The 72,089-nt window shown below is 40.9% G+C and overlaps 1 protein-coding gene across 3 annotated transcripts; it reads left to right on the top strand.

Moving 5' to 3' along the window:
• Nucleotides 1-28,092: 28,092 nt before the first annotated feature.
• On the top strand, nucleotides 28,093-55,716 carry LOC103697070 (UDP-rhamnose/UDP-galactose transporter 6-like). Of its 3 annotated transcripts, none has more exons than XM_008778842.3 (7): nucleotides 28,093-28,544; nucleotides 30,931-31,008; nucleotides 43,726-43,934; nucleotides 53,517-53,701; nucleotides 53,782-53,982; nucleotides 54,589-54,750; nucleotides 54,938-55,638. In XM_008778842.3, the coding sequence occupies exons 3-7, from the start codon at nucleotides 43,805-43,807 to the stop codon at nucleotides 55,268-55,270; spliced, it is 1,011 nt and encodes a 336-aa protein (XP_008777064.1). In that variant the 5' UTR covers nucleotides 28,093-28,544; nucleotides 30,931-31,008; nucleotides 43,726-43,804; the 3' UTR covers nucleotides 55,271-55,638. The 3 variants fall into 3 exon arrangements, with proteins under 3 accessions (XP_008777064.1, XP_038976689.1, XP_008777067.1); XM_039120761.1 differs by having other exon boundaries at nucleotides 30,711-31,008; XM_008778845.3 differs by lacking the exon at nucleotides 43,726-43,934 and having other exon boundaries at nucleotides 28,094-28,544; nucleotides 54,938-55,716.
• The last annotated feature ends 16,373 nt before the right edge of the window (nucleotides 55,717-72,089 follow it).

Raw genomic sequence — 72,089 nt, 5'->3', positions numbered from 1 at the left:
ATGTTTTAATGCCTATTATTGACCTAATGGAATCTAAATGGAATGAGTATTGGGACAGGATATGTCCTATGCATAACTTAGCTGCTGTATTTGATCCTAGAGTTAAATTAAATGGCGTGCTAATTTTACTTGATGCATACTCTAAAAATATGAATCAAGATGCTGAATCTGCTAAAGATGAGGTAAAAAAACTTCTTTATGATATTTATGCTATATATGATGAAAAAATTCATGGATCTAGAACACAAATACAAACCTCTATTTCTCCTTCTAGTAGTTCTCGTTCGTCATCTATTTTTTCATTCATTGCACAGAGAAGACACACACATGCTTCAAGTTCCTCTTCATCTTCTTCATCTTTAAGTAGTGAACTAGAATTTTATTTACGAAATGATCTTCATTCTGCATATGATGAAAATCAAATAGAGATTCTAGATGTATTATCTTGGTGGAAGAGTGTTAGAAATCAATATCCTGTTATGTCTGCAATTGCACGCGATATTTTAGCTGTGCCGATGTCCACGGTAGCATCGGAATCCGCTTTTAGTGCAGGTCGGCGTGTTCTTGACGAAAAGAGAAGTAGGATGACGGGCGAAACGGTGGAGATGCTTCTCTGCTTCAAGGATTGGCTGGATGCTGAGGCAAGACTTCAAGATAAAGGTGGACATAATACAACTGTTGCCCAGATAGACAACCCAAGAGGGGGGGGTGAATTGGGTTTTTAAATTAACTTGAATATTTAAAACTTTGTGGATGTTTAATTTAAAACTATAGCAAGTTGTTTAATTAAAGCTAAGTGCTGTGAGTAGTGTCCGGGGAAGAAGATGAGAGACAATGCACTACAAACACAAAGTTTTATAGTGGTTCGGAGCTAACCCTTGCTCCTACGTCCACTCCCCAAGTCTCACTTATGAATTTCACTATAACCCCCTTGGATTACAGCCGGTTGTTTTGCAAGCTCACAACCAAACTTGTTGTTTTACGAGCTCACAACGAACTCGGTCGGTTTTTCCAGGCTCACCGACTAGAACCAAACTCCGATTGTTTTCCCGGGCTCATAATCAAACCCTTACACACGTTGGTTTTAACTTGGCTCACCAACCAACCTTAAACCCCTTGATTCAATCCCCCGATTGAATCAAGTAAATACAAGAGATAGAAGAAAACAGAAAATAGCTTCTCAAAAAGCAGATTTAAAACAATATAATCGTAAAGGAGTTAGAAGCCCTCAAACGCTTTTAAGCTGGTGAAGAGGTATGGCTTCTGGAACTCCGGTCTCCTCTTGAAAGAGTGGTCGACTTGAATGCAGGAGGAGGAAGCTTTGATTGTTGGGAAGAAGTTGTTGGAGCAGTCAATGCAGATCTCCCCTTTTTCGTTTAAGAGCACTTGGAGAGCTTGAAAACTTGAATGCTTGGAGTGGAATGTCTATTCTCTGCCTTGCTACAGTCCTCTGTGGCTATTTAAGCCAACCCCCACGGAAACTAGCCGTTACTCTGCTTTTTCTGGCCGTTCTGCACACTCTGCGCAGCCTGACAATATGACCGTTGGTGGGTTGGAGTCGACTCGCGCGATCAGGAGTCGACTCGGCTGTAGCAGGAGTCGACTCACGCTTTTCCGGAGTCGACTCGGCAACTGTTCCAAATTTGAATTAAAGTTGCCGTCTTGACTGGGAGTCGACTCGTCTTGACCTGGAGTCGACTCGCCAACTTCTGGAGCTGACGTGGCAATTTTGGAGTCGGCTCATCCACTGAAGTCCGTGGATCCAAATTTGAATTTTGTCCACTCGAGTCGACTCGACTGTCCTGGGAGTCGACTCGAATCTCAGAGCCCGAACTCCCGATTCTCTGTCTTTTGGCTCATCCAGTCTTGGAGTCGACTCGAACTTCCTTGGAGTCGACTCGGCTCTCAGTTTCCGAAAGTTGGTCTTCTGCCTTTTGACGTGAAGCTTGTCTCGGAGTCGACTCGAGCTGTCTGTGAGTCGACTCGAATCTCAGAGGCAGTAACATGGTCTTCTGTCTGTTGATGGTCGCTCAGTCTCGGAGTCGACTCGCGTACTGTGGGAGTCGACTCGAATCTCAGAGTCCGAAAATCGTTCTCTGACTTTTTCTTTGTGTTCCTCTGAGAGTCGACTCTTACCTTCTTTGGAGTCGATCTGCCAACCATTGGAGTCGACTCGCGTTCCACTGGAGTCGACTCGAATCTCAGACCCGAAAACTGCTCTCTGACTTTTCTTTGTGTTTCTCTTGGAGTCGACTCTTACTACCCTGGAGTCGACTCGTTGAACATTGGAGTCGACTCGCGCACTTCGGGAGTCGACTCGTTGACAGTTTCTGAGTTGAAGCTTTCTGTCCTTCTGTCTGTTCTCAGTCGGAGTCGACTCGTACTGATCTGGAGTCGACTCGAGCTCGTGCCAGTGAACTTGATACGCTTGGAGTCGACTCGTGATACTCGGGAGTCGACTCGAGTCTCAGACATTGGTTCATGCAGACTTCTTAACTTATCCAAAATACTATGAACCAAGTCTAGAAACACTTGGACAGGATTTTCACTGAAACACTCAATTGAATTCATTAGTAATCACAAGATATACTCAAATGCTTTGAGCTCATCAAAATCAAATGGGGTTTTAATCAATCACTCCACAATCTCCCCTTTTTGATGATGACAAAACTTTGAGTATATGTAAAATGAATTGCTCATAAAACAATGAAGTAAAATCCATAAATGAATTCAAATGTCTGATAATTTAATTTATCCAAGTTTGAAAGGAGTGAAACATTAAATTTCGGAGTTAAAGCTCCCCCTTTCATTTGGAATTATATAAGCCTTCATATTATGCAATCAATTGTTCGGCTTATATGTCATTAATGATTTAGCTTGATTAAAATTCAGATTCTCCCCCTCAACATATGCATTCAACTATGTTTTGATTCTCTGAATTTCCTTTTAATGCTTTGAAGTTTTTGAACTGAATTTTATCTTTTTAGAGGGAAAATCTGTCAATTTGTTCTTGAGTAGGATTCAGCTAATCTCCGAATATCCCTTGAATAGATTCTGGAGATTACTCCATTAGGAGCCCGAAAAGAGAGATAATGAGCCTCGAGGTACCGAATCCACTTAGAACAAATTTGTGTGTGTTATTAAGAGTTTATCTTTTTATTTATTTTCATTGATTTCTTTTACATATTTTTTCATATTTCTCCCCTTTTTACATATTTTATACATATTTCTCCCCCTTTTTGTCTTCATACCAAAAAGGAGGTAATCACACACAATCAATGGCACAACCAATCATCAAATGGCACATAATTGAAGATAAAATGTCTACTCATTGTATTGATATGAATGTGAATACATGTGAGAATACAATAAGTAAAGCAAAGCAAGACAAAACACAACTCAAACACATCTATGTCCTCCTCGAGGATGAAGCTCCCCCTCTCGAGGATGCATCTCCTCCTCTGAAGGGTGTGGCTCCTCCTCTCGAGGATGTGGCACCTCCTCTGGAGGATGGTGCTCCTCCTCTCAATCGGCTCTGCTCCATGAGGAGGGTGACTGCATCTGTCACATGTCCGAGCTGCGTGATAATAGACGTGGTGGCTCTGCTATGTGTAGTGGAGAGCTCTGTCATCGACGCCTGAAGCCCAGTCACCGATGTCTGTAGTGCGTCCAGCTTGTCGATGAGTACATTCGACAAGCGCTCGGCCCCCTCGGTGGTGGTGTGCATGTCACGACCTATCTCCTCTCGCATCTGTCGAGTGGAGCTCGTGACCTCACTCATGCTATGGAACTGGGCCTGGACCAAACTCCGGATATTGTAGATCTCTTCCCGTACATGAGCCGTCATGTCAGTCACGGCTGTCAAGGAAGGGACCAGGGCAGAGGAAGTGGGCGCAGAAGAGGGAGCAGGCACCGAGCCGCGGATCTCCCGAAGCAGCTCCTCCTTCAGATCTCGGACGATCTCCTGCCGCAGCTCCCGGAGCTGCTCTGTATCAATACGGACCTCCATAGATGGTGGAACTGAGGAGGAAGGTCCGGCAGAGGTGGTAGGAGCAGGAGAAGTGGATGGGAGGTCTGGATGGTCTGGAAGGTCTGGGTAGTCTGAATCTGGCTCAGGACTGGGTGATGGTCTGGTGGTCTGAGCAGTGAGAGTGGACTTCCTAACCCAGATCCCTTCTCTCTTCCGAAACCCCATCCTGTGCATAGTCCCCGTACATAAGCGATCAGTCCATCGCAAGGCACGAGAGGGTTCCCTCTCAGGAATGGAAATCTCGTACTGCCTAAAAAGAAGAGTGAATAACATCCCGTATGGGAGTGAGAGCCTAGGTCTATTTAGGGGCTCACACATATACCTATAAATGAGCTTTGGGAAGTTGATCGGGGTGTCCTGAAGGATATAAGACATAATAGCTAAGTCCCTCTCATTCACAAAATCAAATCTCCCTGTCTTAGGGAAGATGGACCTGGACAGAATGCTCAAAAGGATTCTCACTTCAATAGGAAGTGAGCTAGTAGATACCTCATCTAGGAGGGACTGAGGTGGATGCCCTAAGACGACCGTAAGGGCCGCAACTCTATCCTCAGGGTGTGCGGGAGCCACCCCTACTAATGGAAGGTGAAGGATATGGGCAATGAGGTCCTCTGTGACACGCAACGGGACACCTACTACCGTGCCCTCGATACCTCCATCTCCCCGATGGACGGTACTGTAAAACTCTTGAACTAGGCCAGGATAGGTGGGAAGGTCCAAGGTGAGGAAGTACTCTAGGCCCTGGGCTCTAAGCCTATCGCCTATGGTGAACCCCTCCCGGGAGAGATAGTCGAAATCGACAAACCTCCCGGAGGTGACGGCCTTCCCGGCCAACGGCCTAACGAGAACCACCCTAGGCGGGGAACGATCCGGAGGTGGTTGGCTCGCGGGATTGTGCCGCGCCTTGGAGCGCCGCTCGGGACCGGCCTCGGGACGGGACCTCTTCCTAACGACGGTCTTACGAGGCATCTTGACCTAAACGGGAAGAAAAATACCTAGAGGACGGTGAAGGACCGACAGAGGAAGCTCGGGACGGACCGAAAATGACCTAGGAACGGACGGAAACTCAATGTCCGGCGAAGAATCGACGGGAAAAGGGCTTGGAGACGATCGGGGATGACCTAGGAGTCGGCTCTAGGGCTTTGTGAACAGTGGCGGCTTGAGGAAAAGTGTTTGCGAAACGACAACCCTAGGGTTAAAAAGTCGGATCCCGACTGCGAGTCGACTCCCCTGAGTCGCGAGTCGACTCGACCTCGAGTCGACTCCAGAATATGCGCGAGTCGACTCTCTGTTAGTGCATGTAGACTTCGAGTCGACTCCCGACAGTGTGCGAGTCGACTCCCCCTCAGCTGCCAACTTTGCGAGTCGACTCCCGCAAATGTGCGAGTCGACGCCCCCTTAGGAGCCGGCTCTGAAACTTACTCGAGTCGTCTCTAACCTTGGCACGCACCTAAAAACCATGCCATAATCGTGCCAAATGAGGGAAAATCAGCTAATTAAGGACTGATTTGATGATCACTGCATAGAAACTCTATTTTAACCTCATTCTAATCATCAAAATCAATTAATCTAGTGAAAAACTCCCACTAGGATGGATCAATCACTCCTAATCCCCTTCTAAGCACACTAAACCTCTCTTCACTTAGGGGTTTTGTAAAAATGTCTGCTAATTGATTATCAGTACACACAAATTGGAGTGACACATCACCATTCAATACATGATCTCTTATGAAGTGATGTCTTATCTCAATGTGTTTAGTTCTTGAGTGTTGTATTGGATTTTTAGTGAGATTTATGGCACTTGTGTTATCACAATTAATGGGGATTTTATCTTGTTTAATGCCATAATCTTCTAATTATTGTTTAATCCATAAGATTTGAGCACAACAACTCCCGGCTGCAACATATTCAGCTTCTGCAGTGGATAATGCAACCGAGTTTTGTTTCTTGCTAAACCATGAGATTAGATTTTCTCCTAGAAATTGACAGGACCCGCTGGTACTTTTTCTATCCAGCTTACATCCAGCGAAGTCTGAATCTGTGTACCCTATTAAGTTTAGGCTAGATTCTTTAGAGTACCACAGCCCTATGTTCTTAGTTCCAATTAAGTATTTAAAGATTCTCTTAACTGCAGCTAGGTGTGATTCTTTAGGATTAGCCTGATATCTAGCACACATGCACACACTAAACATAATATCAGGCCTACTTGCAGTAAGATACAGTAAAGAACCTATCATACCTCTATAAAGTTTTTGATCTACAGATTTACCTGATTCATCTTGGTCTAACTTGCATGATGAGCTCATGGGGGTGCTGATTGACTTGTTTCCCTCCATATCAAACTTCTTGAGCATCTCCTTGATATATTTTGCTTGATTGATGAAGATGCCTCCTTCAGATTGTTTGATTTGAAGCCCGAGGAAGTAGTTCAGCTCTCCCATCATGCTCATCTCAAACTCACTCTGCATCAAATCAGCAAATTCCTCGCAGAGGCGATTGTTAGTAGCACCGAAAATGATATCATCAACATAAATCTGTACTAATAACATATCCTTATTTTTCTTTTTCAGAAATAATGTTGTATCTACATTTTCCCTAGAGAATTCATGTTCTAATAGGAATTTACTAAGTCTCTCATACCATGCTCTAGGTGCTTGTTTTAGTCCATAAAGTGCTTTGTTCAGTTTATACACATGATTAGGATATTGATGATTTTCAAAACCAGGAGGTTGTTCTACATACACCTCCTCATTAATAAACCCATTTAGAAAAGCACTCTTTACATCCATTTGATATAGTTTGAAGTCCTTAGAGCATGCATATGCTAATAGAAGTCTAATTGCCTCAAGTCTAGCTACGGGAGCAAAGGTTTCATCAAAATCTATGCCTTCTTCTTGATTATAACCCTTTGCTACTAGTCTAGCCTTATTCCTTATAACAATTCCATTTTCATCTAGCTTATTTTTATATATCCATTTAGTACCTATAATTGGATATTCAGAAGGTCTCTCCACTAGATCCCAAACCTTGTTTCTAGTAAATTGATTTAGTTCTTCTTGCATTGCATTTATCCAATTTACATCATTTTCGGCTTCTTCTATATGTTTGGGCTCAAAGTGTGAAACAAAAGCTAGATGATTATTCAAATTCCTAAGGGATGCTCTAGTCCTAACCGGTTGTGATGGATCATCTAGAATTAGTTCCTTAGGATGCCCGTGAGCATACCTCCAAGCTTTAGCTAGCCCATGATCCACTATAGGCTCTTGGTTTGACGATTCTCCTTCAATCAACTTTTGATTATCATCTTGTAATCCCATTTCATCTATCTTTTCTTCAAGTATTTCAATATCATCATTAAAATTAACCTTCTTACTAGATGAGATGTCACTAGAGTCATCAAAAACAACATGTATAGATTCTTCTATAACTAGGGTTCTTTTATTAAAGATTCTATAGGCTTTACTAGTTGTAGAATAACCTAGGAATATTCCTTCATCAGATTTAGGATCAAATTTCCCTAGATTATCTTTCCCATTATTATGTACAAAACACCTACATCCAAAAACATGAAAATAGTTAACTTTTGGTTTTCTGTTTTTCCACAGTTCATAAGGTGTTTTCTTTATAATGGGTCTTAATAAAACTCTATTTAATATATGGCAAGAAGTATTAATGGCTTCTCCCCAAAAGTACTTAGGGAGGTTACTTTCACATAACATCGTTCTAGCCATTTTCTCTAGAGTTCTATTCTTCTTTTCCACAACTCCATTTTGTTGTGGTGTCCTAGGTGCAGAAAAATTATGGGTTATCCCCTTTTTACTACAAAATTCGTCAAATAATTGATTTTCGAATTCGGTACCATGGTCACTTCTAATGGCTATGACTGAAGACTCTCTAGCATTTGTTACTTCCTTATGAAATTTTTTAAACATAGAAAATGCTTGATCCTTATGTGCTAGGAACATGACCCATGTGTACCTAGAGTAATCATCTACTATAACAAGACCATATTTATTTCCACCTAGACTTGTTGTTCTAGTTGGACCAAATAGGTCCATGTGTAATAATTCTAGAGGCCTAGAGGTAGAGACACATTTTATGGATTTAAAGGAGTTCCTAGATTGTTTGCCAAATTGACATGCTTCACATATTTTGTTCTTTTCAAATTTTAATTTTGGCAAACCTATCACGGAGTCTCTTTTAACTAATTTAGTTATTGTGTCCATGCTTGCATGACCTAACTTACGGTGCCATAACCAACTAGCATCATTATCTTTAGTTTCATTTACAACTAGACATTGGTTATGTTTTGCAAGATCTTCTAGGTCTACAACATATACATTTCTACGTCTAATCCCTTTAAAAACTAAGCTATTATCATTAGGATTTGTTATAATACATAGTGATGGTTTAAACATAACATCATATCCTTTATCACATAATTGACTAATGCTTAATAAGTTATGCTTAAGACCATCAACATATCTGACATTATCTATAAAAGTAGAAGGGGTAATTTGAACTTTACCAATACCAATGATGTGACCTTGGTTGTTGTCTCCAAACGTCACAGCACCTTCCTTCTTAGCTTCAAGGGTGAAAAATTGGTCTTTATCACCCGTCATGTGCCTTGAGCAGCCACTATCCAAATACCAGCAATTTTTGTTGACCTTGGCTGCAAGACACTCCTACACAAGCAAATCATGTCATCTTAGGTACCCAAGTTTTCTTGGGTCCTTCAAGGTTAGTCAAGTTGGTTCCTTTTGGAACCCATACCCTTTTAATCTTTCTTTTAGTTTTCCTTTTCCTATAGTCACATGCATTTGCCTTATGTCCTATATTTCCACAACAAAAACAGATCATTTTCTTAGTTTTATTTTTCCCAGCTTTGACAAAGAAGTTACTAAGAAGTTTTTGTTTATTTTTTGGTTTATACCCTAAACCCGCTTTATTAAATACGGCTCGTTGACTGTTAAGTATCATGTTTAACTTTTCAGAACTATATGTGAATTTTTCAACTAAGGGTTTGTATTTGTTAAGTTCTTTAGTTAATGTTTGATTTTCGGCTTTTAGATCATTTAGTTCTTTTGTTAGATCCTTGTTTAAGACTTGTTTATGGTTTTTGAGTTCTGAAAGTTCCTTAGTTAGTTTTTCATTATCTTTAGTTAAGGTATTAGTTTTCTTAATTAAGAGTTGGTTGCTTGTCTTAAGTTCTAGATTTTCTTTGGTAATAGCATCTTTATCCTTAATTAAAGAATCATACTTACGGATATAAGTTTGGTTAGTTACTTTTAGTTCCCTGTTTTTAACATTAACATCCTTATATTCAATCATTAGTTCGTTAAACGCATCATAAAGTTCATCAAATGAAAAATCATAGTGTGTATCAGAAGTTACCTCATTTTCGTTGGCCATGAAACAAAAATTGGCCTTCTCTTCTTGTTCTTCATCCGATGATGAGGATGATGCGTCGGAGTCCGATAGGGTGGTGACAAGGGCTTTCTTCTTCTTCTTGTACTTGCTGCTCTTCTTTAGTAAGGGACACTCAGCTCGGATGTGTCCCGGCTTTTTGCACTCATAGCACCCGATCCCCTCACTTTTCCTTTCCTTACCTTTGTCCTTGCGGTAGGAATTTGAGGGGCCTCTCCTTTGATGATAGGACTTCTTGTGGTTGATGAATTTCTTGAACTTGCGCACAAGAAGAGCCTCACCACCATCTTCCTCATCTTCTTCTTCTTCACTGCTGCTGCTGCAAGACAAGTCCTTGTTAGAAGAAGTAGTTTTAAAGCTATTACCTTTTTCTTATGGGAGGACTCTTCCTCGTTGTGTTGTTTCATGGTAAGCTCATGCGTCATAAGGGATCCAAGGAGCTCTTCAAGTGGAAGCTTGTTCAAGTCTTTAGCTTCTTGGATTGCCGTCACTTTAGCTTCCCACGACCTTGGTAGACACCGAAGGATTTTCCTGACAAGTTCACTGTTAGTATAGTTCTTGCCAAGGCTTTTTAGGCCATTGACAATATCAGTAAACCTAGTGAACATGCATGTAATTGTTTCGTTAGAGTCCATTTTAAATAGTTCATATTTATGAACCAAAATATTTATTTTGGACTCTTTCACTTGATTCGTGCCCTCATGGGTCACTTCAAGTCTGTCCCAAATCTCTTTTGCAGAATTACAAGTAGAGACCCTATTGAATTCATTACGGTCTAAGGCACAATAGAAGACATTCATTGCTTTAGAGTTTAATTGTGCCTTCCTCATATCATGTTCATCCCAGTCCATTTCTAGTTTAGGTACCTTAACACCATCTACGTATATGGATGGGATGTAGGGCCCATTTACTACAATGGACCACATCTCATAGTCTTGGGCTTGGATGAATATTCTCATCCTAGCCTTCCAGTATGAGTAGTCAGATCCATTGAAGAAAGGGGGTCTTTGGGTGGACTGACCCTCAATGTGAGAAGATCCAAATGGGGTTGTCATTTTGATCTTTTAACTCTTGAGTGGAAGAGTTTTTGGCTCTGATACCACTTGTTGCCCAGATAGACAACCCAAGAGAGGGGGGGGGGGTGAATTGGGTTTTTAAATTAACTTGAATATTTAAAACTTTGTGGATGTTTAATTTAAAACTATAGCAAGTTGTTTAATTAAAGCTAAGTGCTGTGAGTAGTGTCCGGGGAAGAAGATGAGAGACAATGCACTACAAACACAAAGTTTTATAGTGGTTCAGAGCTAACCCTTGCTCCTATGTCCACTCCCCAAGTCTCACTTGGGAATTTCACTATAACCCCCTTGGATTACAGCCGGTTGTTTTGCAAGCTCACAACCAAACTTGTTGTTTTACGAGCTCACAACGAACTCGGTCGGTTTTTCCAGGCCACCGACTAGAACCAAACCCCGATTGTTTTCCCGGGCTCACAATCAAACCCTTACACACGTTGGTTTTAACTTGGCTCACCAACCAACCTTAAACCCCTTGATTCAATCCCCCGATTGAATCAAGTAAATACAAGAGATAGAAGAAAACAGAAAATAGCTTCTCAAAAAGCAGATTTAAAACAATATAATCGTAAAGGAGTTAGAAGCCCTCAAACGCTTTTAAGCTGGTGAAGAGGTATGGCTTCTAGAACTCCGGTCTCCTCTTGAAAGAGTGGTCGACTTGAATGCAGGAGGAGGAAGCTTTGATTGTTGGGAAGAAGTTGTTGGAGCAGTCAATGCAGATCTCCCCTTTTTCGTTTAAGAGCACTTGGAGAGCTTGAAAACTTGAATGCTTGGAGTGGAATGTCTATTCTCTGCCTTGCTACAGTCCTCTGTGGCTATTTAAGCCAACCCCCACGGAAACTAGCCGTTACTCTGCTTTTTCTGGCCGTTCTGCACACTCTGCGCAGCCTGACAATATGACCGTTGGTGGGTTGGAGTCGACTCGCGCGATCAGGAGTCGACTCGGCTGTAGCAGGAGTCGACTCACGCTTTTCCGGAGTCGACTCGGCAACTGTTCCAAATTTGAATTAAAGTTGCCGTCTTGACTGGGAGTCGACTCGTCTTGACCTGGAGTCGACTCGCCAACTTCTGGAGCTGACGTGGCAATTTTGGAGTCGGCTCATCCACTGAAGTCCGTGGATCCAAATTTGAATTTTGTCCACTCGAGTCGACTCGACTGTCCTGGGAGTCGACTCGAATCTCAGAGCCCGAACTCCCGATTCTCTGTCTTTTGGCTCATCCAGTCTTGGAGTCGACTCGGCTCTCAGTTTCCGAAAGTTGGTCTTCTGCCTTTTGACGTGAAGCTTGTCTCGGAGTCGACTCGAGCTGTCTGTGAGTCGACTCGAATCTCAGAGGCAGTAACATGGTCTTCTGTCTGTTGATGGTCGCTCAGTCTCGGAGTCGACTCGCGTACTGCGGGAGTCGACTCGAATCTCAGAGTCCGAAAATCGTTCTCTGACTTTTTCTTTGTGTTCCTCTGAGAGTCGACTCTTACCTTTTTTGGAGTCGATCTGCCAACCATCGGAGTCGACTCGCGTTCCACTGGAGTCGATTCGAATCTCAGACCCGAAAAACTGCTTTCTGACTTTTCTTTGTGTATCTCTTGGAGTCGACTCTTACTACCCTGGAGTCGACTCGTTGAACATTGGAGTCGACTCGCGCACTTCGGGAGTCGACTCGTTGACAGTTTCTGAGTTGAAGCTTTCTGTCCTTCTGTTTGTTCTCAGTCGGAGTCGACTCGTACTGATCTGGAGTCGACTCGAGCTCGTGCCAGTGAACTTGATACGCTTGGAGTCGACTCGTGATACTCGGGAGTCGACTCGAGTCTCAGACATTGGTTCATGCAGACTTCTTAACTTATCCAAAATACTATGAACCAAGTCTAGAAACACTTGGACAGGATTTTCACTGAAACACTCAATTGAATTCATTAGTAATCACAAGATATACTCAAATGCTTTGAGCTCATCAAAATCAAATGGGGTTTTAATCAATCACTCCACAACAACATCCTCTGATGATGATGATACAAACACTACTGAAGACTGAAGACTGAAGACTGAAGAGTGAATACTGATTCACTGAATCACTGATGATTAGTAAGATTTCTTAATTTTTTATAATTATATATTTTTATTGTATTCTGGAGGTCAGACCAAGGTCCAAACCTCGGCCCTTTCTTAGTTTCTTATTGTATTCTAGAGGTCAGACCAAGGTCCAAACCTCCCTTCATGTACCATTTTGATTTAAATTAATAAACTGGTAGGGGTCTATGCCAAACCCCCCACCATTAAGGTGGCTTTATATTCATAAATCATAAATTCTTAGTGTTCAATATTTATTAATTTATTAAAAAAATTTATGAAGCATTAATTTTTATCGGGCCGAGCCGGGCCCAGGCCCGGATCGTGCCAGGCCCGCGTGCCAGCCCGGCCCAGGCCCTTATGGGCCGTGCCGTGCTGGCCCGCGGGCCGTGCCGTGCTTGGCCCGCGGGCCTAGACCGGGCCGTGCCGGCCCAGGCCCGAAGCGGGCCGTGCCAGGCACGGCCCGCTGGCCAGGACCCTCTAGCCCAGCACGGCCCTCTCAAAGGGCCGTGCCAGGCACGGCCCGGCACTGTAGCTGGCGGGCCGTGCCAGGCACGGCCCGCTTCGTGCCGTGCCGTGCCGGACCGTGGGCGGCCCGGCCCAGTGCCCATCTCTACATAGGCCACTGGGTGCCCTTCCTGCATGAGCACCCCTCCAATGGCAAAATCCGATGCGTCGGTGTGGACTTCAAAAGAAGCGGAAAAGTTTGGTAGCACGAGGACCGCCTCCACCGTGACCGCCTGCTTGAGACGATCAAACGCCTCCTGACATTGGTTTGACCACCGCCATGGTCGATCCTTCTTTAACAAATCCGTCAGTGCGGCGTATAACTTCGAATATCCGGTGATGAACCTCCTATAGTAATTTGCCAAGCCAAGAAAAAAGCGTAAGTATGTAACTCGTGTAGGTACCTCCCACTCGGTTATGGCTGAAATTTTTGAGGGATCCATTATGAGCCTTCCATCCCCAATGATGTGCCCGAGGAACGGCACCATCCGCTGCGCAAACACACACTTCTCCCTTTTCACGGTGGAGAAGACTTGCCTCAGGTGCGCCACATGCTCATCCAACATCCGGCTGTACACAACAATGTCATCTAAGTATACTACCACGAATTTATCAATGAAGTCGTGGAGTACATGCTGCATCAAAGCACAGAAAGTTGCTAGTGCATTGGTGAGGCCAAAAGGCATGACAAGGTACTCGAAGCTCCCATACCTTGTCACACTTGCAGTCTTCTCAATGTCCTCTTCCGTCATGCGGACCTGATAGTACCAACTGCGAAGATCCAACTTGAAAATCCATCATGCCTTACTAAGTTGATCGAACAAATCATCAATCCGTGATGGGGTACTTGTTCTTCACCCTGAGCTTGTTGAGGGCCCTGTAGTTGATGCAGAGTCTCAACGAACCATCATGCTTCTTCTGAAAAAGTACCGATGCTCCATACAGACTTTTCAAAGGTCGAATGAACCCGCTGTCCACCAACTCCGTTAGCTACCTTCTCAGCTCCTGGAGTTCAGGTGGGGCCATTCTATATGTTGCTTGAGGTGGTGGACGTGCTCCATGCACCAAATCAATCCGATGATCGATTTTTCTTTTTGGCGGCAATCGCTTGGGTAACTCGAGGGGCATCACATTCTCAAATTTAGTGAGAACACCCTTGATGGGTGCTGGAATCTCCTCTCCTTTCGGTAGGTCTTCCTCCTGAAGGGACACAATATATGTTGGAAGTCCCCTTCTCAGTGTTGGAAACCCGCCCACGCCGCTGATATTTCAAAAATTTTTCAGATGGCAGCGGAATCGGCATGCACGGGATCTACGTTCATCGCATGAACGTTGTTTCGAGACCTTTCGTAATTAGGTAAGAATTAAAACTTTTAAAACTATTAGGAAGATCAGATCTTCACCTTGTGCGGGTAGATGATCACCGCAAATCTGAATTCGTGGTTTTTGGAAGAGGGTTCGCTTGAAGCCGTTCAAACGTCCGGCCTCTACGGGTATCCACACGAAGCAGGATCCGATCCAAGCTTTCTATCTCACCGGGGTGCTAGCTCCCTTTGCAGAGATAACTTTTGATGGCTGATCTCCTCTCTTTCTTTCAACTCATGAATGTACTTGAGAGGAGGAAGAAGAAGGAAGAAGAAGAGGAAGAAGCAAGGCCCCTGCAGCCTACTTTCTTTTCCCTGCGTTGGAAGGAGGAAAGGAGGAAGAGGAGGGCGCCATGGCTTCTTTTTCCCTTCTTCTTGCTGGCGGCTGAACCAAGGGAGGGAGAGGGTGGCCACGTGATGGAGAGGAGGGGGATTCCTATTTTCATTAGGTCAGCCCCCAAGAGTCCTCCTTTTATAACATCTAGGGCTCCTACAAGTTAGGAGCCCTTGATGTATTACCAAGAGGGGCGCCGGCCCCTCTTGTTGCCGCACCAAGAGATCCAAGGAGGAGGGGCGTGAGCCCCTCCCTCTCATGTTGCCCTAATCCTCATCTAATGAGGATTGGGAGGCCCTAATGTGGTTTAGCCTTAATCCAATTAGGCTTAGCCCAAGGGTGAACCAATTTGGATCCAATCTAGGCTAGTCCTAATCCAATTAGGACTTGAATGAACCATGACTCAATTGAACTCTTCAATCCTAATCCAATTAGGAGTCATGTTGATTCATTAGATTAATAATTAATTTAGACTTAAGGAATCCTAATCCAATTAGGATGTATTTAATTTTAGTCCTAATCCAATTAGGACTCTATTTGAATTCGAAGTCCTAATCCAATTAGGATTTCTAGGAATCCTACTCCAAGTAGGAATCCAATTTTAATTCAAAATTCCTAATCTCATTAGGATTGTAGGAATCCTATTCCAAGTAGGAATCCCAGTCCTACTCCAACTAGGATTTCCAGTCCTAATCCAATTAGGACTCTAGGTATCCTACTCGAAGTAGGACTCTTGTTTCAAGTCCAATTAATTAATTCCCTTTGTTCCTTCTTCAACTTCTTATCAATCAAATTGATTACTTGTGATTCCTAATCACGATTTCAACCATCGGATCGGTCAATACTTCTAGTGTGTGTGACCCCATAGGTTCTATTCTGACTGGTAGTGAGATATATTGTGATCTCTATCTCAATATCATTGAAAACTCCTTTCAATGGGTTGGAACGATTCCAACTCAACTCATTAGGGTTTATCGATCATCAAGATAATCCCTATGAGTCCCACCATCCACCAGTGACACCTAGCAGCATGTAGTGGCTACCCAGCAGAATGGAATGATGAACCTCTAGGTGCAGTTAACGTGTGATACAGTCCTACTATCGTGGATCCCTACAGGGCGGAGGTCATGGACAACTCGTCAAACCCCATCGTCTGTCATATGTCAAGATTTATTCGACTTGAGTTCGCTAATGGAAAACTCTTTTTTCCACTTTATATTACTGCCCTGGCCAAGGTCTTAGAACTCAGTCTAACAAATCACATAGGATCACTCCTCTTCTATCAAGGTCGATAGATTCCTTATAGGTGCATACCCTACTCCTACAGTGAACTTACTGCAGCCAATCTACACTGCATGGACCCATATGGCTAGAGACCATGTATGTGTGCAGTCAAACTACAATAACCTCACTGTGAGTAGCCGAAGCACCGCAGGTCAAAGGACCAGTCACACTACTGCAACATCAAGCAAGTCACTGACGAGTGGATAGACATCCAAGTGACTTCTTGTCTTGGTCACGCTCAGTACCCTTGTTCTCTAACAAGCACCTGCACTATCACTTCAGTGTCCCTACACTGTGGACTCAAGTCTCGTCCATCCAGAAGGAAAGTGATCTGTGCACTGATCGGATCGATCACCGTCCTCGTGATGATCCATTGATCAGGAGCATTTAGAAATTAATCACCAATGATACATGCCTTAAATTCTCAACTCTTGAGAATATGTATCATCATCTTATTAATTCCTTGGACGATTCATAGACACATAAATAATATGAATGAAAAGATGCCTTTTATTTATTCAATAATAAATAGTCAAGTACAAAATTATGTCCCTAGAATCAACAATGTGTCAGCCAAATTGGCTTCTAGGGCATACATCTAACAATCTCCCACTTGCACTAAAGCCAATTGGTCATATATCTTAGGCCCATCTTCTCAAGGTGGGCTTCAGTCTTTTGCTGACTCAGCTGCTTAGTGAATGGGTCTGCCACGTTATCCGCGGAGTCTACTCTCTGCACCTCTACATCATAGTCGCGTATGAAATGGAAGCGCCGCTCTATGTGCTTGGACTTCTGATGAGACCATGGCTCCATAGCTAGTGCTATGGTGCCAATGTTATCGCAGTAAAGTGTTATGGCATCTAATGACATTACACCTAACTCTGCAATTAACTTTTAATCAGAAGGTTTCCACTGCACCCTTAGATACGACTTAACATTCAGCTTCTAAGGTAGAATCTATAATGATCGGTTGTTTGGAACTCTTCCAATTTACTGAACCACAATTGCACATATTCTGATGTAGACTTTCTATCATCAATATGTGTGCATCCTTCTACCTTCAACTCTGATCTTCTCCCAAAGACCAAGAACATGTCCTTAGTTCTTCTCAAGTACTTAAGACTGTTCTTCACAGCTATCCAGTGCTTCTTGCCTGGATCCCACTGATATCTGCTTGTGACACTCACAGTAAGAGCTATATCAGGTCGTGTACACAGCATGGCATACATGAGGCTTCCTATTGCCGATGCATAGGGAATCTTGCTCATGCGTTGAATCTCTTCAGATGTGTTGGGGCACATCTTCTTGGAGAGATGAATTCCATGTCTTAGGGGTAAGAGACCCCTCTTGGAGTTTTCCATACTGAACCTCTTCAGCACCTCCTCTATGTACATTTTCTGTGAAAGGCCAAGCATCCTTTTAGATCTATCTCTATAGACCTTTATTCCCAAAATATAGGATGCTTCCCCAAGGTCTTTCATGGAGAATTCTTTTGACAACCAGACCTTGACCGAGGTTAGCATGGGAATATCATTCCCAATCAGGAGAATGTCATCTACGTACAACACGAGAAAAACGACAGAACTCCCACTAACCTTTTTGTAAACACACGGTTCCTCTTTGTTTTCGATGAAATCAAACGTTTTGATTGCGTCATCGAACCGAGTGTTCCAACTCCGAGATGCTTGTTTTAGTCCATAGATGGACCTTTGCAGCTTGCAGACCTTGTGATCTCCATCACTGGAAGTGAAACCTAAAGGCTGTTCCATATAGATATCTTCATCAAGATATCCATTCAGGAAAGCAGTTTTCACATCCATCTGCCAGATTTCATAATCATGAAATGCTGCAATGGCAAGCAATGTTCGGATGGATTTTAGCATGGCTACAGGTGAAAAGGTCTCCTGATAGTCAATGCCTTCGCGCTGACTATACCCTTTCGCCACAAGCCTTGCCTTATAGGTCTCTACCTCTCCATCCGAACCTATCTTCCTTTTGTAGATCCATTTGCATCCAATAGGTACAATACCTTCTGGTGGGTTTACTAAGGTCCAGACTTGGTTGGAATGCATGGAGTCTAACTCTGACTTCATAGCTTCCAGACATTTCTCGGAATCGATATCAGATATCGCCTCGTTGTAGGTTTTGGGATCCTGTATGTGATCCCTATCTCCCACTAGGAACATTTCCTCGGTATCCTCTTCTAGTATACCTAAATATCTATCGGGAGGATGGGAGACCCTACTTGATCTGCGAGGTGGTTGAGGGACATCGTGTACTGGCTCTGTATTAATGGGTTCGATAGGATCCATGACTCGTTGCTTTTCAGAGACTTTCTCTTCAAGCTCAATTTTCCTCCCACTGCCTCTATCAAGGATAAACTGTTTTTCCAAGAAGATGGCATGACGGGTCACAAACACATTGTGATCCTCTGAGACGTAAAAATTGTATCCTAATGACTCTTTAGGATATCATATAAAACGAGCACTTATGATCCTAGCCTCTAGCTTGTCCGCCTGTAGTCTCTTGACGTGGGCCGGACATCCCCAAATCTTGAGATGACCCAGACTTGGTTTCTTACCATGCCATATCTCATACGGTGTGGTAGGAACGGATTTAGAGGGAACTCTATTCAATAAATAAATCGCTGAAAATAGGGCATCTATCTAAAGAGACAAGGGTAAATCAGTGAAGCTCATCATGGATCGGACCATATCCAATAGAGTCCGATTCCTCCTCCCCGACACTCTGTTGAACTGAGGTGTACCAGGAGGAGTCCATTATAAAACTATACCATTCTCCTTGAGATAATCACGGAACTCTCAACTAAGGTATTTACCTCTTCGATCTGATCGAAGAACCTTAGTGAGTTTTTCTATATGTTTTTCTACTTCATATTTAAACTCTTTGAACCTTTCAAAAGTTTCATATTTGTGTCTCATACACATATCCATACCATAAATAATCATCGGTAAAATGAAGTAAAAAATTACAACCCCTAGCCTGCACATCGAATGGGCCACACACATCAGTGTGTACTAGGGTAAGTATTTCAGTGGACCTCCCTGTGTCCTACAAAGGATAATTTGGCCATCTTTCCTTGAAGGCAGAATTCACAAATCAAATATGACTCGAAAGTCAATGAGCCCAAAAGCTCATGTTTCTCCAATTTGTTTATTCTGTCTTCTCCTATATGGCCAAGCCTGAGGTGCCTTAAATACTTTAGATCTATCTCATTTTTGGATCTATTAGATCCTATGGTATTCACTGTTTGCTCAGATATATTCACAGATACATCCATATGTATGTGATAGAGACTGTCAATCTTAAAACCATGTTAAATCAATTTAATTTTTCAAATAAATAAAAATCTTTCTATGCTAAATAAAATACAGAAATCAAATTTCTGCTAGCAATAGGTCACAGTCCCTAAGTATCCTGAGCATATCTGAAAAACCTTCTGAAGGTCTGTCACCCTTCATGTACTTTATGCTTCCCATGTATGTAGGACAGTTCCTCTTCCAATGGCCGTCCATGATGCAATGGAAACACTTTTCCTTGCAATTGGCTTTTTTCTTGGAACTTCCTTACTTGGTGTTTTCTTAGTCTTCTGCTTCTTCGCAGGCTTCTTCTTCTTCCAAATAGACTCTCTCTTGAAAGTAGAAACCAACTTGACAGCGAAAACGATGCCCCTTGAACTTCTTCAAGGTTCCTAAGGTAGTTACCAATTTATTTAACAATTCTATTTTAGTGCATACAACCTTGTTCATATGGTAGTTTACTATAAACTATTCATATGAAGCTGGAAGGGATTGCGAGATCAAATCCGTTTGCAATTCCTTGTGCATGGTCATGCCAAGCTTCTCAAGCTTCTCTAAGTCCTTTATCATGGTCAAACCATGATCATGGACAGACTGCCCATCGTTCATCTTGGCTTTGAAGAGCCTCTTGGACACTTCAAACCGAGCTGCGTGACTCTGATCACCATACAACTTTTGCAGGTGATTTAATATGTCCCTGGCAATCTTTATGTTCTCATGCTGGCATTGTAATGCATTGGACATGGATGCCTTTGTGCAGCACCTAACTTTATTGTTATTGTTCGTCCACTTAACAAGCGTCTTACGCTGATCAGTGATCGGACGGATTGGTAACATGGTCTAGCATATACCCAAATTTCTCACAATTCAAAACTATTTTTGAAATTTGCTGAGCCAATCTTTATAATTGGGTTTGGTCAAACGGTTGTTCTATAGGATATGAGTTAAGAGTCTAGAAGCTGACTTTATAATCCTCAGAGAGTAAAGATTCTAGTTAGACTTTTGTACTTGATCCTAATTTGTTCTAAGGTCTTTTAGAACAAATGTAACTCCTACTATTTTCTCGAATCCCTCACACTCCCCTGGTAGGGAAACGGAAATCCCACACGACTAGGGTTTCTAGTGGGTACTGCGGTCCCACCGATTTACATGCCACCTCACCTAACAGTTATTGGTGACACATAGATGGATGAGTGTACAACTCTTGTACAATGCTTCTCAAGCATGTAGCAGTGTAACTTGGTCTCTAAGCCATGAAAACCTCACCTAACAGTTATTGGTCCCATTTCTTAGTTAAGTCAGACCCACCGTATAACCGTAGGAATAAAGTCGTCATTGGGTCCTCACCTAACAGTTATTGGTGCCCAACCCCACCTTTACCCTACAACATCTCATGTCTATAGAGAGGTCCAGCCCCCCGATGCAACTTGACCATTGTGTCCAGCCGAGACAAATCAACATCAGAAAGGCCTTAGCAACTCTACTACAGTGGAAGACCTATTGACTTAATATTGGTTAATCAGGTCTTAGTGTTTGCAACTTGAGCCCTTCATAAGAGGTAATCGAACAATTGGCCAGGTAAGCAGGTGGGAGGCTCCCCTTACTCAGAGAGTAAGGTCCTAATTAAGTAACCACCTTTCATGCTTTCCTAGACACCAATTAGATCAATTAATCTAATATGACTTGCTCATGTCGGTTCACTCTCGACTTGATTGAGGAGGTTTTGATTTAGGTCTCAATTGGGTTTGCTACATCATATGTAAACCTATCTACCCGACTCGCATTCACATCACATGTAAACGGCACATCACAGGCAGTTATAATCGCAGCATCAAATTAAAGCTAAACTTTAAATAGGTGATGATCATGGATTCTAATTAGGTCGTATTACAAGCACATGCACATCAATCGATCAAGTGGTCTTCAACTCTTGAATTGGTTCCAAGCCTCCTTGATTTGATCCTTGATCAACTCTTGATCCCATCGCCATCAACCGCTTAGATCACCTTTCATCTCATGCCTTTGCTTCAGCTTGATCGTTGATGTACATCACATCACAGAAATACAACCAGATGTAAAATAAAAATAAAAATAAATTACATCCCCTTTCAGGAGGCACGCAGGCCTCTCAAAACATCAAATAAGATGCATGCAAGCATCTAAAAAATTACATGACATCACAGATCACATCGCAGGTCATTACATTTGATATCAAAAGGGTTTGAATCCTATGATCATCACCGTATGCAACAATTATAATTTTCAGATCTGAAAACTAACTGATTATATCATGACATAGGTCGCTGATCATGCTAATCATGATTCTAAACTTTGTAATCCCATTAACAATATAATTAGAATCATCTTTTTATCACATAAAAATCAGCATGCAAAAATCAGCACCCCTGAAAAATCTGCATGCAGAATTTTTCAGCATGCATGATCATTCAATTTTCAGATCTAATAAGCCTTTAGATATTTAATTCTTACCTTAATCTACGAAGCCTAGGCTCTGATACCACTGTTGGAAACCCGCCCACGCCGCTGATATTTCAAAAATTTTTCAGATGGCAGCGGAATCGGCATGCACGGGATCTACGTTCATCGCATGAACGTTGTTTCGAGACCTTTCGTAATTAGGTAAGAATTAAAACTTTTAAAACTATTAGGAAGATCAGATCTTCACCTTGCGCGGGTAGATGATCACCGCAAATCTGAATTCGTGGTTTTTGGAAGAGGGTTCGCTTGAAGCCGTTCAAACGTCCGGCCTCTACGGGTATCCACACGAAGCAGGATCCGATCCAAGCTTTCTATCTCACCGGGGTGCTAGCTCCCTTGCAGAGATAACTTTTGATGGCTGATCTCCTCTCTTTCTTTCAACTCATGAATGTACTTGAGAGGAGGAAGAAGAAGGAAGAAGAAGAGGAAGAAGCAAGGCCCCTGCAGCCTACTTTCTTTTCCCTGCGTTGGAAGGAGGAAAGGAGGAAGAGGAGGGCGCCATGGCTTCTTTTTCCCTTCTTCTTGCTGGCGGCTGAACCAAGGGAGGGAGAGGGTGGCCACGTGATGGAGAGGAGGGGGATTCCTATTTTCATTAGGTCAGCCCCCAAGAGTCCTCCTTTTATAACATCTAGGGCTCCTACAAGTTAGGAGCCCTTGATGTATTACCAAGAGGGGCGCCGGCCCCTCTTGTTGCCGCACCAAGAGATCCAAGGAGGAGGGGCGTGAGCCCCTCCCTCTCATGTTGCCCTAATCCTCATCTAATGAGGATTGGGAGGCCCTAATGTGGTTTAGCCTTAATCCAATTAGGCTTAGCCCAAGGGTGAACCAATTTGGATCCAATCTAGGCTAGTCCTAATCTAATTAGGACTTGAATGAACCATGACTCAATTGAACTCTTCAATCCTAATCCAATTAGGAGTCATGTTGATTCATTAGATTAATAATTAATTTAGACTTAAGGAATCCTAATCCAATTAGGATGTATTTAATTTTAGTCCTAATCCAATTAGGACTCTATTTGAATTCAAAGTCCTAATCCAATTAGGATTTCTAGGAATCCTACTCCAAGTAGGAATCCAATTTTAATTCAAAATTCCTAATCTCATTAGGATTGTAGGAATCCTATTCCAAGTAGGAATCCCAGTCCTACTCCAACTAGGATTTCCAGTCCTAATCCAATTAGGACTCTAGGTATCCTACTCGAAGTAGGACTCTTGTTTCAAGTCCAATTAATTAATTTCCTTTGTTCCTTCTTCAACTTCTTATCAATCAAATTGATTACTTGTGATTCTTAATCACGATTTCAACCATCGGATCGGTCAATACTTCTAGTGTGTGTGACCCCATAGGTTCTATTCTGACTGGTAGTGAGATATATTGTGATCTCTATCTCAATATCATTGAAAACTCCTTTCAATGGGTTGGAACGATTCCAACTCAACTCATTAGGGTTTATCGATCATCAAGATAATCCCTATGAGTCCCACCATCCACCAGTGACACCTAGCAGCATGTAGTGGCTACCCAGCAGAATGGAATGATGAACCTCTAGGTGCAGTTAACGTGTGATACAGTCCTACTATCGTGGATCCCTACAGGGCGGAGGTCATGGACAACTCGTCAAACCCCATCGTCTGTCATATGTCAAGATTTATTCGACTTGAGTTCGCTAATGGAAAACTCTTTTTCCACTTTATATTACTGCCCTGGCCAAGGTCTTAGAACTCAGTCTAACAAATCACATAGGATCACTCCTCTTCTATCAAGGTCGATAGATTCCTTATAGGTGCATACCTTACTCCTACAGTGAACTTACTGCAGCCAATCTACACTGCATGGACCCATATGGCTAGAGACCATGTATGTGTGCAGTCAAACTACAATAACCTCACTGTGAGTAGCCGAAGCACCACAGGTCAAAGGACCAGTCACACTACTGCAACATCAAGCAAGTCACTGACGAGTGGATAGACATCCAAGTGACTTCTTGTCTTGGTCACGCTCAGTACCCTTGTTCTCTAACAAGCACCTGCACTATCACTTCAGTGTCCCTACACTGTGGACTCAAGTCTCGTCCATCCAGAAGAAAAGTGATCTGTGCACTGATCGGATCGATCACCGTCCTTGTGATGATCCATTGATCAGGAGCATTTAGAAATTAATCACCAATGATACATGCCTTAAATTCTCAACTCTTGAGAATATGTATCATCATCTTATTAATTCCTTGGACGATTCATAGACACATAAATAATATGAATGAAAAGATGCCTTTTATTTATTCAATAATAAATAGTCAAGTACAAAATTATGTCCTTAGAATCAACAATGTGTCAGCCAAATTGGCTTCTAGGGCATACATCTAACACTCAGCCCCTTAGCAAGTTGCATTGCCGATAGGACTCGCTGCAAGAGTCCCTTTAATTCGCTTCCCTGGAACTACGCAAGCTCCTCTCAAAATTAAGACTACCACCACATCTGAATCTGGCTTTACCATGAATTGTAGCTGGGTAAGCAAAGACATACCGATGACCACCTCGTAGTCATCGATCGGGGAAACCACTGCTATCACCCGTCCGGTCCATGCGCCGAATTGGATCTCAACATCCTTCGACGTTCCGCTTGTAGCTATCTCTACGGACTTGACCGTCTTGAATGTGTGTTCACCATGTTCAATCTTTAGATTGAGCCTCTTCGCTGTAGCTAAGTTCACGAAGAAGTCAGTGGCACCCGTATCAATGAGTGCCTGGAAGATGTGACCACCAATGCTAATAGGTGCATAGAGCAAGCCTCATGGCCCCTTGGCCTTCAGGGCATTGAGACTGAGTGAGCCCATCCTTTGGTCGGTCTCTTGCTTCTCCTCCACCACCATAGATGCTATCTTGCCTCTCAATGGATAGTCCTTCACCTTGTGCTGTCCATTGCAAATATAGCATGAGATCGTGCTGGAACCTTGCGCCACCCTTTTACCCTTTGCTTGGGAAGCCCCTCCACTTGAGGAGCCCGGATTTGAGCCTTTTGCACCTCCCTTGTGACCTGATTTCGCTCTCCCACCTTTGCCCAGTTTCGATGCTTGGGCTTTGGGAGCTGTAGGTTGAGTCTTGAACTCGATGAGAGCCTCCGCTTGAGCTATCGCCTTGTTCAAACTCTGGACTCCTCTTCGCTGCAATTCCATCTTGGCCCATGGTTTGAGCCCGTCAAGGAAGGTGAAGAGAGAATCTTCGTTGCTAAGGTCTAGTACCTCCAACAACAATTCTCTGAACTCTCGCACATACTCACGCACATCACCCTTTTGCGTGAGTCGCTGTACTCGAGCCAATGCTCCGGGACTCTTGCTTCATTTGATTCTTCTGGTGCCTCCTTAGTACCACTCGTCTCTCCCCTTCCTTTTCTTCGGTCAGTCATTCCCGGCAAGCAATCAAGCAAGAAAAGGAATTTGTCCATTTCATTATTTTTCGAGGTCTCAAAAAAAGGGCGTGAGTCAAATTCGGGAAAAAGAACCGATTGTATGGGAAATACTTCAAGAAATTAGGTTTATCGTTGGATGAACTGCATTGCTGATATTGACCCCAAGAAAAAAACGGTAGGTACAGCTATTACACTATTTTGTTTTGACATGACACCCCCCCAAAAATGAAGTGTTTTTTGACGAGTCCTCTCATTTCCGCAGTCCCAACAAGACTAGCAGTAAGGGACGTAGAGGGCCTAATCATAATTCCCCGGATCTTAACGCCCTCTGGCCCCTCATTTCTGCAGTGGAGATCATCCTTAGCGAATGCGGGGAAGAATTGCTTCCGAAGTTCAGTTTGTAACCGTGCCCAAGTAGTGATTGGAACAACCCCTCGGTTCACATCGTCAGCCCGACGTCGCCACCAAAACATCGCCACGTCCCTCAAGAACATGGCCGCCGTGCTCACCTTCATGGCTTCTTTCCTCACACCGGTAACCTGCAGGTATTGTTCCACGGCGAAAAGAAAGTTATCCATCTCCTTTGCGGACCATCGTCTGTAGAATTCCTTTGGCTTGGGAACATCAAGCTTGTGCAGGAGGCGCGTAGCCTCTCTTGCGACCTCCATTGTCAATGGAGAAGAGGATACGCCTGTGGTGGTACTCTCCTTTAAAAGGTCAACCACCTGATTTTGGAGAGCATTCACCATGATCTCCAACTCCTCGTTATGCTGCAGCACTTCCTTATAGCGCCGCTCCATATCGAAGGAAATCTAGTTCAGCTAAGCGGTGATCTCACCTCGGAGGGTTGCGTCCCTACCCTCAAGGTCCTCCATCCGTCCTTCAACCTCAGTTATTTGGGCCTCGCACCTCCGTAATCGATTGTCGGCGGAGAAAATTGGAGATGCAATGCGTAACGCATGCAGGAAATCATTAACTGGATGTGCTCCATCCACCGCCGTACCTCCTCCTGAGGCTGGATTGGGATCCACGGTCGAGGATGATGCGTCCACCATTCCCACCATGGAAGTTACCGTAGAGGTCGTCTCCTTCGTTTCTGGTATGGCTCTGATACCAAGTGTCACGTACGAAGGGATCTCAGAGTGAATCCTAACAACGTGCGGCTTGGTCTACCAAAGAGAATCGATCAGCCTTCCTGGCATAGGAACCTAGTCTCTATGACTTAGGTCACGCCTAACAACAATAATGCAGCGAAGCCCGACATCAGAAAATACCACGAAGAAGAAGGAGAAATACAAGAGAAGAGACTTTATTGAATAACCACCAACTGATTACAATAAGCTCTCCTTGTCTCTCCAACTCTACCTGATACCAACCCCTCCCCTTTGAGGGTTTTTTTATAGAGGAGCAATGATGCAACTCATCAAGAGGAACAAGCTGAGTCAAGTATATCAAGTGATCTTTTGCACATTCCAAGTGGGCCTATTACAAAGTCCCAGGCTAAAAGACTTAGAGAAGCTCTGATTGGGCTTGTTCTAAACATACGGGCTAGGCAAGCTTCGAGTGGATCTATAGCTATAAAGTTGGGCTTGAGCAATTCACAAGAAGATTCACAAGAATGTACTGTATATGTCAATAGCAAGATCAATCTCGATGAATTAACTTGTCTGGCCATAAATCAAAAGAGAGAAACTTTATAGAGAGAAAAATAAAAGAGAGAATCTCTCCCCCTTCTCTCTCTCTTTTTCTCTCTTCCACAGTACAGTTGACTTTGTCGATATAGATCCGACACCGTTTGTACTGACTCGTCAAAATCGGTAGGGTGCTCGGTAGTGGTTCCTCCGACCTTGCTCCGACTCCTTCTATGTTATGAATAATGGAAAGCTAGGTGTGCCTACCATCTTTAGATTTTACTTCATTAAGGCCTCATCATGAGCTGATAACTCTCACTCCCTTGACATTACAGCACATTCATTCAACCTATATTCTTAATGTTTCAGCCTGCACTTCTCTTGCTATTTCGGTCTTTAGATCACAATCGGTCTGAATATAGTATAAACAAATGGTTAATGAATGTTTTATGTAAACATGTTGTATAAGTATATGGAAGTTAAGCAGGACATACATGTTATACAAATTAATCGATATGAGATGTTTATTAAATAAGTTAAGTAGGCCGGGTCGAATTATTTATTTATAGGTGTGGTAATTGGGTTAGATTAGATCAGACATGAGTCAGGTCGGATACAAGATAGATCAAATCTATCTATCCGAATCATTTTTGTTTATTAAATAAAACAAAAAACTAGATCCAAACCTGACTATTTTACTAAACAATTAATCTAACTCAATTTACAATAGCTTGAATCAAGTAAAATAGGTTAAACGATCAAGTATTGTCAACTCTACATGTATATTAAACATGATACATTCAAGTTTCAAACTTTGATCTGTTTAATAAATAGGTTATGTTTAGATTTAAAATTTTTCAATCTGATTCATATAAGACAAGATTCATATACGATTTAAAATGACGGGATTGCAACCCCTATTTGTTACTAGGTTTCCGTTAAGGGTTTCTTTTTAATGACATTACTTGCAGCTAAACCGTTGATATGAAAACAAATCTTCAATCAAGATGAATATGGTGACAAATGTGAATTAAGATGGTAGTTATTAATATAAATTGAATTGTATCATTATAACACGTCCGTTCAGCGCTGGCGCTAGGTGCAAGAAACGTAGTTAAACTTTATTTTCTTTTATTATTTTATTATTATTTCCCTCCCCCGCAACGCGGCAGTCTTTTTCTTGTCTCTCCTGAGCTCCATCGCGCCCGACTCTCTAACTCTCTGCCGGGATCTGCTCGTCCCCGCCGATCTCCGTCCCTCCCGCTGATCTTCGTATATCTCCTCAACCCCCTCCGCATATCTCCTCCCCTCTCCGCTGCTGTCCACCACTCTCCGCCGATCTCGACCCTTCTTCTCCGAGCCGGCCCTCTCCTCGTCCTCCGATCTCCGCCTTCAAAGGTCACTCCGCCGATTGGCCTACGATCTGCGCGATCAAAGGTCAAGCCGATCGGCCTCTGATCTTTGCCATCGCAGCCATAATCGACAGCCGGAGCTTCCTTTTTCCGTGATCCACGATCTGATCAGCCTCTCCCACTGTTCAATCGGCCATTGACCGGCCTTTACGGTGCTCCGATCAATCCATTTCATCTATCAGATCTCAGGTTTGGCTTTCTTGCAAATCCTAAATTGGATTTCCATGATGTTAGCCCTAACATAGGCCCCTTTCTTCTAGTTCAAGTTTTAAAGCGTACAAAAGTAGATATATGATGGGGATGTCCTATTATCCTAGTGTGGGTTTCCCATGCTAAGTTTTGATTATATCTTTACGTATCAGGCTTTTATGAGATAAAGGACGGTGATATCTAAAAAAAAAAGGACCGTAAAAACATATATTAAAAAGTGTTTTGCAGCAATACACACACACACACATATATATGTATATGTATATATATATATATATATGTATATGTATGCATATATATATATATATATATATATGCATATATATATATTCATAGCTATATAAAATTATTATTATTATTATTTTTTGATTGCATGATAGATAGGCTAGGGATCTTCAAATCATATAATTTTTGGTATGTAAATAGTTTAAAGGTAGTAGATCACATCCCATAGCTTGAATCATTGATTTGGAACCTCCATTGTCTAATGTAGATATGACTGGATTTAAGTGGAGATCCACTTGTGTAGCCAAATCTCTCTATTCTAACTAAATTTGGGTGCACTCGAGTGGATCTCCACTCAGATCTGGTCAGAGCTACATTGAATAATGAGAGTCTTACATCGATGATACGATTTATTGGATGTGATATACTATCTTCAAATTGCTTACACATAAAATATTATATGATTTGGAGCAAGGTACGCGGTACCGATTGTACCGACGTACCGGTGGACATCGGTACCGATACGGTACCGAACCAAACCGTGCCGAACCGGTACTGTACCGATGGGGCTAAAAGCCAAAAAAAATTTGGAGCCGGTACGGACTGGTCGGTTTGGGCTGGTACCGATTCGATACGGACCGGTACCGGTTCGGTACGGGCCGGTACGGTTCGGTACCGAAATATATAGTTGTACTATACCGGTAGGGTCCGGTACCGGTATGTACCGGTCGGTACCGATCCGTACCGACCGGTACGACAGACCATGATTTGGAGCCTCTAGTCTATGCATTAACTGATCAAAAAATATATATTATTTTAATTTTTCTTGACTGTCCAACTTTTTGATCATTTGATGCATAAGTAGATGTCTCCAAATCATATAACTTTTTGTAAGTAATTTAGAGGTAGTAGATCATATTTAATGGATCGGGTCATTGATGTGGGATCTACTCAAGTCTAGTTATATATAGGTGATATATATATGTGTATGTATATATAGATGTGTGTGTGTGTATATATAGAGAGAGAGATGCACAAGATCAAACATGGTATCAGTTCATTAAAAGTTTTGATGGTTTCTTACATATCCTTTGTTTTTTTTTCGTTCTATAGTGTTTTAAGTGCATGTTATATGCTGTGTAGTGCTACATTGTTTCACATGGACTACGTAGTACAAAGTGCCCTTAGATTTATATACTATCAATGGACAGGGCTCTTAGATTCCTATACTTTTGATACAGAGGTCTTGCATTCCTATACCTTTGGTAGGAGCATAACCTAAATTATATTACCAAGCTACAAGTTGGTCTCGGTGACACCATAATATGATTTACCTGAGTTTGGGTCTTTAGACTGTCTGGCAGCTCCAGAGCTAACAACATAATTATATGTCTAGCAAGAAATTCTTGGTTTGGGTCTAACTCAAGTCGGTTTCGTGTATGCCTAACCATAGTTATCTATCCAATGTTACTATTATTTACAAACTTGATCAGTTTTAATAGTAGTTTTACTCTAGGAATTCTTGGACATTCATTTCCATGAGTTGACACTTTTCTCGAGTCCTCTGGCTTCCTAATGTTTTTGTTGCAAATACTCATGCTATGTTATTGATGCTACATGCAGCATGGTTTCATAGATTTCACTAGGCATCATTAGTGCTAACCTTGCTAAGGTCAGCTTCACTATGTGCCTGGCATTTCCAGAGTTATGTGTATATCTGATACTGCATCATCCTTGAGTTTGAAGCTTCCCTTGATGCATCATCTCTAAGGCACCCAACACTTGTTTTTAAGTGACCAGAATCAGAAATATATATCTCTGATCTTTCATATTCTCTGTTGTTTATTAAGTTTGGCATCCAATAATTATCAGTGGGTCCATGGGTCCTTAATCCATCTTTGGTTCTTTCACATATCATAGATGAAACCGGGGAATCAACAATTGGAGTAGAGGAAGGGCATCAACAACATTTCAGTCTTTTTAAAGAGTAGTAGTTAGTTAGTCAAGTGCTATGGTAGGATACCGCTATTAATTTTTATGGAGAATCAAATTTTAAGTTGGACTGACATCAGGAAATTGTCCATAAGCACTATTTATTTTTTGTTTTGTTGCATCTCTTTATACTTTATTTTTACTTTAGGTTGTGGAAGCTGAAGATTGGATTCCTGGTGGCTTATTGTTGACCGAGTCTACCACAGAAAAATCTTCAATTCTGATGGTGAGACAATTTTTCCTCTAAAGTACACTATTGAACTTTGCTAGTTAATGCTTTCATGGAGCTTTGGAATCTGGATTGCTAATAGACTTTTGTTGCCAAATTTTGTCATACTTGCTGATGATTTTAAGTATGCCACTTATAGAAATTTTGGACAATTAATTGTCAGACATTACAGGTAAAATTGAGTGAATGATCATTCCAGGTGTTGGGTCACAGTGCTTGTCTTCTGAAGTGATATCAATGGCTTTCCATGCAGGCTTCCATAGGATGAATTTTATTTAAGAAAATTCTTAGTCAAGTTTTATTAGGAAAGTGGATTATTAAGGTCCATAAGTTGTTTTAGTCAAGTCTAATATGTAGGAGGAGCAAAGAAGGTTCTGAATTAGTCTAATGCAAATAATTTTCAAACCTCTCTTTTCTTATATCTCCCAATCTCTTTTCTTATATCTCCCAGTTTTTGCCTAATGATTGTTGAAGGTTTGCTTCTTTTGTGCACCTATGGATTTCTATCCTTTTGCCAATTAGCTTCCAGTATCTAGTTTCTTTCTCAATGCTGGAAAGTAAATCAGTTTATAACAATTCGTAGATTCAATTTTCAAGTAGAATTTACATCATTGTTACTAGAGCACAAAAATCCTGTCGTACAAGACTTAATTCTTGTCCTAATTCAATGCTCTTGGAATCAAAGGAGTCTCTTTTGTGACTCCAGGGGATCTTTAGTGAGTAATTTCTGTTTCAAAGGGCTTATCTTTAAATCTTAAAGGAGTTTTAGCAACAAGCCCAAACTGGATGCAGTAATGTGAAGTTTAGAGACTTTGATTGTTTGATGTATCATAAAGATACTATTTACAGATGCCATAGTAATTGTACATTGAAGTTTCAATTTTAGAACCATGGTGAAGATAAAGTTAGGTGTTGCACAAAAGCTACCACCTTGGTAAAATTATAGCATAAAATGATCTTATGCTTATCAAATTGCAAACTTTTTCTATTCAGATGTGAAAACTTTTAAAGCTCTTAGATAGCAAGAATTATATATTACAGGAAATAAGCAATTCAGTTGTACAACACCTTGGCTAAATTATGTCCAAGTATTTGAAAAACTGGATCTCAAAAATTTCTCCTACAATATATGCTTTGAATCCCAAGGAATGTTCTTTGTTTATTAGATATATGCTTGTGAATTGTTGTCTTGTGAATTATTGCAGCACAAGTAACTGAGCATCAATTGTTGTCTTGAGATGCCATATATGTGCTGATTTATGGACCAATAGGAAGCGGAGTAAATGTAGTTTCTCTCTCTCTGATCCTTTTTAACTCTAAGAATCATTTCAATTCATAATTGAGGTGCATCAAGGTCTAAATTACGCTATCCTCTCTTATGCTCATTAATAACGAGCTCCAAGTCTGGGGGAAGATTTGTGTGACATGGGGATACAGATAAGTAATTAACATCGCAATTTTCACTAGTAACCAGCACCCTTCCCCCCTCTCTTCAAGATGCACTTGTCCAATTCGAGATAATACTGTTTCAGCATCCGCTGAAGGTCCAGAACTCTCAGAATCATACATGTTTAAGTTTATAGTCCATAGTTGCCATTTGTTGTAGTATACTAGCTAATGCACCTCAGAACCCTATCAGATACATATGCTGTTCATGTCGCAAGGTTCAGGAAAGATATATAATGGAGATTGAATTTCTTGTTTAATGATTTCTGGAAAACCAGGAAAATTGGTAACTTCAGAACCTTCTATATTCCCGTAGATGTCAGCTTCTCCTAGTGGCAATTTTTTTTAGCTTTTTAATCAATAAAGGGCATCTTGAATATATCTACATTGGTACAAACAATTGATGTGTTTACATTGCCTTTTAGGCCCAAGTCCCTACTTTTTGCTGATTCCTTATATACATAAGCAGCCTAAAAACATCTGAAGAAGAGAAGCTCCTTCTCAACCTCCCTCTCATGCTACACAGAAGAATAAAATCAAACAGCAATCTCAGATCCTGTAATCATTGCCTTGTGTTGAGTCTTTCTAGAAGAGCTTTACAAGTACAATAGATTACCTTAGGAATTGCATCTGGCAATCAACGAACAGAAAACCATGCCACCACAAGTATCTTGATCTAATAAATCGTCAGGCTGGTGAATAGTGCTTGAACATCCAAATCTGATGGTCATGCTTATTGCCTCCAAAGTTTATCTCTCTCCCCCCCCCCCCCCCCCCCCCCCCCCCCAAAACTTGGAGGTAGAAATTATATTGAGGCAAAAGAGAATGTGCCGACAGCCCGACATTCTGCATTAAGCAAATAGAGGCATTGGACCTTATAGGATCAGTTTTTCTGTACATGATCTTAGGAATTTGATATAGTAGCATCTCAATGTTTTTAAAATTCTAGTAGTGCTTATTTTGACAAAACTTTAATCTTGTATAATTAATTTGACGTGCTGAAGATTTCTGCTGCCATGATGATGGGCGTCAAAAATATATTTATTTAATTTTCTTGTTTTATTTTAAATCATAGAGGGTCAGCCTTGGTGTAACATTAAGATTGCTTCATTTTGACCTGGAGGTCACACGCTTAAAACAAGGAAGCAATCTCTTTGCATGTGGGGTTAAGGCTACATACATTTGACCATCCTCAGGTCCTGCAATGGTGGGAGCCTCATGCATTGGGCCATACTTTTTTATTTTAAATCAAAGACTAATTTCTTAGGTTGCCATGTTACTTCTTATAAGAATAGTTCATTTCACTGTACGTCCTTGTAATTTTGCACACTTAGAGCTCCTTAGAGAATCTTGGAAGTACTAGAAATAATAGATATATATTTCTTAACGGGACAAAAAAAGGGGTTATTCTAGTCTGTTTTGTTTTGCAAGCCCTTTTTTATTTAAATCATAAATTAATTTCTTGCTCTTCCGTGTTGTTTCTTATGGAAACAGTTCATTTCATTTTACTCCTTGTAGTTCTGCACACTTAGAGCTGCTTAGAGAATCTTGTATGGACTAGAGATAATAGATATATAATTCTTAATAGGACAAAAGAGGGGTTATTTTTAGTCTGTTTTGGTTTGCAAGATGGAGTTCAGTTTAAGTTTAGTGGCACCTATCTTATTTGAACCAACTGCCACCATTGATCCTTGGCTTGTTTTAGTGTCATTATGGCAGAAAAGAGTAGAATAGTGTGCATTTGTTGATGTGACAATCTGGTGACAATGAGTGTTGTTTGGAGTGTAAATGATTAACTTAATAACAATGAAGATTTGATCAAGTAACTATGGACATAACACTAAGCTAGTGATTGACTATGTCAACCTTAATCCTGTATTCGGGTTATTATATACCGTGAAGTCTATGGATCCATGGTGGCTCTCAGAGATTATTATATAGTCATACCAGAGCAGGAAAGATTAATGGAGTATAGCATCATATGTAAACAAACTTAAGATAAGGTTATAGGATAAGTTTTCTGCATGCAAACACATGTATATTAAATATTGATCTAGAAATATTTAGTTTCCTTTTTGTGGATAATACACCACAGTTCTTAATAATAATCAACTATATGTGCATCTTTCTAAATTGATGTACAAAAGATCTCTGAAATCTTTCATGAACAATTTATTCTTGCTCATGGCAAATTCAGATGTGCTTTCCTATTGGTATTGATCTCTCTCTGGAAAAAAAATTGTAATTGTTCTTGTTTAAGATTATTCAAATTGATTCATCTAATTTTCCCTGCTGATGCCTTCATCTTTAGCTCATGGGAAGTCATAAGATCAGAATCTTGTGCAAAAGAGCCAACTTGGTGAGACAAAAAGTATACCTTGTAAGCATTTTTGGCTCTAATCGGGCACTTGTTTCCTCTGTCCTGATTCTCCTTTATCTTTTGTATCTCTTCTTCTTCCTATTTTTCTTACAGCTTCCCTTCTCCACTACTTTCTGCTGCCTACCCACAGCTTGACAAATACCACCATTTGTTGCCACAAGTTTGCCGTCACCACCACCACTGGATAATTTTATTTCATTTGCAATTAGTGATTATTTTCTTATATAAACGAAGATATATCTCAATTTAATGGCTATAATGCTTCCTTTTATGTAATTACTGTAGTTACGTTAATTAGTTATTAAAAACTAATAGATTAAATTAAGTGTATCACTAAAATGGTTGCTTTAATTTCTGTTATTGACATTGTGTCACAACCACTCTCCTTTGACCTAATCTCTCCTCTTTCCTCTCCATTTCCTTTTTGAAATGATGGGGCTGAACCCTAGTATCTAAGTTCCTTTGCATTGATCCCTAGAACCTTTGAAATAGGGTTGCTGATTTTCCCTCCTCTCCCTCATCTCCTTCTTCAGCAACCATGGTGATGTGATGAGGTCATATGGTTATCCTCGACATCTTTGATCGTGGGCTTCATCTTTGGGATAGGGCCAGCACTCTTCGAATTTGTGGTTGAGGGGTCGATTTGGACCATCAGAACATGACAACGATCCTCTCCGTAACCTCCTCTCTGCCCATTCCATGGTCATTGAAGACCATCTCCTCCAAGAAGCCTTATCAGTGTTTGATTAGGGATCAACAACTGGCAGCGTTCATGTCCTTGTGGTAGGATGTGAGTGCCCTGATTCAAAAGTATAGAAAGCCCACCTTTTCTCTTTGTTAAGCGTAATATACATTGTTGATCCTTTCCTTATCAACTTAGGCTTTTGGGGTCAATTGATTAGTTAACATGGTATGAGAGCTCAGGTTTGCTGTAGGTCATGAGTTTGAATCCATCTAGTTCAGTTATACCTTAATTATTCCAGTGTTGTTTATTTTGATTCTGATATTTCTTGATTAAGTTCTCTCTACATGCATGGTTCGCACCACATGTGACGTGGGGTGTAAGCTTGATATACAAAGCTGACCCCTTCCCTACTAGCTCAAGCTTCTAGTATCCATTGGTTAGTTAACACTCTTATTGATTTATCGTTTACAAGTGCACTTTTCCCCTCCCCTCGAGCCTAGCAAGATCCGTCGAGTTGAGCTTGAACTAACTTGAAAAGAATTGGTTGGGCTTAAGTGAAAGGTTTCCTACTCACTATTAGGAGCTGAGCTCAATCAAGTAATGTGGGATTTCAAGCCAAACTCGATCCAGCTCTAGCTAGCTCATGTTTGGCTTGTTCATTTTCCTACATGTATGTGATTGCTAGAGATGGAGTGGAGGGGGTTGATAATTGAAGGCACCGCTTTGATGAATGAGGCATTGTCTTCCATACATGGTGATTCTCATTAGGATCGACATTCTTCATTCAGAGAGATCTTTGTAGATTGGAGTTTTGGGGTGGGGTGGAGGAGTGGCTTATTAATCTTGTATTAGACCCGACAAATCATCTAGCCATATATAAGATTGGAGATGACCCAAAAGACACCTCATTTGTATCATTGTACTCATTTGACCAGTCATGTCAAATTCTTGACCATTCCAAAAGTCAAAGAAAAAGCCGCTTGGTGGAAAGATTGGTCAAAATATTATTTTTAAAATGATATTGTACAAGGTGATGGCTGAGTTGCAAAGTCCAACCTATAGCTAAGAAAAATAGATATATATGCATATATGTGTGACCCTTGAAAACGAGTCAGTCTAAGTGCTATTCAGCATCATTTTGCTTGACATTCCTGATGGCAACTAGGCGTGCGTGAGCCCAACCAGGGGTGTGCGTAAAACCATAGAGTCTAGAGTTTTTTCTGCCGTGTAGTGAGAGTCCTAGTTGATTTGCTTAGTTGTTTGTTTGACTCATTCAATGTCTGAATTGTTAGCGAGTCTCTTTTTTTAAAAAATCAGGTGTGCGTGAAACCCGTGCATGAAGCGCAACCATACTTAGTTTGTTTGCTGTTTCATTCAAAAAAAAAAAATTTGAGTTACCGAGTCCTTGTTTAAAGGAGTTTGATTTATTTCAAACTCCTTATCTCTAACGGATAAGAGCTGGTTTTAGTGTTTTTCTATATAAAGGAGGGATGATGAATAAAGAGTAGAAAAAGTTTTAGAGTTGAAAGTGATTTTTCCCTTGAAGTCCGGCGCTTTCTTTCCCTAGTGAGACGCCAAAGCTTTGGAAGAGTTTGATTGAAGTTAGACTCCTTCACCCATCCTCATGCCAAGTGATTTGAGCGTTTGAGTGGAAGTAGGACTCTTTTACCCATCCTCTTATTTATCTTAACCTTCCCACACCCTCATTCATATCTTAGAGTTTGAGTGCCATTAGGACTCTTCTTCCCTAGCCATGCCTTATCCAGTTTAATCATGCTACATCAAGTCTAATTGCACCTCTTTCAACCTAGCTACGCCACACTCAATCTAAACTCGCCCACACCCAATCTAGCCACATCCTCATCCAAATTAACAATGCTCTCTGCTCATCCCTACCCCAGCCGCATCCGCATCAAAGAGAAAAAATTTCCACGCCATTCACCATTCCATCCTTCTCCATCCTATCTCATGCTGCATCAATTTTGGTATCAGAGTTTTTGTTAGGATCAAGCACTGACCATTACACCAAAAGCAACCGCTGATAGTGAAGGCGCTACTTTATTTTCTTAAATCGTACCCAGCCAGCGCCTCGAGTCGGCTACTGGGTGACACCAAGCCATAGGTTCAGGGACCCCACCTAGGGTATAACCCACCTACTAACCGGCGCATCCACGTTGGCAGGCGGCAGGATTGACTCGGCCAACCCGGCCTCCGCCAATGTTGACTCGGCCCCTTAGGCCTCCGCCAACAATCCCCCCCCCCAGCGCGATGCCCGGGTTTCGAACTCGAAACCTCTGGCTCTGATACCAGTTGTTAGGATCAAGCGCTGACCATTACACCAAAAACGACCGCTGATAGTGAAGGCACTAGTTTATTTTCTTAAATCGCACCTAGCCAGTGCCTCGAGTCGGCTACTGGGCGACACCAAGCCATGGTTTCAGGGACCCACCTGGGGTATAACCCACCTACTAATCGGCACATCTACGTTGGCAGGCGGTAGGACTGACTCGGCCAACCTAGCCTCGGCCAACGTTGACTCGGCCCCTCAGGCCTCCGCCAATGTTGACTCGGCCCCTCAGGCCTCCGCCAACAAGAGTGGTATTCCGTGGGAGCTGCTATCATCATGAGTATGAGGAATGGCCGTGCTTACAACGCTGGTCGGCTACCACAAGGACAACGAGATGAGTTGCTGGTCGGTGTTGCCAACCAAGTTGCTGACTTGATTTAGAGGATGGATGCTATTTGGGAACATGTTTTTCCATCGCCAAGGCACATGGAAGATGAACCTGGTGGCCTTGACAATCCAGAAAATTTTGAAGCACCAGCAGGAGATGACCCTGAAGCCGAGTTTCGTCTTCCTAGGGGTCCTCCACCCTAGCCACCGCCAAGGGTCCTCAAGCGCCACCACCAATTAATCCTCGTATGGGGATTAGTTTTGGGAACCCTTATTGGCGGCAGCAACAACAGCAGGATCATGATGCTTTACACGAGTTCTTTTCTTGGATTTTATTATTTTTAATCAAGATGTTGAAGCGGATCCGGAGAATATTCGGGCCATACGAGATTGGCCAACTCCTAGCAACATACATGAAGCAAGGAGTTTTCATGGGTTGGCCACTTTTTATTGCAGATTCATCCGTAATTTTAGTTCAATCATAATGCCATTCACGAACTGTATGAAGACAAAATTGTTTCAGTGGACACCCGCGGCTACTGAGGCGTTTAAAGAGATCAAGGAGAGACTTACTCAATCCCCAATTCTTCGGCTCTCCAACTTTGAACAAGTCTTTAAAGTCTCTTGTGATGCTTCTCACGTTGGCATTGGAGGAGTTCTAAGTCAGGAAGGACACCCAATGGCTTTCTTCAGCGAGAAACTTAATGAGGCGAAGAGGAAATATTCAACCTATGATGTTGAGTTTTATGCTGTTGTTCAAACTCTTAAATATTGGAAGCATGGTCTGCCGTACCAGTCCGTACGGGCCGGTACAGGCCGGTACGGACCGATACGTACCGGTCCGGCCTGGGACCGGTACCGGATCAGTGTGGAATCCGGTACCGGTAGTTTATTGTTGAAGATCCGGTACGTGATCAGTACGGAACCGGTTCGGACCGGTTTGGGACCGGTACGCCACCGGTTCGGACCGGTTTCGTACCGGTCGGGCCGCCACCGGTACGTCGATCGGTACCGGTACGGCGGATCTTGATTGGAAGCATTATTTACTTCACCGAGAATTTGTGCTATATACAGATCATGACTCCTTGAAGTACAAAAATTTTCAAAAGAAGCTTAATGCACAGCATGCCAGATGGGTTGATGTATTGCAGCAATTCAGCTTTGTTCTAAAGCATCGATCTGGCGTGGAGAGCCAAGTAGTAGATGCACTGAGTCGAAAGTCTCATCTATTGACTATTCTGAATGCCGAGATCTTTATTACAAATCGATATATCTGGAATTATCTGCAGGAGATAGGCAGCAACACATGGAGTATTCATTGCATGATGGATTCTTATTTTGTGGCACAAGGCTGTGTACCCCGGAGACCTCTCTACGTGATCACATCATCAAGAAAATCCACGGTGGAGGTTTGGCTGGACATTTCGGTCGTGACAAAACTCTTGCTATGGTTGAAGACCGGTCCTTCTGACCCACGTTGCAGAAGGATGTGACCCGAATCATCAAGCTATGCCGCACATGTCAGTTAGCCAAGGGTCTACACACTCTTGCCACTTCCGAACTCTCCTTGGGAAGATCTTAGTATTGACTTCATACTAGGGCTACCGAAGACGGTACGTGGTCATGATTCAATCTTTGTTATTATAGATCGGTTCTCAAAGATGGCACACTTTGTGCCTTGCTCTAAAACTTTTGATGCTTCCTAGGTGGCCTCCTTATTTTTGAAAGAAGTGGTTCGTTTACATGGACTACCAAAGACAATAGTTTTAGATCGAGGTGTCAAGTTTGTTAGTTATTTTTGGAAGACATTATGGGCGAAACTTGGTGCTTAGTTATCTTATTCAAGTGCCTATCATCGCAAAACTGATGGGCAAAAAGAGGTCGTGAATCGAAGTCTAGGCAACTTATTTCACTGTTTGGTTCGTGATCACATTAATTCATGGGATATTATTCTGCCTAATACTGAATTTGCATATAACAGTTCCATTAACCGCATGATTGGGCTACACCCTTTGAAGTGGTGTTGGGAATGAAGCCACGACATCCGATTGGCTTGGTTCCTTCACCCATCAATTCGCGAGTTAGTGAGAGCGGGGAAGACTTCTCGAAGCATATTCAGGAATTATATGCTGAAGTTAGGCGTAGATTAGCTAGAAGTACTGATTATAGAAGCAGCAGGCTGATGAAAGGAGGCGTTTGATTAAATTCAAGGAAGGTGATCTTGTTCTAATGCAGCTAAGGGCTGAACGGTTTCCTCGCAAATGCTATCAGAAGCTTCATCCGCGAAGGGCAGTACCATTTAAAATTTTGAAGCATTTGGGATCAAATGCATATGTGCTGGAATTACCCCATTGTTAGCATAGAAGATTTGCAGCTGTATGCAGGGCATCATTCAGAAAATGAAGACACGCCGCCAGTGCTTGCACTCTCTCGACGATCTGCCCCCAAAGACGAGATTGAAGATATTTTGGATGATCGGTTAGTTTCAACACGTCGTGGAGGATACCAGAAATTTCTGGTAAAATGGAAATTAGGCAGCGTTTGAACCCTGGTTTGTACGAGCTCTACCAATCATGCAACTCGATGGAGTCAAGTTCTTTCTCAGCTGGGGAGAATTGATGGCAATTAGGCATGCATGAGCCCAAACAGGGGTGTGCGTGAAGCCACATAGAGTCTAGAGTTTTTTCTGCTGTGTAGTTAGAGCCGTGTAGTTAGAGAGTCCTAGTTAATTTGCTTAGTTGTTTGTTTGACTCATTCAAAGTCTGAAATGTTAGCGAGTCTCTTTGTTTAAGAAATCAGGTGTGCGTGAAACTCGTGCATGAACCGCAACCATACTTAGTTTGTTTGCTGTTTCATTCAAAAAAAAATTGAGTTAATGAGTCTTTGTTTAAAGGAGTTTGATTTATTTCAAACTCCTTATCTCCAGCGGATAAGAGCTGGTTTTAGTGTTTTGTTTACTTCCAACCTCCTACGCTATATAAAGGAGGGATGATGAATAAAGAGTAGAAAAAGTTTGAGTTGAAAGTGATTTTCCCCTTGAAGTGCGATGCTTCCTTTTCCTGGTGAGACACCAAAGCTTTGGAAGAGTTTTGAGTGAAGTGGGACTCCTTCACCCATCCTCATGCCAAGTGATTTGAGAGTTTGAGTGGAAGTGAGACTCTTTCACCCATCCTCTTATTTATCTTAACCTTCCCACGCCATCATTTCTTAGAGTTTGAGTGCCATTAGGACTCTTCTTCCCTAGCCACGCCTCATCCAGTTTAATCATGCCACATCAAGTCTAATCGCATCTCATTCAACCTAGCTACGTGACACCCAATCTAAACTCGCCCACACCCAATCTAGCCACATCCTCGCCCAAATTAACAACGCTCTCCACTCATCCCTACCCCAGCCACATCCGCATCAAAGAGAACAAAAATTGTCACACCATTCACCATTCCATCCTTCTCCATCCCTTCCCCTGCGGCATCACATCCTTTGGAGACTTGCCCCCTAGTCTTTTAGGCATCCATAATGTATTTTGATGCATCAATATTTAGAAAATTGTACTCGATCAATATCATATTGCAAATTAATTGCAAATTATGAATTGATTCAGATTAAGAATGGCTTGGCGTATGTTAAGCCTCAATTCATACTATAGACTGAAAAGAACGTATGTGGTAAACACTGTTTCCTTTTGTCAAGATCTTATTACATCATGATTTCTCAGAAGAAGCTAGTTGGGACCATTTAGCATCTTTGTTTGGAACTTTTGATGGTGGAATCAGATAAGTGGTATGTATAGGAGCCTTGCCTCCTTTCATGCATCCACAATGCATTCCATGGATATAATTTCTTATGTTGGAGAATATACCACTTGACCCAATTCTTTCCAACAAAAAAAAATCTTCTAATCTAATTTCATGGTCAAGTAAAATATAATAGTTCCTCTATATTGTACAATAGTTGATCAACCTCTTTTGTATTGCTTCCATTAAACAAGAAGGGACAAGTTCCATAATCTCTCGAGGAGGCAACCTTGTGGCAAGTTTTAGCAAGCGTTGATCATCACAAAGACATTTTAGTTGATTAGGGTGCGAGGATTATGTGCTGTTGATTAACTGGCAAGTTTGACAAGGGAAATTACTTTCTCTCAATTTGTGAAGTTATAGTTATTATAATTATTGATAGATATGGAGTATGTGTCAAGCATCAAGTGATGCAGCCCTTCAGTGAGTTGTAGGAATTTATGTTAGAATACATTATTTGAAAGATCAGATGGAATTTAATTGGAGAATGTTCTAGTTCTGCAATACTAGACATTTAGAGCCATAGGATTAGGTAGTCGATTGTGGGAGTTAGGGAGCAGATTTTTTTTTGTTTGTTATGTTTTGCGACTTACAACTCTCTTATTTCAAGACCTGCTTATGTTTCATCACAGGCAGGTCTCTTTTGAGAGTTATTGGCCTTAAAAAAAATGTTTTAAAGTAAGGTTTGCCAAATTGGTATCGGAGGAGGGTACCAACCAGGACCGGTTCAGCAAAGTAGGGGTCCGTACCATATCATTCTGGGGCATACCGACATAGGGAGGGCCGGAAATGGAGGGGAAGAGGAAGGAGAGGAAAAGAGAGAGGGAGAGGGAAAGGGAGGGGAAGAGGAGGGGGGAGAGAGATTGTGAGATTAGAGTAACTAGGGTTATCCGATTCCGTGGTCCCCAACAAGGGAGAATGGGTGCCATCAACGAGGACACGGAACCCTAAGTGAGTGAATCTAGGGTTTTCTTCACTCTCCATTGAGAGAGAGAGGGACGTGGAGGGAAGGTGGGGAGATGAAGGGGGAGTTACTAGTGAGCAAGAGGGAGTGGGCAAGCAGCGTCAACGCCATCGCCACCCTTGGATGGCTGGGGAGGGGGGGAGGAGCTCTCACTCTCTTGAACTCGTGAGGTGCCGCATGGTGGTTGGGGGAGAGTGGGCACTCTGGCGAACCATTGCAAGACCTTGCAAACCATTGCAAGACCGAGAGCCCTTCTGTACCAAAGGAAAGAAGACCATGAAGTAATCGACCGACCGACTCAAAATTATAAAGGGGTTGAACCATCTTGAATGTATTAGTTGAACCGTGCCGATAATCGACTCGTCTAGTTTGGTATGCACTGAACCAGCTGGTTTGGTACGATTCAACAATCTTTGTTAAAGAGTACATAAGATTATCCTTTTGCATAGTTGATATGCATCATCTGGTCGTATTATTGCCTGAATTGACGTGCCTGGTTGTATGAATTCTCTTATTTGAGCTTTCTTTAATAAGATTGCTTGGTAGAATAAGATACAAATTGAAATTATGAAACTTTGGTTTTTTGGACATCTATGTTTAGTATAATACACTATCTGGTAAGTGTTTTTCAATGATTGCCTATCCATAATTTCCCTGCACTTCATATTTTAAGTTTCTTTTAGAATTTCCATTTATTCATTTGCAATTGTGTATTCTCACATTTTGAATACCATCTATTCATCTTGTGCGGTGCCATGGGTTTTGATATAGAGGCATTGGTGTTGATATGGAAGCTGCACTTTGGAGATTTATAGGATAAGCAGAAAGGAAGCAAAGAAAAATAACAAATATGGCACATTCCAGCAAGGCAGATAAGAAGGCAGGATTAGATGCTGGTGCATGGTTGTTCAATGTTGTGACTTCTGTCGGAATCATAATGGTGAACAAGGCCCTAATGGTTACATATGGCTTCAGTTTTGGTAAACAATAAGAGTTTCTAAGCAATTACTAATATCTTTTGCATTGTATCCGATCCATCATTTGAGGTAGTTAAATTACTTTACAATAAATAGTTATGTAGCATGCAAATGGGCAAGCAGATAAGCTCAGAACTAGCATGGTTCTTGTCAGTTTTCAAGGTGCAATTCATGTTGAGTAGTGTTTTTTTTGGCAAAACGTGTCTTTTAATTAGTAGTATTTGAGATTTATGTGTTGATCATATTTTTTTTAATTTTGAAAATGAAACTTTTTCAGTATGAATGTTGATTTTTGAAATGAATAGTTGACATGATGTAATTCCTGGAATTGTCAAATATTTTGATCGACATGCCTGTTTTTATATGAATAGTTGACATGATGTAATTCCTGGAATTGTCAAATCTTTTGATTAACATTCCATTTTTGACAAAAGCATTCTTATTTAGAAGCTGGGACTAGTAATTATCTGTATATTCTTTTTTTTTTCTTTTTGATTGGATATTTGTATATTTTTGATGATGTGGCAGTCCGCAGAGCAGTTTTCCATTAGTCAGTTTTTCTTTTGGTTAAGAATTAAATCTTTATTGATAATATGGAACATTATGGAATTAGTGGTAGGAAATGTCCATATGAACTATTGGGCTGTGTTTGGGAAGATGCTGTTGCATTTATTCATCAACTTGTGAATTATCCATCAACAACATTAGACGGACCCGAATCAACCTGAACCTTTGGACATGTGGATCAGGTCTACTACGCTCGATATTCTTTTAGGCAGTGGGTTTCCCTTGTCCCTGAGGTTGTATGATTTCCTACTTGGATTAACCCAACCTAGATGGGATTATCAATAGGTTTAGAGTGGTTTAGTTTGTCAGCAGTCAAGCTTGGCCTAATTCAATGCTTTATGCCTACCTTTTTCAAACCTATGTGATCCATTCCTTTCATCTGTCCTCCACCCCCCATCTCTCATAACTTGACAGTGCCACCCTGCCTCCTCTCACCTCCCATAACTCTCCTCTTTCTCATGATCCTTCTCTTCCATGCTTATCTTCCTCCTCTCTTCTCTGAACTCCACCTTTCTGTTTTCTCTTCCCATGTTTTCCCTCTTCCGCTCCTTGCCTCTCCTTGTTAGTGCAATGTCTTCTTTCCTCTAGGGTTCTTACCCCCCTCCAAATGCTTGTGGGGTGAACATCCTCTGTGGCTTTGCTCCCCCTCCTCTCCTTCCCGCCTACCCTCCTCCTTCCTTTGGGCTGCAAGCAGGTCAGGTTGAATTTGGGGTGTTGGCACAATCCAAATCCAATCCATATATGAACTTGATAAAAAAATTGAGTCCAAGCCTAATTCTTTTTAACTTGAGCTGTGTTGGATCTGGTTTTAAGATTTATGTTAGTGATTCATTTATTTTTTGGATTGAATCGTGCCAAGGATAAATAAAAATGTCGGTAAATTGGTTAATTATATGCTAAATAAATTATACATGGAAACAACAATTCAACATGCGACATCATCAACATATTCTGCATAAGATTGATTAGCAACCAGATATAAATTATAATCAACAAGACAAATTGATGATTAACTTAATGGAAATTATTACTAAAATCAGATTAGTCTTTAATTTGAGAAGGCTTTGCAAAATTTAGTGTACCAGTTTTTGGTTGATTTGGTCATATATATCTGATCCATATTTGAAATGGTTCAATTTTTTCTGATCCCAGCTGAATCAAAATGTCTTTGTTTTTGATTGGATTGGACCATTTTGGGTCAGTTTCCAATTAGAAGTGCCCACCTGTTTTGCAGTGCTACCCTCCGCTTTGACCTTCACCGTCCTCTTCTTTAAATGCCATTCATAGTTTTTTTCCCTGTTGCCTTTACCTTCACCTTGTTCTCCAACTTCCCATCTCTACAGTCCATTCTGACATTCTTTCTCCTCTTTTACCCTCTTCAGAACCTGCATCGCTGTATTTGACTCATATTGAGATATTTAGGTTATGTTGGAGCTGCCAGATTGGACCAGATCAAGCACCATACAAAATTTTACATAGGCCTGGCACGTCTTGATTAGTAAATGGGTGAGATCTAGCCCCAAAGTCAAGAATTGAAACTAAAATTGCCAGAATGTTGATGGTGTGCGTGCAGAGGGCTAAGCATGAATTTCAGAAAATTTTATGCGGAAAGAACGGGCTAAACATTTTAACCCAAAATATGCTTGATATTTTAGATATTTTGACTCTGGTACCAGTCGAAGACAGTCTTCAACTGCACATCACATGTGGCGCGGGTTCAGTCCTAATACATAGGGTGACACCCGCGCGTGCCTATCAAAGCACTCATCATATGAGCCCCCGGATGGAGAGCCATGCTTCGTCACACGATCACGCGTGAGAGTTCTCGGGAATCGGATAGTCTCCACTAATCCTTTGCTTTGACACCAAATATCACAAAGCCCTCAGATCCCGAGGATTGTGTGATTTAAATAAATATGCATAAATCACAACTTCTTGTGATTTGAAGATTGAGATCATATCTCAACCGTAAAAGAGATCAGATCTCTTACCTTTAGAAGGAGGTTCCTTCAAGGATGCTTCGCAGCCGCACAAGCGTCCGGTCTCGATGACTCGTCCACGCGAAGTTCCGGAATGATCAGCTTTCCGGGGAGTGCTAGCTCGCAGGGAAGCAGAAGGTTGGCTGAAAGGGAGAAGAAGGAAGATGGACCTTCATAGCTCAAGAACTCCTTGGGCTTTCACCTTCAAAGCTTCACTCTCTTCTCACTCTCTTTCTCTGGTGCTCTTGATGTCGAGAAGAAGGAAGAGGGGTGGCCTATTTATAGGCCAAGAAGAAGGTGAGGTGTCCCTATGAGGTATCCGATGAGGTGTCCTGCCAGGACACGTCACACATGCAAGGAAAAGTGGTGTCCTGCTCCGCCACGTGTCACGTATGCAAAGGGGTGAGGTGGCCTGGAGGGCGATGTCATGGATGACCTCATGAGGCAGATGAGGTCATGGATGACATCAGGAGTGTGAGGCGTCCAGGCCTGCCACATGTCACACATGCAAGCAAAAGAGGTGTCCTGCTCCGCCACGTGTCACGCATGCAAAAGGGTGAGGTGGCCGGTATGTGGGTCCCATAAATGCAGAACGTGGGTCCCACATACAGGATGTGGGTCCCACCTAGGCAGGATGTGGGTCCCACATACAGTATGTGGGTCCCACAAAGGGAAGGGAGTCCTAGTCAGATTAGGATCATAATTGATTTCAATCCAATTTGACTCAAGCCAAATTTGATTTGGTTGGGGTAAATTAGACATTTTCACCAAACCAATTTTGGTGTCAATTACAGTTTTACCAATTTTGAATCATATTTGAATTTGGTCAAGCCCAATCTCTATTACTCAATCAAATTGAGTCTAATCAGTGATCCAATCACCAATTAACTTCTCCAAGCAACAATTGCTTAGGGCAATCAGTCAATCACATTGACTATTTTACCTCTAGACGATTCTCAATCGTCAATCAGCCATTTGATCAATCCAGAAACTTCTAAGCGTGTGACCTCACAGGTTCGAACCTAAGCCGGTAGTACAAAAACACTTCCTGCACTAATCGAAGTAACCATCTAGCAATGGGACCCGACGATCGGATAGGCCGAATAGATGCAAAGCAACATTCCAGAACCTATGGACTATGATTACCGCATAATTCATCCTCTTGACCAGAAAATGCCTAGGGTGGGTTCAGAGTCTGTCTACCTTGAAACGATCCATCCGGAAATATGTTTCAATTCAATAAGTCAAGTGATAGTGATTTGACTTTTCCTGGCCAGGGTACTACTTAATTGAAAACACAAGGCATTCACCCTTATTTCTAAGGGAGGTCAATCCCATCTTGATCTGCAACTGACTACCACAAGTACTTGACTGGACCCAGAAACCTTCCGTCGCTGGATTAGAAATCTAGGTAGTCCGGCACCAAAGTACAGTGAGTTGCTTGCAAGCCACCATTTGCAATCTCAGGTCTAAAGGATACCCATATCCACTCGGAACAACTCTTGACAAGAGAGAGTCCGTCAATTGGTCACGTTTAATGAACGTACACTAGCATTCACCTATATACCATACTAGTATCTCTATACTCTTTGGTTTAGAAGACAACCAACAAATATGATACACAATGACCTACGCCCGATAATACTATCGTCCTATTAATAGTATATCATACGGTCATGAACATTTAAGGACCTGTGTGACAAAATCATATTTCATTACACAAAGCAGTCCTAAGGACTTCATCACATCGGAGTTTGTGAAGATGTTCTGGTGATGAATAAATACCATGTTATTTATAATTGATTCAAATACATTTACAATCAACAATTGATTGGATTTAGGACACAATTCCCAACAAATATGTCATGCTCGACCGAGTCCGAACGCAGGTCTCTTTGTAGGTCATTTCTTTCTCGTAATTTAAGTGCTACGCGTACAGGTTGTTTCCTTCTAACTTGTAAGATATATCTGCTTTATGATGCATGGAATATAGGGTCAAGGTTTAAAACTTTTATAGGGTTTGTGGTATGTTAACAAAAATTGCTCCTTAATTAATATTTGAAAAAAATAATTTTCTTTACGGTCATCTACCATAATACATTTGCTAGATGATAGCAGTCAATTGTCTACTAGTTATTCCTCATGGTTCCTCTCAGGCTTATTAGTTGTAAGTGATATCATTTTCTAGAATCATAAAGCAGCCTTAGTGTTCATCGTACATAATAACTCAAGTGCCCTTTTTTATTTCTTTTCAGGAAGTAACCTAAGTACCGTACTAAACACATGTATTTACAACCCTACGGACATGCTTGCTTTGGTTGAACTGTAATTAGACCTTGTCCATATGAGTACTTGGATTGACTTAGTCTTACGCCATTACATGTGTTTTGAACTATGTGTGGGCACCCGAACGATCAATCACCCACGTGACTTAGTACCAATTTATATTTTCAGGTTACTTATGTTTTAAAGATCCCCATGGCATACATGTGAAAAATATTGTATAAGAACTAATTAACATTTAATACTATCTTTCTAGATATATTGTAATTTCTAAGTAGTATTATATATGATAACTACCAAAAAAGAAACATAATAGAATCAATAATGTATAACTATTGTCTTAGTTCAGATGGTTGAGATTTTTGACCTTCCTTCTTATCCAACCTGTTGAAGTGTGGAACATTGGTCTAAAGTTTTGAATGAAAATATCTTTTTGCACCACTTATTTAACACTTCAATTTAAGTTATTTTTTAATACAATTTGATTTTTCTATTGTGATCCAATTTGATGTACCTAGCTCCATGAGAATCCATGCGTTATATAAATAGGAACTAAAGAAAATACTATATTATATGTTATTCACATGATACGCACATATATACATATGATCTTACATGTATATGTGCATGTATATGGATAGGATGTAAACAAACCGGACGAGCAAGTTGGGCATTGCTCAAGCTTGGCTCAAAATAAGAGAGTATCAGCTGAGCTTGGCTCGAGCTGAGAAAGCATAGCTCAAGCTAGGCTTGCCTATTATCAGGGTAGCTCAAGCTTAGCTCACTCAAGCTCACAAAGTAAGTCGAGCCAAGCTTGAGCTTGCTTAGCTTGTTGAAAATTGATAATGGCTATGAGTCATCTTGCTTAGCTCATTGAAAATTGATAATGGTTTGTTGCTTATTTCCTTTTTTTTGGGGAGTGGGTGGGTGGAGAGCTACAGGAATGAGGAGATGGGTGTTAGAAAGTGAGATGCTGGTGAGTAGGGATAGTGTTGACATCATCCTTATTCTCCATGGTGTCTGAGTTAATGGAGATAGAAATCCATGGTTGGCAAGGGGTAGAGGAGGATGAAAAGGGAAAGGAGTATAGGGTGGTGGGGTTTAATGGAGGAGAAGGGTAGGGAGATTCAAGTGAGGGAGAAAAAAGGAAGAGAAGGGGAGGGTGCAATGGTGGAGAAACAGATGGAATATTTGGAGATGGTGCTTGGAGAAAGGAGGGGGCTTTGCTAGTGGATCTTGAAAGCCTTAGCGCTTCTCAAGTTGGAATAACAAAATATTGATAGTTGGATCTTAATCAAATGGTTGAATTATAATGAAGTGATTCAACATTTGGATCAAGATCTAATGGCTAATATCTGAAAAATATCATAGCTTGGATTTGTTTTTCTATATATAAACAAATTTCAAGCTATACTGAGCTAAATTCAATCAAGCTGGACCAAGCTTGACCTAGCTTGAGTTAGGTTAAATTTATTTTGAGCTCAAAAGTCCAGTTTGAGCTTGGCTTGTTTATTGATTGATCTAACTGATTTCATGCAGAAAATGACCTAGCTTCCGAACAGCTTGTTCATTTGACAACCCTGTGTGCATATGCCTGTATCATGTTTGTGTTGACATCACAACTTTATGTATGTATGTGTGGATTCATATATGCACAGCTAATATCTCATACATGCTATGCACATGCTTTTCAAGAAAAGGGGGAGAGACAAGGGAATAAATGGGATGTTTCTCTGAGCCTTTGGTTTTTAGGCTATGAGTCCAAAGTCATGCAAGTCCCAAAGGTGTGGAGGCTTCATTGCTATGGAGTCTAGGTTTGTTATTGTTGCAGAAGACAAATCTTCGCCGATAAACAAAAATTTTTGGGACTTCAACTTGCCATCCATTGTCAGACAAACAAGGAACTTGAACAGCTTCTAGTAAACCAGGTTTTAAAAACAGAAACTTACTCCTAGTTTCAGGTTTCAGACTATTTCGGTAGTTTTAGCTAGTTTTAGCTGAAACTGATTGTTTTTGGTCGAAGTTTAGTCGTTTTGGCTAGTTTCATCTTCAATTGAGGGGAACTAGAGGCAGATGATAAGTTTTATATGGTATTTATCATGATATCAGGATCATTTTTATTTATTAAAGTGCACAGGTCACGTATTCTCAATTTTAAATGATTTTCTTTCTTTTCTTAAGTTGGAGGATAGATAATAAGCATAACTATTGATGGGCCAAGGCCTTTGAAAAGCCCTTGTTATAGTACTTTTGGGTCATGTGAACAGCTAAATGCAAGATATTGAAAAGGAATAACACCTTTTCAATTATATAAAATAAATATAACAGTCTGTAGCTACGCATATTTTATTGGTTAACCTTTTAACCTCAAAATATGAGAAAAAAGTCCAAATTCAATGTAATTGTGGTTTCTAAAAGAAATGATGAGAAGAGTTGGATGCTTTAGGCAGTGAAACGCTCCATAATTGCTAAATATAATTAATTTTGAATAATTGAAGTGTAGAAGTAAAAAATGAGTTTACAGTACAAAATGTTAGTATACTTGTTAAATAATATGCAACATTATTTTCATCCTAAACTAATTAAAATACAAAAACAAAGAACCTATATAACACGGAATTGTCTAAAATATTGGATAGTAACTCTTTTGGCTTATTATATTTTTTTTCAAAATTTATTTTTTTTATTTTTTTCTTGAATTTTTTTTATTGAATTTGAAACTTGGAGTGAAACTTTGGAAACCACCAAAATTGCCGAAAGCCAAAACTCCGTAAAGCGGGCCATAGCAAAACCAGGTCCATATTTTGAAATCTTGTTTTAGACCATATTATAGAAACAACCAATAGGTTCATTCCTGAAAATGCATTTGCCTGCAGGCACCATAGACCTTAGTAGCTACAATCTTCTATCTATGATAATGGACCTGCTTCGGAATCTTTCTAGAATCTCGAACTTTCACCTGCTTCCTTTCTAAAAGTGTATCTGCTTCCTTGCACTTGCTCCCTCACCCACTTGTGATTCTGGCAACCAAGCCATAGAAAATTGCCTTAGGCATTGTAGATCTCCCGCAATTCATCATTATTGAAAGATGGAAGCAACATAAGTGATTTTACTCTTACTGCTTGGTTTCCATGAAAGGGGAGTAATTAGGCCCTTTCAGAAGGAATTACTAGGTGTAAGGAGATCTTTAGAAGAGTTTTGGGTGCTTTTTCTGTACAAGAAACTGCCAATCAAGTTATCTTATCTGGGTCCTTGGATCCTGATACCATTGGCAGTATCTTTCTTGAAAAAAAAGAAAGTTTTCTTCCATTGTTCGCCTCCATCATCATCCCTGGAAACTATGACAGTGATCGCTTGTATGAGAGAAGGAAATGGACTAAGCCATTCTCGTGGCTTCAATGTTAGGCTAATGCTTCCAAGTCTTTTGAGATATAATGGCCTCGTTCACTAGTTGGTGGTCATAGCTGTTTGAATGGCAAAATCTCATTTTTTGGGACCTGTAATGAACTAGCAAGACAAATGTAGAATGGCTACTGGAGGCTGTGTTTTTGCTAGATTAGTGTAATGGTGGCTTTGCCTTTTTGTAGTGTGAAAAAATAAAAAAAAATGAATAGGATGCCTTCCATTATAACTAAGTTACATGTTTGCATGCGGGACAGTTTTGTTTAGAGACTTTCTAGTGTCAGTAGTCTTTATCTCGTGCTTATTGGAATAAATGTTCTCAAAATATGTCATCTTCATTAACTGCCACTGGCCAAAATTTCTATGATTATTATGTCTATCAGTCAATGTTGCTTTTCAATGGACACGTGCGCTATGCTGTGAGTCCCTCCGTACCTGAAAGATTTTGGTATTCATTTCTTTTCCTTGAACAGTGATAAAACAATCATGTGAGGATTTGCAGAAGATTTATTAATGTTTAATACATAACTACATTTCTCCCATGGCAAACAGTAGGTTGGGGATATTATTTTGCATGATTTGCTAACAGGCCATCTGGGCATTCTCCGCCTTATATGCACCAGACCATGTAGCAGGACTAATAACTTGTTTAGTGCATTCAATGGCTGATATTATTTGCTGCTGCAAGTTATTAAAAATGGAATGGGAAATTGCGGAAATTACATTAGGAGGGGTAAAGCTAACATAACTTTCCGAAAGGGAAGCTAAGCAAGCCTGGTTCTCTAGGCACCATGGTAGGGTATGGATTGATCATATCGAGAATGGACTATCAAAGATTCAAAAAAAAATGTTATGCTACTCTATATCCTTAGTTTTTAAGAGATACTATGCATATATTTGTTGTTAATTTAACACAAGTGACAGATTGGGCATGTAACCTCATTATTTTTGTTATGCTCTGGTGAAATGGTAACATGATCATTTATGCTCCTGCAATAATTTTTCCTGTTTAATCCTTGATTGGTAGTTTATGGGTCTGACATCCTGTACCAGTTGGGAATATGTGCTTCCTTTACATTGATGTTATTGTTATGTTTTCACCTATTGGTCATCTCTTCCATTTTGTCTCTTGGATTTGTTCAATAATTACCTATCTTGCTGATTAGAATTGATTTCCTAGCAGACTACAAAACTTGAAAATTTTCAGATAAGTTGCACGTTCGTTTGTATTTAACTAAATAATTCAATTTGGATTTCCACTTATCAGAAAAAGGGATTTTATTGTCCTGACTTCTGGACGATGTTTGTCTTTATCGCTAGCTCTGATGTCATATACTATTATTATGTTCTGCAGCTACAACATTAACTGGACTGCATTTTGCCACCACGACTGTCATGACCGTTGTACTTAGGTGGCTAGGATATATTCAGGCCTCCCATTTACCATTACCTGAACTTATAAAGTTTGTTCTCTTTGCAAACTTATCAATCGTAGGGATGAATGTGAGCTTGATGTGGAATTCTGTGGGGTTTTATCAGGTAAGTTACTTTCCACATTAAGGTTCACTGATTTGGAAATTACAAAATTATGAATTGACATAATTGTTGTATGATTTCAGATTGCAAAGCTGTGTATGATCCCTGTATCATGTCTTTTAGAAGTTCTATTGGATAAGATCCGTTACTCCAGAGACACAAAGCTCAGCATAGTAGTGGTTCTCATAGGTGTTGCAGTCTGTACTGTTACTGATGTGAGTGTAAATACTAGAGGTCTGATAGCTGCCATGATAGCAGTCTGGAGCACTTCTTTGCAGCAATATGTAAGTGATTATGCATATCAAATGATGCATTCATATTTTTGTTAATATCTGTGGAGCTATGCGACCTTTTGAATGGATTGTTCTTTTTTCAGTCGTCTTATCTTTCAGTTGTATTTGATATTAGAAATTGGCAAACTCAAGAATTAGAATTCAGCATAGATGTTGCCTACGTATGCTGTGCCCACAAGTCTGTCTGTATGTGTGCAGCCTCTGTACATGCTTGATTTGGAGGACTAGGATGCTTTTCATTGAAGTTGACATATTTAGTTTTCTTGCATTGCCATGCTTTAATCTTGAATTATTTGTCTGCAACTATGTGTATCTTTTAATGGATACGAATGTCTGACAGTTCTGCTATGTTTAAAATTTTAATTTTATTTGGACTGTGCAAGAATTTAAGTTTGATTAACAGATCCTCTAAAGTTCTCCATCCTGTTTTATGCATAGCCACCTATGACAATTATAACTGCATGTTTGTGCTTGCCATTGTTGAGAATAGCTAGTTTCCTTTTATTCTCACAAGCTCAAAATCTAAGAATAAAAATAAGCACTATGCCAGGTCTTAGAAGTTATACCCTTATTGTTCTGTTGATTTTATTTCTGTAGTATGTTCATTTTCTTCAACGGAACTACTCACTTGGATCATTCAACCTCTTGGGCCATACTGCTCCAGCCCAGGCAGCAGCACTGCTGATACTAGGGCCTTTCCTGGATTATTGGTTGACAAACAAAAGAGTGGATGCATTTGACTATAATGTTTCTGCAGTGGTAAGTACTATATGAATTTTTTTTCAAACTCTGATTGCGATTGCAGGTTCTCCTGGTATTCATTGTTCTCTAATCTGCATATGCTTTCCTGCTAATTTGTATACGTGTCACTGACATTGCTGCATCCCCTTGTACACCTATTCTGATATTATGCTGAAGTCATTCACTATTTGCTATTTGTCTGTAGTTTTTCATCATTTTGTCATGCACCATTGCGGTAGGAACCAACCTTAGCCAATTCATCTGCATCGGAAGATTCACAGCAGTGTCCTTCCAAGTACTTGGTCACATGAAGACCATCCTTGTCTTAGTTCTGGGTTTCATCTTCTTCGGAAAAGAGGGCCTTAATCTTCATGTAGTTCTTGGTATGATCCTAGCGGTGGTAGGTATGATCTGGTATGGAAGTGCATCATCAAAGCCAGGGGGAAAGGAGCGCAGGAGTTATTCCATGCCAACTGACAAATCCCAGAAGCATGGGGTGGTGTTGTCAGATTCAGGAGAGCTTGATGACAAGGTGTGAAGTGGAGATATTTTCAGTTCTCTTTCTCATTTGCCCACATATTGAGCATTGAACTGACAAAGCATTGATAGGGCACAGACTGCCCGGTAATCTTTAAAAAGGTCAGAAACATTTTTCTTTTATTTTTATTATAATTTTTTTTTGAGATTTCTTCAGGAAATGCCAACAGTGGCAGTTTAGATTTTCCTATATAGGTTCTCTTTGCTGACGTCTATAGTAATTTATTTACTTCAACATCATCCCATTTTACAAACAAAATTGAAGTATGTAATTCTCGTTTGGTAAAGGCTTCTTGTGCTTGTCATATTTATTGTGACTGGATGGGCTCAATAAATTTGACAGCATACAGAATTGTTTGATTATGATCATTGTAACCTTCCAGTCATCATTGTTGTCAACTAGTGCAAAATAATCGTGATAATGTATTGATTATTCTGTTGATCTAATATTTGATCAAAATCCATTGAGTGACTAAGATAAAAATGGAAGAGGAATTAAAAAGTACAGAAGAAAATTCATTTCAGCCACCGTAACCTCTACCAACCAAACTATCGCTGCCTTATGCCAATTTGACGATACCTAGCCTTTTGCGTTGGAACAGACATCCTGATTTTCCACTCAAGAAGCTCATCTCACTTGAAGCAGCTGATTTAGTGAGGCTTATACTGGAGTAGTTGAAAGGGGAATCCGCAGCAATGAGCCAAATTTATGTTTGTAGTAGTTTCTAGATTAATGACTCTAGATTCTAACGACAGTAGCTGCCCGATCGATTTTAGTTTTACAAATCGCAGATGGAGACCGTGTATTAAGTGGAGTACGTTTCAGAACTATCTGACTGTGACTGAAAGATTTACGCATGGAACTGAATCTTTTGGTGGCCAGATTCCAGTATGCATTGTCTTTTAGTGCTCTTAAATTATCTGTGCTCTTATTATCTTAAGCTGGCATAAATAGATAAAAGCCTCTCTTGGATGTCGAAGAAGGAAGAAGAAATCATAAAAATCCCACCTTGTGTAGCCTTTAAAGGAAGAAGAAACTTTTTTTTGTTTTGATTCTCTTCTCTCCTTTTTCCTTGCTGATTTAAATATCCCAAAAATTTCTCCTTGCTGCCCCACACCTGGGAGAAGAAGTCTTGAAAAACTTGGGGCGTGGGGCTCCCTTTTTATAGGGTTCAAAACCGTAGGCGCCAAGGGTCCTAGTCCCACTAGGATTCCTTGGCGCCTCCTTTTTTTAATTGGCTGGAGAATCAAGGGGTGCCGGCTCCCAGCAAAGAAGGAGAGGGGGCCACACCCCTCCTTGCCCTCTTGGCTGCCCCCTCTTGCTTATTTTGACTCCTCAAAATAAGGCATCAAGAGGGAGGCTCTTCAGGAAAAAAAAGTTGAATTAAGCAGGATTTTTAGGGACTCGATCTAGCCAACTCTTGACTAGGATTTGAGTCAAATTTCTTTAAGTCAGACCCAACATAATTTGACTCAATTAATCAGCAATAAAAGACTTAATTATAATCTAATTATAATTATTTAACTCTTCCATTTAACTCACTAACTCTTAGTAGGTTATTTCGAACATCAATCTTATTGACAATTGACATTGTGATTCCAAATCACAATTCGACAATCCTAATAATCAAAACCTCTAATGTGTATGACCTCATAGGTTCTAATCTGACTGGTAACGAGACATATTGAGATCTCCATCTCAATATCACTGAAACACCTTTCAGTGGACTGAAACACTTTCAGGTCTACTCGTCAGGGTTTACCGATCATCAGGTAAATGCCCGTGAGTCCCAACATCCACAAGTGACATCTAGCAGTATGTAGTGGCAACCCAGTAGAATAGAATAATGAACCTCTAGATGCATTTATCGTATGATACAGTCCTTCTATCATGGATCCCTACAGGACGGAGGTCATGGATAACTCGTCAAACTCTATTGTCTCTCATATGTCAAGATTTATTCGACTTAAGTTCGAGAGTGGAAAACTCTTTCTTCACTGTGTATACTGCCCCGGCCGAGGCCTTATGAACTCAGTCTTATAAATTACATAGGATCTTTCCTTATCTATCAAGATCGACAGATACCATATAGGTGCATGCCCTACTCCTACAGTGAACCTACTGCAGCCAATCTATACTGTATGGACCCATATGTCTAGAGACCATGTATACGTGCAGTCAAACTACAATAACCTTACTGTGAGTAGCCGAAGCACCGCAGGTCAAAGGACCAGTCACACTACTGCAACATCAAGCAAGTCACTGACGAGTGGATAGACAACCAAGTGACTTCTTGTCTTGGTCCGCTCAGTACCCTTGTTTTCTAACAAGCACCTGCACTATTACTTCAGTGTCTCCACACCGTGTACTTGAGTCTCGTCCATCCTCAAGAAAAGTAATGTATGCACTGATCTCATCGGATCGATCACCGTCTTTGTGATGATCCATCGATCAGGAGCATTTAGAAATTAATCACCAATGATACATGGCTCAAATTTTCAACTCTTGAGAATATGCATCATCATCTTATTAATTCTTTATGTGGAGTGATTGATTATACTCCTATTTGATTTTGATGAGCTCAAAGCATTTGAGTATATTTCATGTTATACTAATGAATTCAATCTAGTGTTTCAGGCGAATATATGTGAATTTATCTTTAAGAGCATCGAGCCTTGGTTCAAAGTAATTTGGCTAAGTGTTGAACTCAATTGAGCCAAAGTCTGAAGCTCGAGTCGACTCCGGAAGATTGCGAGTCGACTCTAAGTGTTTCAGAGGGTCTAGCACAAGCTCGAGTCGATTCCGGTACACTACGAGTCGACTCCGACTGAGAACAGACAGAAGGACAGAAAGATGAATTTCAGACCCTGTCACCGAGTCGACTCCGAAGATTTCGAGTCGACTTCGATGCTTGCCGAGTCGACTCCCGACGGTTCCGAGTCGACTCCAAAGGGTAACAGACAAAAAGACAGAACGATGGTTTTCTAGACCTTGTTACCGAGTCGACTCCAGAAGGATGCGAGTCGACTCCAACGTTTGGCGAGTTGACTCCTAATCATGCCAGAGTTAACTCTCAGAGGAAAGCGGACTGAAAGGCAGAAAACCAAACTCAGTGACCCCGTGAACGGGTCGACTCCGAGAATTTGAGAGTCGACCCCAAGTCAGCCGAGTCGACCCCAACAAAGTGCGAGTCGACTCCGAAGCAGCTCAGATCAACAGACAGAGGATCGGTTTTTCGGACTCTGAGAGCCGAGTCGACTCCAAGAGGATCCGAGTCGACTCGAGAGAGAAATGCAGAAAAATAGATCTCTGAAATCCTGAGAACGAGCCGTCTCCAAAATGCCGAGTCATCTCCAGGGTTGGACCGAGTCGACGCCAGGGTTGGACCGAGTCGACTCCAAGTTGGGACGGCACTTTAATTCAAATCCTGAACAGTGGGCGAGTCGTCTCCGGTAAAGCATGAGTCGACTCCAGCGACAGCCGAGTCGACTCCAACCCCAACGGATACATTGTCAGGAGGTGCAGACTGTGCAGAACGGCTACAAATCGGTGTCTAACGGCTATTTTTCAAAAGAGACTGTTTAAATAGCCAGAGTAAACAGTAGTAGACAACAAGAGAGTTACTTCATCTGTGCATTGAGGCATTTCCAACTACCAAGAGTCCATTGAGAGAAAAGACAAGTAAAAGAAGGAAGAAACACATGCAATTCATTCCTAGAAGTTTTTTCCTTCGCATTCAAGGCTCTTCTTTTGACATCAAATCTTCAGTGCACTCAAAGAGGAGACTCTGAGTTCGAGAAGCCCTTTCTTCCTCTTCCGAAATCTGTTTGAGGGCTTCTAACTTTACTCTATTCATATTGATTCATATTTGCTTTTTAAGAAGCTTTCCTTGTATTTTTTTCTAAACTATTTTTCTTACTTGATTCAATCAGGGGATTGAATCAAGGGTTGTAAGGTTTGTTGGTGAGCCAAAGTTAAAACCAACGGTGTAAGGGTTTGATTGTAATCCCGGAAAAATAATCGGGTGGTTCTAGTCGGTGAGCCTGTGAAAACTGACCGAGTTCGTTGTGATCTCATGAAAACAACAAGTTGGGTTATGATCTTGTAAAACAACCGGCTGTAATCCAAGGGATTATAGTGAACTCTCAAGTGAAGCTTGGGGAGTGGACATAGTGTTAGATGTATGCCCTAGAAGCCAATCTGGCGGACACATTATTAATTCTGGAACATAAATTTGTACTTGACTTTATTATTATTGAATATTAAATGGGCATCTTTTCATTCATATTATTTATGTGTCTATGAATCGTCCAAGGAATTAATAAGATAATGATACATATTCTCAAGAATTGAGAATTTGAGCCATGTATCATTAGTGATTAATTTCTAAATGCTCCTGATCAATGGATCATCACGAGGACGGTGATCGATCCGATCAGTGCACAGATCGCTTTCCTTATGGATGGACGAGACTCGAGTCCACAGTGTAGGGACACTGAAGTGATAGTGCTGGTGCTTGTTAGAGAACAAGGGTACTGAGCGTGACCAAGACAAGAAGTCACTTGGATGTCTATCCATTCGTCAGTGACTTGCTTGATGTTGCAGTAGTGTGACTGGTCCTTTGACCTGCGGTGCTTCGGCTATTCACAGCAAGGCTATTGTAGTTTGACTGCACATTTACATGGTCTCTAGTCATATGGATCCTTATTGTGTAGATTAGTTGCAGTAGGTTCACTGTAGGAGTAAGGTATGCACTTATATGGAATCTATCGACCTTGATAGAAGAGGAGTGATCCTATGTGATTTATTAGACTGAGTTCTAAGACTTGGCCAGGGCAGTAATATAAAGTGGAGAAAGAGTTTTCCACTCTCGAATTCAAGTCGAATAAATCTAGACATATGACAGACGACGGGGTTTGACGAGTTATCCATGACCTCTGGTCTGTAGGGATCCACGATAGAAGGACTGTATTATACGATAACTGCACCTAGAGGTTCATCATTCTATTCTGCTGGGTGGCCACTACATACTGCTAGGTATCACTGGTGGATGGTGAGACTCACAGGGATCATCTTGGTGGTCGATAATCCCTGGTGAGTTGAGTTGAAATTGTTTCAACCCATTGAAAGGAGTTTTCAATGATATTGTAATAGAGATTGCAATATATCTCACTACCAGTCAGAATAGAACTTATGAGGTCACACACATTAGAGGTATTGACCGATCCGATGGTTGAATGTGATTAGGAATCACAAATGATCAATTAGATTGATAAATTGAAAATCCGCTAAGAGTTAGTCGTTAGAAAAAGGAATAATTGCAATCGGATTGTAATTTAATTTAATTAATTGGATTTAATTAATTGGACTTGATCATGAGTCCTACTTGGAGTGGGATTCATGAAGTCCTAATTGGATTAGGATTTCAAATTAAATTAGAGTCCTACTTGGAATAGAATTTCTAAAGTCCTAATTGTCTTAGGGCTGAAATTTGAACAAGTCCTGATTAGATTAGGATTTTCTTAAGTCCTAATTAATTTTAAATTTAATCTAATTAATTTTATGACTCATAATTGGATTAGGATTGAAGAGTTCAATAGAGTCATGGTTCAATTAAATCCTAATTAGATTAGGATAAGGAGGAAATTGAAATGGGTTCATAAAAATCCTATTTTTGAATAGGATTGGACACATGAAATGAACCCAAACCATCTTGCCACTTAATTTGATTAAATGGCTAATAAAATGGGATATGAGGGAGGGGCCCATGCCCCTCCCCTAGGGAATTGCGTGGAAGAAAAAGGAGGGGCGTCTCCTTGCTGCCGAATAAAAAAAGATAAGGGTGAGCTCCTAAAAAATAGGAGCTCATCGTTATCTCATGGGAAATTAAAAGGAGGAGGTGTTTTGGCCCCTCCTCTAATTTTTATTTCTGAGTGTTCACGGCAGCAACCTCCCATCTTCTTCCTCCTTTCAGCCGCAAGAGAAAAGGGAGAAAAAGAAAGGGTGGTGTGGCCCTCTTCTTCCTCTTCTTTGGGTCCAGCGCAGGAGAAAAAGAAAAGGCTGCAAAGAGCCTTGTTTCCTCTTCCTAGATCTTTCCTTCTTCTTCCTCCTCTCAAGGCAATCAAAGGTTGATTCAAAGAAGAGGACTTCAGCCATCAATAGCCTTCTCTGTAAGGGAGCTAGCACCCCGGAGAGATCCAAAGGCTTCGATCGACTCAATACTTCGTGTGGATACCTGTAGAGGCCGGACGCGTATGCGGCTTCCACTGAACCCTCATTGAATACCACGTGAATCAGATTTGCGGAGACCATCTTCCTGCACAAGATGAAGATCTGATCTTCTTAATGATTTTAAAATGGTTTAAAATAATTTAATTCTAATCTATCTACAAATGAAAGGTTTTAAAACACGTTCATGCGATGAACAGATCCTGCATATGTTTTTTCCGCTGCAATCTGAAAATTATTTCGAAATTTTCATGGCATATGAGAGATGCTAACAGTGGTATCAGAGCCATGGTTATGTAGATTACGATTAGAATTAAATTTTTCAAGGCATTTTAGATCTGAAATTTAAGGGATTATGCTTGCTGAAATTTATGTATGCAGAATTTTCAACTTGCTGATTTTTCTGCATACTAATGAATGGATGCTTAGATTAATGATTCTAATGCTTTGATAATGTGATTACAAATATTTAGAATCAAATCTTGCATAATCAGCAAGTCATGAGATGAAATAATCAATTAAATTACAGATATGAAAATAATTTTTTATGCATGTGATGTGTATGGTGATGATCATGGATGGACCCTTTGAATGTGCTGAAATATTCTGCGATGTTCTATGATGCATGTAATTTTAATTTTCAGATGCCTGCGTGCATCTTAAATTCATGTATTAGAGACCTGCGTGTCTCATGAAAAAGGGTTGTAATTTTATTTTTATTTTTATTTAATTTTTAAAGCAATCTGGGATGTAATCTGTGATGTGTGTTGTACGTCGATGGTTGATCGATATGTACATCAACAAGCTCAACATGCGCGGATCGAGATCAAGGGTTGATTGAAGATGGATCAAGGAGTTGATCACAATTGGACCTAGAGGATCAAGATCGAGTCAAGAGTTGAAGATGATCAAACCAATTGACATGCATGTGCTTGTAAAATGACCCCATCCTAGATCCATGATCATCACCATTTAATTTTATTTTTGATAAATGCCTGGATGTTTAATGCTTATGTTTATGCGGGTAGATTTATATTTGCATGAGATGTAAATACGCGATCGAGTGAGATCTAAATCGAAACCTCCCTAATCAGTCAAGGGTGAACTAACATGAGTTAATTATATTAGATTAATTGATCTAATTGGTGTCTAGGCAAGCCTAAAAGGTGGTTACTTAATTAGGACCTTACTCTCCGAATAAGGGGAGCCTCCCACCTGCTTACCTGGCCAATTGTTCGATTACCTCTTATGAAGAACTCAAGTTGCAAACACTAAGACATGATTATGCAATATTAAGTCCATAAGTCTTCCATCGTAGTAGAGCTGCTAAGGTCTTTTCGGTGTTGATTTGTCTCGGCTGGACACAGTGGGCAAGTTGCATCGGGGGACTGGACCTCTCTATTAGACATGAGATGTTGTGGGGTAAAGGTGGGGTTGGGCACCAATAATTGTTAGGTGAGGATCCAATGACGACTTTATTTCTGCGGTTATACGGTGTTGCCCAGTAGATACAACCCAAGAGGGGGGGTGAATTGGGTCTTTTTAAACTTTTAGACTACTTCTAAAACTTTTCAATTAATTATGCTAAGTTATATAGATGCACAGTGAAATTTAAACTTAGCAACAGTTTGATGTATAGAATGTGACTAGATTGAATATGCTTGCAACTAAAGGATGCGCGGATAAAAGTTAAGCAAGCAATTTATCTAAGTAAGTAAGTGAGTAAGTTAGACAATGACAAGAATCATTACAAACATAACAAACATATAGTGGTTCGGTGCACCCCAGCACCTACATCCACTCCCCAAGATCTCTTGGGAATTTCACTATAATCCTACAGATTACAGCCGGTTGTTTTACAAGCTCACAACCCAACTTGTTGTTTTGCGAGATAACAACGAACTCGGTCGGTTTTCACAGGCTCACCGACTAGAACCAACCGATTGTTTTTTGGGTTCACAATCAAACCCAGTTGGTTTTCCCCACAGGCTCACCAACCACAACCTTACAACGATTGTTTTTCGGGTTCACAATCAACCCAGTTGGTTTTTCCAAAGGCTCACCAACCACAACCTAACACCGTTGGTTTTTCCTTTGGCTCACCAACTAACCTTAACCCCTTGATTCAATCCCTTGATTGAATCAAGTTACAAGATATTAAAACTAAGGTTTAAAGACAAATACAAGCTTCTCACTTAAGCAGATATAGCAAATATAAATAAGTAAGGTAAAGAGAAGAAGCCCTCAAACTAATTCATAGATGGAGGAACTCGGCTTCTTCTTCACTTGACCCTCTTCTGATTTTGCACGAAGTAGAGGATCACCGAGGCAGCACATAGTTGAAGAGGAAGCTTTGGGATTCACTTGGATGCTCTTCTTCTCTCTATTTTGCTTTGAATGGCCCTTTTGTGCTTTAGGGAGATTTTCCTTGTAATCTCTTCTAAATCTCTTTCCTAAATGTTCTCTCCCACTTCCATACCGTCTCCCCTAGCTCTCCTCTTGATTTTATAGCTTTACATGTCGTGGAACCAGAAATCTAGCCATTAGAGACAAAAATAGAGCCGTTGTCCACAGTCTGCAACTCCTGACAAAGTTTCCGTTGGGATCGGAGTCGACTCGCGCGATCTGGAGTCGACTCGACTGTAGCAGGAGTCGACTCATGCTTTTCTGGAGTCGGCTCGGCAACTGTTCCAGATTTGAATTAAAGTGGTCTTCTCGACTGGGAGTCGACTCGACTTAACCCGGAGTCGACTCGCCAAAATCTGGAGCTGACCTTGCACTTTTGGAGTCGGCTCATCCCAAGGAATCCATGGATGCATTTTTCAACTTTGCTTACTCGAGTCGACTCAGAAATTCTGGGAGTCGACTCGGTGCTCAGAGTCCGAACTCCCGAGCTTCTGTCTTTTGGCTCGTGCTGTCTCAGAGTCGACTCGAACTGTCTCGGAGTCGACTCGGCCCTCAGTATCCAAAAAACAGTCTTCTGTCTTTTGGGGTCGCGCTGCCTTGGAGTCGACTCGAACTGTCTTGGAGTCGACTCGCCTCTTAGGGACGAAAATGCCGTCTTCTGTCTTTGGGGTTGCGCTGCCTCGAAGTCGACTCGGATTGTCTTGGAGTCGACTCGCCTCTCAGGGACGAAAATGCCGTCTTCTGTCTTTGGGGTTGCGCTGCCTCGGAGTCGACTCGGATTTTGCGGGAGTCGATTCGGCTCTCAGTGTCTGAAATTGGCTCTCTGACTTTTTGCTTGTTTTCCTCTGGGAGTCGACTCTAGCTTCCTTTGGAGTCGACCTGCCAACCATCGGAGTCGACTCGAGTTCCTCAGGAGTCGACTCGGCTCTCAGGGTCCAAAATAGCTTCTCTGTGTTTCTGCCTTGTTACTCCCTGGAGTCGACTCGTACTATCCAGGAGTCGACTCGAGGACTATTCTTTTGGATTTTTCTTTGAATTTGCTCTTCCAACTTGAGTCCTTTGAACTTGAAACTTGGGTCAATAAATTGTAGCTTTCTTCCAACTTTTCTTGAGAGCTTTGGAGGCCTTCTTGTGTTCTTCCAACTTGCTATATTCCTTGCAAAATAACTATCTTTCTCCTTGCAACACAAACGTTAGTATTTATACTTCAAGGTTTTGTGATCATCAAAATCAATCTTTAGGTCATCAGTCTGACTTAACTAAGTAATGGGTTCAATAGCTGTTAGGTGAGGTCTTCATCACTTAGAGACCAAGTACTACTGCAATATGCTTGAGAAGCATTGTACAAGAGTTGTACACTCATCCATTTTTATGTCACCAATAACTGTTTGGTGAGGCGGCATCTAAATCGGTGAGACCACAGTATCCACTAGAAATCCTAGTTGCATAGGATTTTCGTTTCTCCATCAGGGGAGTATGAGGGATTCGAGAAAATAGTGAGAGCATATTTGTTTTAAAAGATCTTAAAACAAATAGAGTTCAAGTACAAAGTCTAACTAGAATCTTTACTCTCTACAGATCACAATGTCAGCTTCAAACCCTTTGACCCGTATTCTTGAGACCAACCGACTAACCGGAACCAACTACAAAGACTGGCTTAGAAACCTAAAAATTGTTCTGAATTATGAGAAACTAGGGTATGTGCTCGAGAACGATATCCCCAGGTTACCAGCACGTCCTACTGATGATCAGCGTGAGACGCATCAAAAGTGGACAGATGACGACATTAGGGTCAAGTGCTACATCATGGCATCCATGACTAATGAACTTCAATGCCAGCATGAGAATATGAAGACTGCTAGGGAAATACTGGCACACCTGCAAGAGTTGTATAGTGAGCAAAGCCGCACTGCACGCTTTGAAGTATCTAAGAGGCTCTTCAAGGCAAAAATGCGCGAGGGGCAGTCCGTCCACGATCACTGTTTGACTATGATCAAGGATCTAGAGGAGCTTGAGAAGCTCGATATGAACATGCATAAGGAACTGCAGATAGATCTGATCCTGCAATCCCTTCCTGATTCATTTGGGCAATTTATAGTAAACTACCATATGAATAAAATTGAATGCACTAAGACCGAACTATTAAATATATTGGTAACTACTGAGGGGGCCTTGAAAGGATCAAGGGGCTCTGTTCTGGCTACTGAGCTGACTTCTGGTTCCAAGAAAAAGTCTACTTGGAAGAAAAAAGAAGCCTGCAAAGAAGCAGAAGAAAATCAAGAAGCCTAAGAAGGAAGTTCATAAGAAAAAGGCTAATGACAAGGAAAAATATTTCCACTGCAATGTCGATGGCCACTGGAAAAGGAACTGCCCTTCATACCTCGAGAGCCTGAAGAACAAAAAGGCAGACACACCTTTTGAAGGTGTGTTAGACTTGCTCGTAATTGAAACTAACTTTACGATTTCTTCTACTTCTAGTTGGGTTATAGATTCTGGTTCTAGTGTTCATTTGTGCACTACTATGCAGGGTCTAAAGGAAAGTAAGAGGCTGGCGGAAGGTGCAGTGACCCTTCGGGTTGGCAACGGGGCAAGAGTTGCTGCTGTAGCTGTGGGCACCTATCCTCTGCGATTACCGTCTGAATTTAGTTTATTTCTTAGAGACTGTTATTATGTCCCTACTGCTAGCAGGAATTTGATTTCTATTTCATGTTTAGCATAGGATTGTTATGTTATGACATTTGACAAAGACTGTTGTTCTATTTATTTCAGAAATAAATTAGTTTCACGTGGTTTCATGATTGACAGTCTCTATCACTTGTATGTTGATGTGTTTGTGAATGTGTCTGAGCAAGTAGTGAGTGCCATAGGATCTAAAAGATCCAGAGATGAAATAAATCAGAAGTATTTGTGGCACCTCAGGCTTGGCCATATTGGAGAAGACAGAATGAACAAAATGGAGAAAGATGGGCTTCTCGGCCCATTGACTTCCGAGTCATATCCAGTTTGTGAGTCTTGTCTTCAAGGAAAAGTGGCTAGATTACCTTTTGTAGGACATGGGGAGAGGACCACTGAAATACTTATCCTGGTACACACTGATGTGTATGGCCCATTTGATGTGTCAGCCAAGGGTCGTTCTTCGTACTTCATTATCTTTACCGATGACTATTCACGATATGGGTATGTGTATCTTATGAGATACAAATTTGAGTCTTTTGAAAAGTTCAAAGAGTTCAGAAATGAAGTAGAAAAATAGATCGGAAAAATCCTTAAGGTTCTTCGATCAGATCAAGGAGGAGAATACTTAGTGGGAAATTTCGGGACTATCTCAAGGAGAATGGCATAGTCTCACAATGGACGCCTCCAGGTACACCTCAACTCAACGGGGTGTCCGAAAGAAGGAATAAGACTCTATTGGATATGGTCCGATCCATGATGAGCTTCACTGATCTACCTATGTTTCTTTGGGGAGATGCCTTATTATCCGCAATTTACTTATTGAATAGAGTTCTCTCTAAATCCGTTCCTACCACACCGTATGAGATATGACATGGTAAGAAGCCGAGTCTTGGTCATCTCAAGATTTGGGGATGTCCGGCCCACGTCAAACGACAATAAGCGGATAAGTTAGAGCCTAGGACCATAAGTGCTCATTTCATTGCATATCCTAAAGAGTCATTAGGATACAATTTTTACGTCTTAGAGGATCACAATGTGTTTGTGAGCCGACATGCCGTTTTCTTGGAAAAACAGTTTATCCTTGATAGAGGCAGTGGGAGGAAAATTGAGCTTGAAGAGAGAGTCTCTGAAAAGCAACGAGTCATGGATCCTATAGAACCTATTCACATAAAACCAGTACACATAGTACCTCCTCCACCTCGTAGATCTAGTAGGGTCTCCCATTTTCCCGATAGATACTTAGGTATACTAGTAGAGGACACCGAGGAAATATTCCTCATGGGAGATAGGGAACATATACAGGATCCCAATACCTACAACGAGGCGATATCTGATATCGATTCCGAGAAATAGCTGGAAGCCATGAAGTCAGAGATAGACTCCATGTATTCCAACCAAGTCTGGACCTTAGTAGATCCACCAGAAGGTATAGTACCTATTGGATGTAAATGGATCTACAAAAGAAAAATGGTTCGAATGGGAAGGTAGAGACCTATAAGGCAAGGCTAGTGGGGAAAGGGTATAGTCAACGCGAAGGCATTGACTATCAGGAGACCTTTTCACCTGTAGCCATGCTAAAATCCATCCGAACATTGCTTGCCATTGCAGCATTTCATGATTATGAAATCTGGCAGATGGATGTGAAAACTGCTTTCCTGAATGGATATCTTGATGAAGATATCTATATGGAACAGCCTTTGGGTTTCACTTCCAGTGATGGAGATCACAAGGTCTGCAAGTTGCAAAGGTCCATCTATGGACTAAAGCAAGCATCTCGGAGTTGGAACACTCGTTTTGATGACGCAATCAAAATATTTGATTTTATCAAAAATGAAGAGGAACCATGTGTTTACAAAAAGGTTAGTGGAAGTGCTGTCGTGTTTCTCGTACTGTACGTGGACGACATCCTCCTGATAGAAAATGATATTCCCATGCTAACCTCGGTCAAGGTCTGGTTGTCAAAAGAATTCTCCATGAAAGACCTTGGGGAAGCATCCTATATTTTGGGAATAAAAGTCTATAGAGATAGATCTAAAAGGATGCTTGGCCTATCACAGAAGATGTACATAGAGGAATTGCTGAAAAGGTTCAGTATGGAAAACTCCAAAAGGGGTCTCTTACCCCTTACGCATGGAATTCATCTCTCCAAGAAAATGTGCCCCAACACATCTGAAGAGATTCAACGCATGGGCAGGATCCCTTATGCTTCTGCAATAGGGAGCCTCATGTATGATATGCTGTGTATACGACCTGATATAGCCTTTGCTGTGAGTGTCACTAGCAGATATCAGTCGAATCCAGACGAAGAGCACTGGACAGCTGTGAAGAACATTCTTAAGTACTTAAGAAGAACTAAAGATTTGTTCTTGGTCTTTGGGGGAGCATCAGAGTTAAAGGTAGAAGGATACATAGATTCAAACTTTATGACTGATATTGATGATAGAAAGTCTACATCTGGATATGTATTCTTGTGCAATGGTGGTACGGTAAATTGGAAGAGTTCCAAACAACCGATCATTGCTGATTCTACCATGGAAGCTGAGTAAATCGCCGCCTCTGAAGCTGCAAAGGAAGCCTTCTGGTTCAAAAAATTCATTGCAGAGTTAGATGTAATGCCATCAGATGCCATCATACTTGTTGCCCAAGGTGACAACCCGAGAGGGGGGGGGGGTGAATTGGGTCTTTAAAAACTTTTCAACTACTTCTAATCTTTTAGAGTTAATTAAGCTAAGTTGTATGGATGCTTAGTGGAATTTAAACTTAGCAAGAGTATGATTCTAATCTAATCAACTATTAAGCAGCGGACTCAATAAAAGATTAGTCTAAGTTTGCCCAAGTATGCAATTCAATTGAATGAGACTTGGTAAAGTAAATTGAATATGCTTGCAACTAAAGGATACACGGAGAAGAGTTAAGCAAGCATAGTATCTAAGTAAGTAAGTGAGTGAGGAAGTCATACAACAAAGAGCATCACAAACACAACAAAAGTATAGTGGTTCGGTGCATCCCAGCACCTACATCCACTCCCCAAGACCTCTTGGGAATTTCACTATAATCCCTCAGATTACAGTCGGTTGTTTTACAAGCTCACAACCCAACTTGTTGTTTTGCGAGATCACAACGAACTCAGTCGGTTTTCACAGGCTCACCGACTAGAACCTACCGATTGTTTTCACGGGCTCACAATCCAACCTAGTTGGTTTTCCCAAAGGCTCACCAACCACAACCTTACAACGATTGTTTTTCGGGTTCACAATCAACCCAGTTGGTTTTCCCCCAAAGGCTCACCAACCACAACCTTACAACGTTGGTTTTCCCTTTGGCTCACCAACAAATCTTACAACGTTGGTTTTCCCTTTAGCTCACCAACAAACCTTAACCCCTTGATTCAATCCCTTGATTGAATCAAGTTACAAGATATTAGACAAAGAATTTAAAGCAAATACAAGCTTCTTACCTAAGCAAATATATCAAATATAAACAAATGGAGTAAAGAGAAGCTCTCAAACGAATTTTGAAGATGAAGGCACTCGGCTTCTTCTTTACTTGACCCTCTTCTGATTTGGCACGAGGTAGAGGATCATTGAGGCAGCACACGGATGGAGAGGAAGCTTTGGGATTCACTTGGATGCTCTTCTTCTCTCTATTTCGCTTTGGATGACCCTTTTGTGCTTATGAGAGATTTCTCTTGTAATCTCTTTGAAATCTCTTTCCTAAATGTTCTCTCCCACTTCCATACCCTCTTCCCTAGCTCTCCTCTTAATTTTATAGCTTTAGAGGGAGTGGAAACAAAAATCTAGCCGTTAGAGACAAAAATAGAGCCGTTGGAATCAAGAAAAAACTAGCCGTTATGCCTCCCAGCGTGCTCGAGTCGACTCGACTGAAGTAGGAGTCGACTCGGCTGAAACAGGAGTCGATAGTAGTCTGCCGACACTGTAGCTGGGAGTTGGCTCCGCACTGTAGCGCTGAAGTTGGAGTCGGCTTGAGATCACTGTAGCGCTGAAAATCAACTTTCTGTCTTTTTGTTTGTTCTCAGTCGGAGTCGACTCGTAGAGTGCTGGAGTCGACTCGTAGAGTGCCGGAGTCGACTCGAGCACTGTTTCTTGAAACTCTAGAGTGCCAGAGTCGACTCTAAACTTTCCGGAGTCGACTCGAGGACTATTTTTTTTGAATCTTTCTTTGAATTTGCTACTCCAACTTAAATTCTTTGAACTTGAAACTTGGGCCATTAAATTGTAGCTTTCTTCTAACTTTTCTTGAGAGCTTTTGAGGCCTTCTTGTATTTTTCCAACTTGCTATGTTCCTTGCAAAATAAATTATCTTTTCTTCTTGCAACACAAACATTAGTAATTATACTTCAAGGTTTTGTGATCATCAAAATCAATCTTTAACTCAATCTTTGGGTCATCAGTCTCCCCCTTTTTGATGATGACAAAACTTGTAGTATGTGCAATATAAAATATATTGTGTTCTAGGACTAATGCATAGCTAAGTTGCATGAAGTAGAAAACATATATATTTAAAACATACTTCATGATAATGCTTTAGATTTAATCAGCGTAACACAATCAACATATTTCAATTTAAGCTGATTTGTATTCAATTCAAAACACAAAGCATTATGAGCATATACTTAGATATTTCTCCCCCTTTTTGACAACATTAAAAAGGTTGCAAGATAATGAAACATTAAGCACAAAGATAAGAATACTCAAATATTTCTTTTTCTTTTTGTACTCTGATTTGTATGTCAAATTATTGCAAGAATATGAATCATATAACTCAAGGCAATAATGTTAGAAAAAGATTAATGAGCATAGATCAGAGCCAATTATAGTGAGAACACATCGAATGTGGTTCCAAAGATAGTTTTCAAATCAAGTGTAGGTGGAATCTTTCTCAAGTTAATTCAAGAAGTACCAAGAATGATATTCAAAGAAAGCACGAATGAAAATCTAACCATTCTTTAATAATAAATATGAAAGCTTGTTCATTTAAGATCTTTTGCCCAATATATTAAGTATTTTAGCAACATGAGAGCAATTTAACTAATCTTCAGAGTATAAGAGCAATATATTAAGTATGATTGCAAAGTTTTTTTTTTTTATGGTGTAAAAATATTGTGGAATAAATACTAAAACATGAATTCATGCAATTTATGATATATCTTAGAATATGCATAAAATTCAAAGCTTTGAAGGTTCTTTTAAAGCTCTTTTAAAGAATTTATTCCTTTAAGAAGAAGCACATTTTGGTACATATAATAATGAATTGGCACAAAATTGAAGTTCTAAAGGACAAGCCAATTAGGACTCATTACTGAATTTCCAAAATAGATTTTCTGAGAGATACTCAAGAAAATTCAACACATTATTCTTCCCCTTTTTCATTAAGTTAGAGGCTCTTAAGAACAACTGTTTGAGTTGCAATTTGGTTCATGATTTATGCATAAGATATATTAACCAAATAACAAGCCTCAAGGTGTATCATAAAGATTTTCAGATTTAAA

Source organism: Phoenix dactylifera, unplaced genomic scaffold (genome assembly GCF_009389715.1).
Source record: "Phoenix dactylifera cultivar Barhee BC4 unplaced genomic scaffold, palm_55x_up_171113_PBpolish2nd_filt_p 000879F, whole genome shotgun sequence".
Classification (NCBI taxonomy): domain Eukaryota; kingdom Viridiplantae; phylum Streptophyta; class Magnoliopsida; order Arecales; family Arecaceae; genus Phoenix; species Phoenix dactylifera.
The sequence above is the reverse complement of the archived record's forward strand: the minus strand, read 5'-3'. Positions and strand labels throughout refer to the sequence as shown.

What these genes read in the sequence shown, in the direction of transcription:
- LOC103697070 (XM_008778842.3), top strand. Translation starts at nt 43,805, where the DNA reads ATGGCACATTCCAGCAAGGCAGATAAGAAGGCAGGATTAGATGCTGGT. An exon ending in TACATATGGCTTCAGTTTTG is followed by an intron (nt 43,935 to 53,516) that starts GTAAACAATAAG and finishes TATGTTCTGCAG; the next exon opens with CTACAACATTAACTGGACTG. An exon ending in ACTATAATGTTTCTGCAGTG is followed by an intron (nt 54,751 to 54,937) that starts GTAAGTACTATA and finishes ATTTGTCTGTAG; the next exon opens with TTTTTCATCATTTTGTCATG.